Source organism: Dipteris shenzhenensis, chromosome 30, assembly GCF_047967505.1.
Source record: "Dipteris shenzhenensis isolate YYH24624 ecotype China chromosome 30, Dip_SZ_1.0, whole genome shotgun sequence".
NCBI lineage: Eukaryota > Viridiplantae > Streptophyta > Polypodiopsida > Gleicheniales > Dipteridaceae > Dipteris > Dipteris shenzhenensis.
The window spans coordinates 42,807,070-42,879,158 of record NC_141625.1 but is presented as its reverse complement, the minus strand read 5'-3'; the positions used below and the strand labels follow the sequence as shown (position 1 = coordinate 42,879,158).

Sequence of the window (72,089 nt, the reverse complement as noted above, 5' to 3'; positions counted from 1 at the left end):
CATTCATCTATCATATCTTCCCACCACTCCCTTTCCCCTAGTGATTTAAAGGTAATATCGCACTGATAGAAATAGAAAAGTTTAACAAAGCTTATCAAGATCGGAAGACCCACTTTCCAACCTGACTTAGTTGTTAACATTTATTTATTTTTAATGACGATGTCTTCCTACATACTTATCTGATCTCAAAAGAAATCCAGTCTAATTCATGAAAGGCTTGATTACAAGAGTTCCTTCATGTTTAAACATTTTCTATTTATGACTGAGTGCTTACCATAACAGTAATAGGACAAAGGAAGTTGGACCCAATTATTAGTTGGAGAAATCCATGACAATTTGAGATTTCTTATATAGCACATCAACTGGTTATAGAAAGATACAATGTAACCTGTGTGTACATCAGCCATGTAAATGAACCTTGAATATATGTTCATGCACCAGATTCTTCCGGGACAAACCAGATCTACTGGCTGGCCAAGTATTATTAGCACCTTCAGAAAACACACCGTTTGGCTTCTCAATTCCTGCAATAAAAGACCAATACTTTAGAACCAGAGCCACAAAATCTGCCCAAAAAACCATGCTGCTACATGTAGAGAAAAGCTTCATAAGCTGCTCCTTTAGCATAGCTTCATCCAATTTTGCTGAGAAATTTTGCAAAAATAGAACTTTACCATAGCTTCATCCAATTTTGCTGAGAAATTTTGCAAAAATAGAACATAACATTGATAGAACTACAGACGGATGTATTCTTCATGGATTGTCTACAAAAGAATCAAGTGCACACTTCTGTGTATTTGGCCGGAGCTGCACGTCTTCTCTGTCATGTGCAATAGGTCTCGATCAGGTTCTTGATTAGCATGATTCCACCTTTCAACAATGACTAAATATTGAGTACTCTAACAAAGCCTCAAGGAAACCTAAAACACACAGTTGTCTATTGCCTTAGTCAGGGCAGTGAAGTCCTTAGAAGTTCTACTAAAATACCGGATGACCCTGGGGATCTCGGCAGCAATGACCAAATGGACCGATCAAAAAACCAGGTTGTTATGCTGCAACCAGATACTCTGGAACCGCTTTTTCCTATTGCTTATTAATAACATATATCATGTAGTGCCTTTTCGTGCAAAAAAAAACAGTGACTAAATATTTGAAAGATTCAACACCTCAATTCCATAATGCAGAACTTGGAAGACAAGAGAAGTATGCCATTATGGAGGCTTCAATAAATACTAAGATAAGAACTCACAGAGTCAAATTGAATTCTCTTGGGATTTAGGTGGGGGAGTGACGACATCTTTGATAGATTCAACTTCAGCATCCTTTCGCTTGAAATCCGCTCTTCCCATTTCAGGCCATGCTTCGCTAGCCATCTGTGGAACGGTGCCAAATCTCTCCTTGTGGCTTCCCACACAAATATCCCCGGGGCCTGGGAGGTGGGGTAGAACAAAGCTAGAATAACTGTCGACAAATCCTTTACTGTCTGTTGATGTTGCAATGTTAAAGTCCCCGTTACTCCCCCCATTGTGGGTACCTATAGTGTATCAGGAAAGTCAACTGGAATTGTGGGGGATCTGCTCGATCCTTGCACAGTGCTGTTCTTAAGCTTCAGAAGGCTTCCATCCAGCCCCGTCAGTACACTTGGAGAGCACAAAAGTTGGCCATCTGTGAAATTGGCAAAAGTACTTTGGAGCAAGTTGTACAGAAATGCCGCATTCATCTCCACCGACTTATATGTGTCAGAGATACCATTATCTTTGGATCCGAGGATGAGCTCTTCATTTTCCTGGGTTAGAAAATATTCTACACAGGGGTACCCATACGAGGCAACAAAGGTAGGCTGCCCTAAAGCCCATCAAGGTGAAGTGTGTGGGCTTCACCAAAGCACCGAAACAACTAGATCCATCTTCCCAATCCAGCTCAAGATCGTCCTAGGCATCTTTAAAGCAATGACCGCCGGCACTATATGCAATGGCTTCGTCCTCTCGGCCATAGTAGGGCAAACATGCGACCCATGCTAAACAGAACTAGTAGTCTTGTTTCTGAGCAAAGTTCTGAACACGAAATCCACCAAGAGCTGCATCCCCTCTGTTGGATTACTGAAAATGTGTCTCGATGGGCTTTCCTGCCTAGGTTCTTTGTTAATCACCACGGTCGCTTGCCCACGCCCATTTCTTAGATTTCCATGTCACTTCGTAAACACTCAAGAACCTCTTCTCTTCCCATGTATCATCCACGCACGCTTTCTCAGACACTAACGACTTGGAGGGTAGAAGGGCGAAGTCTTTATCATAAAACCCGTTTCCTCTTTTCCTGCTTGTTTGTGGAGGTCGAATATAGCATGAGGATCTGCACGCGCGAGTTGATCCATGGAGAAGACAAGTGAGGAGGAGTAGGGAGGATGGTGATGGCGATGGCGAGGGAAGGAGTGCAGAGAAACCCTAGTACTTAATACAAAGCACAGCACAGAGCTTCCAAGGTCGTCCTGATCTCACGATGTCTTCTCCCTACTTCCAAAGCGAAAATCAAGCACAAAAGTAAAAGCAACGTGAATCAAGAAAGTGACAAAACTTGAAAAGCAAGGAGTTAGTTATGGGACACGTGGAGCAAAAGCTAACTTTTAAAAACATTTAAAAGATTGTATTACTTTTTTTTTGTGATTAAATTTTTGGAGCATCTCATCGAACTATGAAAAAGAAATCAATTGTGGGTTAATTTGCCTCTCTCTAAGGCCTTAATCTTTTGCATTGACTACCTTTGCCCCTACCCTCCTCTGCCTCTTTGCGCTCCTGGAGTTGGAGCTCTTGAGTTTGGGTAGCAGAAACAGCAACCCAGGTCTTTTATAGTTGTTGGCTCACCTTATGTTAATCGGCTCTTCTCACTCTGCATTAATTCATTAATGATGTTTTTCCCTCACAGGGGACCCCTATAGATAGGGATGGGCTCTTAGGTCTTCCCTTTGGGGACCTAGAGCCACACCACTACCACCCACTCACATACCAACAGGCAACAATTGTTGACAACAAATCTCTAAAAAAAACGTTTCTTTATAGTCTAGTAATATTAGAATAAAAGATCATTGAAATGCTCATATGTGCACTAAAAACTACAAAATTATGTCCCTAGACAGTAATAGCAACATTGATTTAGTCACCCCTCCATCATATAGAACACAGCATTGTCATGATCAAATGCCCACCATCGTGCATATGGATTCCTTAAAAGATGCTGAGGATAAAGAATAATAAACTAAAAATCAATGAAATGTTAAAATAAAAGGAAAGTTTTAGGATAATAAGAGAATAATAAATATAAAAGGTATGAAAATAAAAAGAATTATAAAAAGATGTGAATAAATTGAATAGATACTAAAAGAAGGGAAAAGTAGGGAGAGGGAGTTTAAGAGGGGTAAAACGGGTAGAGCGAGAGTCAGGGATGGGGGGGGCTGTGCGGGGTTTGATAAGCGAGTTTAGTCAAGAGATGGAGAGACTACAAAGGGAGGTAGTCACCGGGGGGGAATTCAATTAACAATGAATTAATTTTTTTGAAGTAGAAATGGAAAAGGGGAGGAAATAAAGGATAAAGAATTTTAAAAAAATAGGAAAAAATAAGAAGGCTTTTAAGAAAAATAAGGAAAATAAAGAGAAATAAGAATAAATAAAGAAGAAAATGAGGGAAAATATTTTTTGTTTATATAAAAGGATTTTCGAAAGTACTTTAAAGGGAAGAGCAATAGTTTGCAAGGACAAAAGGGAATGAGGATAGTAAGTGTGTGTGTGTGTGTGTGTGTGTGTGTGTGTGTGTGTGTGTGTGTGTGTGTAAGAGAGAGTGAGTGCATCCATGCATGCATGTACATGATCAATGCATGTGCATGTGTACAGAGATATGGGTTGCATACCCTAGGTGCAATAAAACTATGCTCATTTGTTGGGTTTCTTTGTGGACCTTGGAAGATCTTGTAGAATTGCCTTGACAATTGACTTGTCAATAGAATTTTGATATTTATTGGTATGAACCTGGGTGTAATACTTGTTGGCTACCTAGATACTTGAACATAGCGATATTTTCTTTTGTCATATATTAAGTGACACCTTGGTGTAGTACTCATTTTATCAAAACCTTTCTCTTAGGTGTTGTTCTCTTTATAAGTTGGCTGAGTATTCCTTAGTTTGCGCTTGTAATGCTGAGTAGTTTTACCTGTAGCATTCTCCAATTTGAAGTGCCATATGGAGCTACAAAGCCTCCACTTGAAAAACCTTCCAAGATTGTATGATGCTTGATAGTCAGAGGACCATCATCCTTGAACATAGTTGTGGATGAGAGAATTGATCAACTCATCAAAAATCAGCCAGTAAAAATCATGCCAAACACTTTTAGAAATAGAGAAGAACTACAAATTGAACTTTTCTCAAAAAGCAAAAGCCTAATAAAGCAAAAAATCGAGAGAATCTACACCATTAGATTTCATGAAAATGAACGTCTTACTTGTGACAATTGCTTAGGCTCCTTTGGTGCACCTGCTTGAGATACTGGTTCATCTAAAGCATCACCAATGTGTTAGAGAGAGAGCTAAGGCCACTTGATAACACTCCAAAGTGCTTCACCAATAAGCTATGCATCCATAGTGGGAAACGGTAAGAGCATGTCATTATTGATAGCCTTCTCCACTACTGCCAATACATTTACTATCCCAATCTTCACCCCACTATAGTAGCCTTCAAGGTCTATCAAATAGACTGAACCAATTGCAACCACTTCATTCCCCACCATCATCATGAACTTATCCCCACAGCTGAAAGCCATCCCCTTCCATTCCAAATATGTAAAATAAAATTACAAACAAATCACAACCAAACAATGTCATTAGACAATCTCAAACAAGTTGAACTGATAAGTCAAAAATCTTTAACTAGGTGTGGTTGTAGAGGATGGCACTAATGCCATCCTCTCCATGAGGTGTTGGGAAGTGGCACTAGTGCCATTATCCTATCTCTCTCTATGAGGTTGTGGAAAATGGCATTGTAGCCATTCTCAATATGAGGTATGAAAAAAGGTACTCATAGTGAGAACCCCCATAGGGAGTTTGCTATCCCCTCCACTTGCAAGGGTAGCATGGCACCAATGACATGCTCCCTCTTGTAGGGAAGAATGCCATTCCCCCCCATCCGAAGGACAGAATGACACAAGTACTATTCCCTCCATTTGAAGGGTAGAATGGCACTGGTGGCAAACCTACTTGCAAAGGCGAGAATGGAACAAAGTGCCAACCCTCCCTTGCAATAGCAAAATGGCATTAGTGCCATTCTCCCTCTTTGCAAGGGCAAAAATCCATCTACCCCCTTGCATGGGAATAATGGCATTAGTGTCATTCCCTCCTCAGATGGGAAGAACATTCTCCCCATCCAACGAGGAGAATAGTAGTAGTGCCAGTCCAACCTTACAATGGGGGCAATGGAGCTTGTAATATTCATGCCATCATGGCACTGCTCCCAATCTCCATGTGGTTTGTGGAGATTGGCACCAGTGCCATTCTCTACAATCCGATATGGATTGGCACCAACAATCCATGTTGCTTTGTGGAGAATGGAAATGGTGCCATTCTTCATAAACACAAATGGAGATTGGCACCAGTGCCATTCTTCACAATCTCATATGGAGAATGGCAATGGTGCCAATCTCTAGAATCCATGCAAGGAATGGCTCTAAAAAAAATTTCATGAAAGAATGAATTACTTTCCTAAATTATCTTAGTTTGAATTTTGAATTTTGAATTTTGCCAAACTCACGTGAAGATTGACACCAGTGACATTCTCCACAATCCCACATGGGATATCCTCACTTACAAGATACATTGTGTGAGAAAAAACTGCTCAATACACCCCTTAGAAGTCCTTTAGCCCCTCTCCTTCAGCCCCATTCCTTCAGCCCCTCTCTTATCCTTTTCTCTTACTTCTGGTTGGGCTGAGCTCCATGGCCTAGCCTAGGGGGTTAGTAATTATCTAGGAGCTTTTCTCAAGCTGAACCCTAGGAGCTGTCTCTGTGGTCGTCGTTCTGCCTCAACCAGTTGCTGCTCCAGACTGGTGGTTTTTCCATAGATAAAGAATCAACCATAACTTTTCAAGGTTTACTCATATCATTTTGAAGTAAAAAGCAACTTTGTTGTTCAGAAGATAAGCTACGTTTTTCTTTTCTACACTAAAGGTAAAATCTGCATTGTTTGGCTTCTATGAGTGTCGCAAGAAGGGGGGGTCCCTAGTAGACTGTCTATTTTTTTAACAATGAATGACAGAAAAGTAGAGAAGTAGCCTTCATATACTACAAATCTAGCATCACCTTTGCCTAACACTAGGCAAAATGAGGTCATACTTCTTCTCTAAGAGCAGATTCTCTTGTCAAAAAGGAGAACAATGAATTGAATAAAAAATTTCAAGATCTAGAGGAGAGAGTGAAAGTGAATGAGCTGAAGCTAAACGAGCAAACTCCCATTTCAGTTTTAGATGATGAATTACCTAAACAAATTGAAGAGATGCATAAGAATCTCAAGGGAGAGATCCAAGAGAATCTCAAGGGAGAGCACAAAGGAGAAGCACGACTGTAGAAGGAAGTAAAGGAGCAAGCTGAGAGGTTGCTCAACTCAAAGGATTGGAGGACTACCAGACAATTGGAATGTAGCAGAGGATTCTTGGGAAGAGACCCGTGAAAAACTTAGTAAAGCTTTACCAGGCATTGATCTCAACTTTGAGATAGCTCAAGAACTAGCACAAGTAATTCTCATCTTCGAGTCAAGGGCTTAAAGAATGCAAGTTCTTAGACGATCCAACAAGTTGAAAGGTCTACAGGTGTGGATTGCAGAGGAACTCACAAAGAATCAGCTAAGGAACAAAAGCTCAGAACTACAAATGTGAAGGCGGCCTGAAAAGAAGGCAAATGGGCTGTCTATAGAGATGGCAAGGCTTTGATCAAGGATTTTAAAGTTAAACCAATAGACCCTCAGTCTATAACTGATGTATGATATGCATTTGTTTTCTTCTTCTTTTGTTTACTGGTTGAACCAGGTGTAAAGGGAACTTAACATGGTTATATCTTGTCTTTTGAGACATGATACAAAAAACTTTTTTTTTGCTCCAAAAAAAAAAACAATCCCACATGGAGAATGGCACTGCTGCCAATCTCCATGTGGGATTGTGGAGAATGGCATTGGTGCCAATATCCATGTGGGTTTATGGAGAATGGTGCTGGTGGCAATCTCCATGTGGGTTTGTGGAGAATGCACTAGTGCGAATCTCCATAATCAAAATGGCACAAGTGCCATTCTCCATAATCCCACATGGAGAATGGCACTTGTACCAATCTCCATGCGGGTTTGTGGAAATAGATACATTGCCCAAGTAAACTTTGGAGAACATCAATAATTCAATAGATTACATAGAATGGCACTGGTGCCATTCTCCATGTGAGTTTGTGGAGAACGGCAATGGTGCCAATCTCCATGTGAGTCTGAAAATTGCTAAACTAACATGGAGATTGACACCAGTGCCATTCTCCATAATCCCACATGGAGAATGGCACGAGTACCAATCTCCATGTGGGTTTGTGGAGAATTGGACTAGTGTGGGTTTGTGGAGAATGGCATTGGTGCCAATTTTGATAAACCCACATGGAGATTGGCATCGATTCAATTCTCCACAATCCCACATGGAGATTGGCACTAGTGCCAATCTCACATGGAGAATGGCCCCAATGCCATTCTCCATAATCCCACATGCAGATTGGCACCAGTGCCATTCTTTGCAATCTCACATGGAAAATGGCACTAGTGCCAATCTCCATGTGGGTTTGTAGAGAATGGCACAAGTGCCAATCTCTAGAATCCATGCAAGGAATGGCTTTAAAACATTTCCCATGAAAGCTTATTTTCCTAAATTATCTTAGTTTGAATTTTGAATTTTGAAATTTCCTAGACTCACGTGGAGATTGGCAAGAATCCAATTCTCCACAATCCCACATAGAGAATGGCACTAGTGCCAATCTCCATGTGGGTTTGTGGAGAATGGCACTGGTGCGCATCTCCAGAATGCATTCGAGGAATGGGTCTAAACAAAATCTCCATGAAAGCATAAATTATATTTCCTAAATTTTTTGTTGTTTTGGTAAAATTTTCCCTAAATTCTAGATTAGCACCAGTGAAATCTTCATGTCAGTCTCAAAATTCCAGACTCACATGGAGATTGGCGCCAGTGCCATTCTCCATAATCCCACATGGAGATCGACACTACAACCATTCTCCATAGGAAAATTTGAAATTTGCTAGACTCACATGGAGACTGGCACCAGTGCCATTCTCCACCCATCACTATAGCTAGCACTTAAGGCACTAGCTACAGGCCAATGCAAATAACGGAAATAACAAAAGGGAAAAAGAGGAAGCACTTTCTTACCTAAAAAAGTTCCACTCGGTGTTTCATGGACTAGCCCTACAAAAAAGAGGAAACATACCAAACATACCATTTTTTCATTTAACTAGTTAGAGGAAGGAGGAGTTTGGTGAAGCATTGGTATTTCTCTTCCTCCTCTTTCTCCTTGTTTGTAGGCTTATGCTTGTTTCCTCAATCCAATCCTGTGGAGGTGGACCTTTGGGATCCTTACTCGCGCAGCACCAGAGTTAGGTTTGATCACTTGGGGCGCGTTCTCCCACATGGAGAATGGCATTGGGCTAATCTCAATAACCAACTGGTTAAGCAACTAATTAGTTGACTAATAATCAATTATCTAACTAATTAGTTAACTAACTAGTTAATTAGACTAATTAAGTAATTAGTTTGAATACTTAGACTAATTACGTAATTAAACTAATAAACTAATTAGACTACTTAACTAGACTGGTTAGTCTAATTAAGTAATTAGACTAATTAAATAACTATTAACTAAGTAATTGCCTGAATAATTAATTATCTATCTACTTAGTTAACTAACTAATTAATTAAATGACTAATCAATTAAGTAATTAAACTAATTAATTAACTAATCGATTGAATAATATCAATTTCAATTAGTAAATTAACACGCCACTCTGTTTCCCTGTTTCCAACACTTAGTTTTCCCATTTCTGACATGAAACCAAATTTTTTACTAAATCAATTAATTAAATAATCATTAAACTGGCTAATCAGTCAATTCCTTGCTTTCTTATGTATGTAATTAAGTCATAAATCCCTAATTATGTAATCAAGAGAAGAAACCTGTGAACATAGGAAAAACCTACGTGGCATCTTTTTGCAAGGTTTGGAGAGGAAAAGCCTTGAAGCGAGCTAAAGTCGACTCCCATGCCCACAAATTACTTGCACAATCTCAAGCAACCTGATTCGACTTGAAGCGAGCTAATTTTGACCTTCCACACTTCTTCTTCTTCTTCTTCTTGCGTTGGAATTCTTTGTTAAATTCCCACGAGTTGAAGCTAATTTCCACCAGCTAATTCTTACACCCACTCCCTCACAAAATTTGGATTTCGAGACCTTTTTACTTCCTTGGAACTCCCCTTCTCTTCCTCCTGCCTGTGAAATCAAGCGCTTCTTCTTCTTCTTCTTCTTCTTCTTGCATTGGAATCATCAAATTCTTTGTTAAATTGATCTTGGTTGAAGCTCCCCAACATGAAATTTTGTATCCCAGGTTGTTTTAAAGATAGTTAAAGCAGTTATGAGCAAGAGAATCTCGAATTTGGAGGTGCCTTGTCCCCCCCCTCCCCTCTCTCTCTCTCTCTCTCTCTCTCTCTCTCTCTCTCTCTCTCTCTCTCTCTCTCTCTCTCTCTCTCTCTCTCTCTCTCTCTCTCTCTCTCTGTGTGCGCCAATCTATTGCTTTCTTTCTCTCCAACACACAGTCATCAGTTGTCCCCCCCCCCCCCCCTCTCTCTCTCTCTCACACACACACACACACACAAAAAACAAAATTGAAATGAACTTTTGATGTTTATTGTTTGTAAGTACAATTTGAATTTCAAATTAGCATAATTCAAATTTCAAATTTGAAATGTAAAATTTATTTTCAAATTTCAATCTTAAATTTTAATTTGAAAAGTCAAAAATTCAAATTTAAATGGCACTAGTGCCATTCTCCACAATCCATATGAGGAATAGTACCGATACCATTCTCCTCCACAACTTCATATGATTATGTGGAGAATGGCACCAATGCCATTCTCTTGACACCATGTGAAAGAACTCTCATGTTTAAACCAAAAAGTGAAAAATAGAATGGCACCAGTGCCATTCTCAACATGCTTACATGCAGAATGGCACTGGTGTGAATCTCCATGTGAGATTGTGGAGAATGGCACTGGTGCCATTATCCACAATCCAAATGAGGAATGGCATAGGTGCCATTCTCCACATAATCATATGCAGTTGTGGAGGAGAATGGCACCAGTGCTATTCTCTTAACATCATGTGAAAAAACTCTCATGTGAAAAACTCTAATGGAGAATGGCACTAGTGCCATTCTCCATAGACTTACATGGAGAATAGCACTGATGCCAATCTCCATGTGAGTTTGTGGAGACTGGCACCATTCTCCACAATCCATGTGAGGAATGGCACTGGTGCCATTCTCCTAAGATCTGGAAAGTGCCATTCTCCATAGACTTACATGGAGAATAGCACTGATGCCAATCTCCATGTGAGTTTGTGGAGACTGGCACCATTCTCCACAATCCATGTGAGGAATGGCACTGGTGCCATTCTCCTAAGATCTGGAAAATCTCTCATGGAGAATGGCAGCAATGCAATTCTCCTCCATAGACTTACATGGAGAATGGCACTGATGCCAATCTCCATATGAGTTTGTGGAGAATGGGGCACTGGCGCCAGTGCCATTCTCCACACTGTCACATGATATTGTGGAGATTGGCACCAATGCCATTCTCCATAGACTTACATGGAGAATGGCACTAGTGCTGATCTCCACGTGAGTTTGTGGAGAATGGCACTAGCGCCATTATCCACAATCCATGTGAGGAATCGTATTGGTGCCATTCTCCACAATTCCTTATGATATTGTCGAGAATGGCACCACTACACTTCTTCTAACACCATGTGTAAGATTTTTCCAAATTTTTATGAAAAAACTCTCATGTGAAAAATTTTTCTTGAGATGTACCTTTAAAATTTGTCAAAAATTTTATTGAGATGTATGTTTGAAATGTGCCAAAAACCTTGATAATAAATTTCAAAAGGAGATCGGCACAAGTGCCTTTCTCCAGAGACTTACGTGGAGAATGGCACTGATGCCAATCTCCTTGTGAGTTTGTGGAGAATGGCATTGGTGCCATTCCTCCACAATCCATATGAGGAATGGCACCGATGCCATTCTCCTAACATCATGTGAAAAACCTCTCATCTAGAAAACTCTCATGAGACATGCTTGGTGCCAAGAAATCTTGGCCACTGTCATTGTCCTCCTTGCTCCTTCTAACTCTCTCACCTCCTCCTTACACTTCTTCCTTTTTGTCTACATTTCTTACATGCACTCACTCCTTACGTTTTTTGCCTTCATTCTTCATTGTTTCTCGAATTCTCTTTGTGGTTAAACACATTTTTGAAGCGCAATACATAGGAGGATCCAAATGTATTGGGCACAGGAGCTGCACCTCCGAGAAAATGGGAGGAACATGGTTTTTCTAGTTACAGTTTCGTGTTTTCTTTTAAAACCTACTCAAATATAAGGGGTTGTCATAAAGGATGACATGGTTGGAATTATAGGTTGAAGCAATGTAAGTTTGGAAGAATGAGGCTCTCATGTATGGCCAAGTAAAAGCAAAACTGCTGCATAATCAATGCACAATGTCACATAGATTTGACAAACAACCTTGGTGGATGCCAGGAACTTTTTGTTACAAGTCAAGAAGCTCCATAGGCCATGCGTGGACCCAAGCACTAGAAGGAGACAATTTGAGGTCAAAGATCCACATCCTTTACATGTGGCTAATTTGAGTTCAAGGATGAAGAGTAATCCTTTTGCGAATGTGGTTCCTTTTCTTGCTATGGTGGATTGTACCACGTAATTGGTGCTTGCCATAGTGCAAAGGCTAGGAGGCAATTATGCAAAGAGTATCCTAACTCAGTGCATTTCAAAATAGCAAAATCCAAGATAGTATGTAGCCTTACTAAGGAGGAATCCACTCTCCTTGGCTTGGGATCATATGATAACACCTACTATCAAGATATGTCATTTATTCAAAGGATCTATTTCTTCATGATGAGTACCTTGACTTCATGAGAAACAATGACAAGATTACTCGATACGTTAGGATCCAATGCTTTAGAGAAACGAGATTAGTATTTGATGAATCCAAGTGCTTAGATTCCATGAGATGTTATGATTATTTCTTCCAGTTAGCTTCTAGATATGGTCCTATGTGGGATTTGTAGGAAAGATATATTTGCAATCTGGGAATGTGGGGAGGTTAAGGGACAAAAGAAGTTAAAGGCAAAGGGTGATCCTAATAGTTTGAAAGGAAAGAGTAAAAGAGGTGATGTTTCTCTAAAGACATTATCAAAAGAGATGAAAGTCACAGTTGAGAGAGCAATCCATGATATTAGAGATGAGAAAGTCATTCTCTCTATAGTGACTTGATTCAAAGCACGAGATCTGAGCCTTTACAAAATGTGCCAGTTTTTTAAGAGTAGGTTTTTGTAGATTTTTCTATAAAAAATTTGCTATCATGTATATTTTCATCATTCTATAAGACGTATTTGAATAATACAATGTTTCTCTTTTGTATATAGTCATAAAACATATGAGAATGCAAGAATAGATGATGGTCCATTTGAATGTATAATCATGGGGCTAAGTAGTAGATGACTATCCTATCTCTAACTCATTTGGGTCATCGAGGTGATTCTTCATTGCTTTAAAAAAAACTTTAACTATATCATCAAATGTCTTTTGAAAATATTTTTTAATCAAGTCTAAGCATTATCTAATCTTTCTTTTATTTGTATTACAAAAAACAAGAGCAAAATCCAACAGCTTGGACTTCCCTTTTCAAAGTAACCTTTTGGCTCAGCCTCATTCTTGTCCACCACCACTGAGATCAAGATGCCCATCACGACACTATTACGACGTAATCCTAATCTATGGAGAGACCTTTGTGATTGAATGAATAGGCCAATAGTGACACCCAGTCCACTAATCTTGAGAATGTTGAATCTCCCAATTAGGCTCAAGAACTTCCAAGGGTGCCAGCCAACAAACTAGGCCAATACGTTGATCTTGAAGATTCTTGGTGTGCTCCTATACCTAAGTTAGAAGACTCACTAAATTGGATGCATACATTAGCCACAATAGATCTGCCAAGTACAAAAGGAACTCAATGTATGCACCTTGGCAATGATAAACCTACCACCGTTACACCTTTTTACACCATAAGGGCGGTAATACCTAATCAAGTTCAACCTGTAATTGATAATGGCATTGATACTAATGAGATAGATGCAACTCCATCTCAACTTTGGGTAGAAATGACATCAGCAGGTGCAACATGCCGAATACAAGCCATGGAAGATTGGCAAGGAACCCCTGGATCCTATTGGTGGGTCAACTCCTAAGTGCTTAGGCCCCTTGCTGTGCTAATGTATTTGTTTGAATATCAAAGGTCTCATGCTCCGAAAATGGGGACGGTCATCCTCTAGCTACTTTCCCTGAGACTAGGGAGGTGCCTCCTACTTTGCCCTCATATGCTCTTGGAGTTTGGCATGTCATCTGTGATCCTTCATGGCATTAATACTGGGCATTATGTGAAAGGGGGATCCACTCCACAATTGATTAGGTGGTATCAAGGGAGCTTAAGTGGAGAAAGAAGACCCCTCTTGTAGATAGTAACCTCCTAAATATGGTCACCATCCAAAGCTAAGCTCGTGTGGATACAATCATGCACCTAGCTCCTCTTTGGCATGTGGCCAACTATTTTGCCTGCCCACCGCCTTGTCCTAAAGTGACTAAATTGATTTCTTCACCCAATGGTTGTCTTTTGGAGAGAGAAGAACCATAAGGCTTGGGAAGTTGAGGGTGTTGTCATGTGAGCTCCTCTGTCTAGATCAACAGTTCCCACCAAGATTTGTTCTTTAGAAGAAAGACATAATTGCTGCATGGTAAGAAGGAAAGGAAAAGGGGGGCTATGAGAGGATTGATGCCCTCTCAAACAACCCCCAAAGGCTGGATGAAAAGGAAGTAGCAGACAAGGTGATCCTAAAAGGGGTGCAAAGCCTCGGGCCTTCTAAAACCTTTGTCAAAAACTCCAAAAAAACAAAAACCACAACTAGTTGAGAGAGGAGGATAGCTATGAACAACTCCCATTGGTGAATGTAGCACCAATGAGGACATCACTAGAAAAAGGTTCCTTGAAGCTCCATGAAAACCTTCGAAGGATTACAAAAGAGCTGGAAAAACCTTATATAGTAGCTTAAATAAATGCTTGCTTTGGTAGTTTTAAAATTATACACTACTTCTTTAAATAGGATAATTCAAATAAATGTATAGGATAGAGCTTGTAAAATTCAAGAACCTCAAGGGGCATTTTCATGCTCCCCTATGTTGCAAGGCTTACTCAACAAGTGCCTATCTTCTATCTCTTGTCCTGCAAGACTTACCACTTTACTAGGTCTTCATTAATGAACCACAACCTCTAACTAAACAAAAAATTTGACTCAATCCACAATGCAGTATGGACATGTTTGTAGTTATATATGTCAAGCTTATAGCATTCCTCACACATGTTTATAGTTATATATGTCAAGCTCATAGCATTCCTTACACATGTTTGTAGCTATAAGCTTGACATATATATGTCAACGTAGTATGGCCATCTTTGTGGTTATAAATGTCAAGCTTATAGCATTCCTCACACATGTTGATAACTTTTTCATTTTCAATCCAAAAGGAGCACCAATTGTAGGACTAGTTCTTACATAATCTAAAATATCATAAGATATTTTATTGGCAAATGTAATTGCTTGATATCAAATAGTTCACTCCTAATTTATTAGGCCATCGCAGCATGTTGAATGTAAAAGGATTTACAAAATGAAGCTCCATATGAAGGATATTCATACACTCTTTGACATCATGTCTGGGTTGAAATCAAATAGGAGAAGTATGAAAAGTTTATATCTATTCATAAGTTTGCACTATACACTAATTGGTCATCAAAACACAAGAGATGTCTAAGTTTGCCAATAAGGTACAGAAGAGTACCCAACTTACTCTAGGAATAACATTTCTACGTTCCCAATATTTGTTAAGCCTGATATCTATGGAAAGTAGAGGGAGGGAGGGAGAGATGGAAGGTAGAGAGGAGACAGACGCAGGGGGCAGTGAGGGAGGAGGCAAAGGGCAAGGAGGGACGAGGTGAGGATGAGTAGGTTAATATTGGGCTATAGCTTAATTAATAGAATTCAGGTCAATCACTTAATCAATTAATTAGTTGCGTTTTTAAATCAGGTTAACTCATGATAGGAGCGGAGACTACTTAATAGAGTTTTTTCTATTTATTATAGAATTTTTGGCATAGCATTTTTGTGCCTAAAGATTTAAAAGCTGTGTTGGTCTTGGTTTGGTGTTGAGCAGGGCTGCGGATAGAGAGTTATGGATTCTACATTAAAGTAGACCCATTATAATCTAGCCATAGTGGTTTTGCCGCCTTATTCATTGTGTTAGGAGTCGATCAAATTTGATGTAAAGAAGATAGTTTTAAGGCTTTGCCACTTAAGGTTCATGCCACATTTTGTGGCTTCTCTTTAGGCACTAGTTCTTCCACATCTTCTTCTTCTTTGATGTTTATTCTTATTACATATTGTTTTCTTCTTATGAAGGTTGAGAGGCTCTCACCTCTCTCTCTCTCATTCAAATAAGCACCTCTGTAGGAGTTAAGTGCACATTGGGATTTTGTTCATTCCACCATTTTAGCACTCGCAAAAAGGGCACTTTGAGAGCCTCTTGCTAATGATTTAGCAGGAAAAAATCATCGTGCTAACATTGCAAAATAACACAAGTGCAAATCACTATCTTTTGCAAAAGAGGAATTATCTCTCACATTTGGGATTTGGGACGCCTTCGAGAGCTGACGTGGCGGGAGGTTTCCCGCCAGAAAATTTCCCGCGTCTGTTGTGGTCGTCCCCGGGGGCCTTATTTCTCACTCAGATCCAGCTTCTACCTGGCTTTCCATTGCCCTCCTCGCTCTTTGTCGGCGGGATCGCGTGCTACCTCTCAATTATGGTGCCTTTCCTGTCTCCGCCCTTTCTGCTTGTGCTGCTTCTTCTCGTTTTCTTTTCTTAACGCCTTTGCGTCCAAGTTTTTTGGCAACGCTCCCTCACAGTCTTATCCCTGCATTCTAGGATGCTGCTGACAACCCCTCATCTCATCCTTCTACCCCTGGATCCCCATCTTCGGTTGGGAACTTCAGCACTGACCGCCTCCCCCATACCACAAGTAGCCCCCGCCGAAGGAGCTCTACGCATTCCGTCTCCGATGAAGCCGAAGTTGACCCCGACGTCTTTGGAACAGATCCTGGAGATGAAGAAGAAGACGAGGGGGAGGATCTTTTCCATGACAACTTCATGGAGCAGTATGCTTTCATCGTTTTTCTTCTTTTGCTCGCTTTTGTTTACTCCATGACCGAGCAATTTTCCTGAACTTGTACCGTTTCCAAATTCAGGGATTATCGACCACTGGGAAGCCAGGACCGATATGAATCCCAAGATATTGATGATGAAGTAGAGGATGACCGGGATTTGGACCAAATTATGGCTGACCGCCGAGCCGCGGAGGCCGAGTTGGATGCGCGAGATGTTACCCGTGGTGTGATGTTCAATCGAAAACTTCCTCGCATTTTGCACGACCGTGGTATGTGACCTTCTACAAGTCTCCTTCCTGCGTTGAAAAACTAAAGTTGAAGATGTCTGAGCTCTCATTTTGCCATTTGGTATTTGTTTTGTCGTGATTTGTCGCACAGACGGTCGTGAGTCTTACTTTTTGACACTATGGAAAAGAATTTCACGCGCGGCTTGAACGACTGAGTATTTTTTTCGCTTCGATTCCTACATTTCTGTCAAAGCTTCTTCAACCTCCTGTGAAAAACTTTTTATGCTGCCTGCCATGCATTCGTATCGTGGGAAATGCGGGTCTCATGCATTTGCCTGTGACACCGAATTCCATCTTTGAACTTGAGGACCGGGTTCACGTGAATATATGGCTATTTGAGATCCAAAACTAGCATCCGAAGTGGTTTTCGTGAGTCATGTCTGAAAATACCCCGTATACGTCAATTTGACAGACGAACTGCCTGTTTTAGATGATGATTCTGAGGTGGAGTACAGGCCGCGGCGCAGAGCACGTGTCGAACCTCCCGTGACTGATCAAACAGATGATGAGGCTTTTGAGGTTTGTTAGCAGGGTTTCTTGTCTGTGAAAATTGAAAGCATCTGTTTCGTTTCGACTTTGAGATAGTCAAATATAAAAGTTGTACTTGAATCTCCGCACAAAGAAGCTACAAGTAAGAATTTCACAATTGGCATTGTACAAGTAAGGATTTCACAATTGGCATTGTGAATTCTTACTTGTAGCTTCTTAGTGCGGAGTTTGGCCAATTGTGAATTCTTACTTGTAGCTTCTTTGTGCGGAGATTGTTTGTCCAGCCTTCTGGTGCGTCCTTGTTAGTTAACAGGTCTAGGAACTATTCCGTTCCTGCTGGTCTTGATAGGAGGTTCCGATCTGTTCTTTTGTAGGAAGAGGAGGAAGATGAAGCTGAATATGAAATGTATAATGTGCAAGGTAGTTTGAGAGAATGGGTTGCCAGAGATGAAGTCCGGCGCTTCATTGCCCGCAAATTCAGGCAGTTTCTATTGACATATGTGAACCCCAAGAATGAATCTGGAGAACCAGAATACGTGCGGCTAATTGATGAAATGGTAGCAGGTGTGGCTAAAGCCTCGAGAGAGCTATACCGCAAGAAACACTTGATTCTGCTAGCACAAGCACACTGAGTTTTGTGTGTGTGTGTGTGTGTGTGTGAGAGAGAGAGAGAGAGAGAGAGAGAGAGGAATCGCAAGTAGTTGCTGATTTGGGCTTCCTATTCATCCAGCAAATAAGTGCAGCTTGGAGATGGACTACAAACAATTTATACACACGCATCCTAACATAGCCATTTGGCTTGCCGATGCGCCTCACTCAGTCCTTGAAGTCATGGAGGAAGTTGCTGTGAACATTGTATTGAAGTTTCATCCTAATTATGAGAAGATCCATGACAAAATATATGTTCGAGTGACAAATCTTCCCGTTTTTGACCAGATTCGCAACATCAGGTGTGCAATCCTGCCCGTAGCCTATGTTCGTACAGCAGGCCAATGGACACAGTATCAGCATGCTTCGAAGTTATTCATATCCGAAAATCAAGTCTTCTAGTTAGACTTCAGGGAATTTGTGCTGCTGACATCATTGCATTTTTGAATGAGTTTTGACATACCCGCAGAGGGCTAAGCGTGCATATTCATGATTTGCAGGCAGGTACATCTGAATACTATGATTCGAATTGGAGGTGTCGTAACTAGGCGATCAGGTGTTTTTCCTCAACTACAGCAGGTTAAATATGATTGCCACAAATGTGGGACAATTCTGGGGCCTTTTTTCCAGAACAGTTACTCAGAAATCAAAGTCGGGTCGTGCCCCGAATGCCAGTCTAAAGGGCCTTTCAGTGTAAATATTGAGCAGGTATAATCAATGAAACATTATAATGTACCGCGTGTTAGATTTTATCCTGCTGGAACTCGGCTTATTTTGGTTAGGTGTGGAATTTTCAGACAATTTACCGGAATTACCAGAAGCTTACATTGCAAGAGAGTCCTGGCATTGTTCCTGCTGGGAGACTTCCACGGTATAAGGAAGTGATTTTACTGAATGACCTCATTGATGTTGCCCGACCCGGAGAAGAAATCGTAAGCCAACAGTGCAGTGTTGTAAGACTAATTTGGAATGTTACTATTGTTCTAATACTTGCATCCTGGTTAGGCATAAACTCATCGTCAGTGTCCCCTTGTTCTTTTGCGTTGTGTCAGGAGGTTACAGGTATATATACAAATAATTTTGACATGGCCTTGAATACAAAGAATGGGTTCCCAGTCTTTGCTACAGTTGTAGAGGCAAATCATATTAGCAAGAAACAAGATCTCTTCTCAGCGTATAAGCTAACTGAGGAGGATAAATCAGAGATTGAATTGCTATCAAAGGATCCTCGAATCGGTGCACGGGTAAAGATCTATTTCTCTAAGCACTAGGATTATCTAGCAAGTTATATGCGTGTCCCTTTACCCAAGTGAAAACAGAGCGGCAACCTTTCTCATGTAACGCTTAACCTGCAGATAATCAAGTCCATCGCCCCATCTATATATGGACATGAAGACATCAAAACAGCCATAGCGCTGGCTATGTTTGGAGGGCAGGAGAAGAATGTTCAAGGAAAGCATCGGCTGAGAGGAGATATAAACATCCTCCTTCTTGGTGACCCTGGCACAGCGAAGTCTCAATTTCTGAAGTAGGTATCATTGTCAGCATTGTTGTTGCCTGTTTGGCTCATGTACCCTTTTTCTTTTATATTTGTGCTTGCACTTCTCTTTTGGTAACAGGATTGGAGGATTTTGCCAGATATGTTGAAAAGACTGCACAGCGAGCAGTATACACCACTGGCAAGGGCGCCTCAGCAGTTGGACTGACAGCAGCTGTGCACAAGGATCCCGTGACACGTGAATGGACCTTGGAAGGTGGTGCCTTGGTCCTTGCTGACCGAGGGATCTGCTTGATTGATGAGTTCGACAAGATGAATGATCAGGACAGGTAAGTACATCCTTCTGATGGAAAAGCAACTCTTAATTGGCTAGCTGACTTTACTTTTAGACTTGCTGTCTTTGTCCTGATTTAATATTCGATTGAGGCTCTGTGCTGTAATCTCCTTGGTAAAGGATAACAGGCTTGCAAGGGAAGTCATGTAAAGAGAATACTTTTTACTGATCTCTGTGCTGCGTTATTTCCTCCTTGAAATTTTTGCCTAGATCTTCTTCCTTTGCTAAATTTCTCCTATAGCTCATCCTGACCGTGATTCGCTTTCTGGCTAGACATTGCATTGATTCTGCAGAAAGCAGTATATTCTGCAATTGTCCTCTCTCTCGCGCGCGCGTGCGCACTCTTTTGACTGTTTTCTCTATTTAAGCTGATGTGGAACTGCAACATTAACTCAGGTTGTTTGGCTTATGCACATTTATTGTAGGGTGAGTATTCATGAAGCCATGGAGCAGCAGAGCATTAGCATATCCAAGGCTGGAATCATAACCTCACTACAAGCTCGCTGTTCTGTTATTGCTGCTGCAAATCCTGAGGGTGGGAGGTCAGGTCTCCATAGTGTGAGATTCATATTGATGCAATTCTCGCTTGAAAAATAGAGTTATCCTCATGCTGTTTCCTCTTGTCGCAGATATGACTCGGGGAAGACATTGTCTGAGAATGTGGAACTCACTGATCCTATCTTATCACGATTTGATGTCCTTTGTGTAGTGAAGGTGCGTGATGTATTACAAATGCAATTGCTAGGTGCTGAGATATGTGAATCAAGTCGAGAACATTCCCTACTTGATGAATGTATTGTCATTTCCTGGAAAATGTGTCGTTGATTTTCATCAATTATCCATGTCTTCTTGCAAGTCACAATGGACCATCTTTTTGCAAAGGTGTCATCAGTAGTCTCCCATGAACGCTCCCTTGCAGCATCTGGAGAAAGTCTTGGGAGGTTGCCATGTGTCCCTCGCAGTATCTGGAGATGTTTTTGCTTGCAGAAGTTGAAGTATCTCAGATTTTTTAGGCATTTTGTCTTGGTTACTCTTTAGCTGAAGCGGTCAAAGAAAATGTTTGTGGCTGAATGAGAACTGTGAGTGGCTTCGATTGACTTTGATAATAGTCCTAGTTTGTCATAGGCAAGGGTGATCTTTACCAGTTCCAAAGTGTTCCGAAGGAGAGAAAATTGGCTTTTCAATATTGTTTGAAAACAATAGAACGATGGTTTAGAAACTACCTGCATGATACTTATAGCACACATTTACATGCTAGCAAGCATAATTTCCGTATTAGTAATGAATTTGCATGCGTACTGCATAATAATATTGTGTTTGTCTTTGTTGTGTTCTGTTTATTTAATGAATTTGCATGCATCAGTACTGCTTAGTAATATTGTTTTTGTCGTTGTTTTGTTCGAGTGGTTTTTGCAATAGGACGCTTTTAATGTGGCTTTTCAAGTCTCATGCAAAAGTCTTAGAGCCTGTTCACATGGGAGCTCAGGTTTGCAACCAAGCTGTCCCTGTCGGCAACTGGGTTTTTTGCTGGCCCCTACTCAAGGGCAGGGCTCAAGTAGCAACCAGGTTTTCCCTCCAAACTGCCACGCGTGAACCCATATTGAAATTCCTGGTTTGCAAACCACCTCTCACGAGTGAACATGCTCTTACAGCCGCTGCAGCTATTAGCAAATAAGAGGGTTATGCTCATGCTTATTGTATCTGTGCTGCAATTGTGTGGCTTAATCTAGATATTCTTCTTGGTGCTTGAGTAACCACTTCACTCAAGCTCTTGGATGATAAGTCATTATCGAAGCCTAGGGCATGCATCAGAACAAGCTGCATATGTATTTGTGGAATCAATATGTGTTTTCTCTATCAAATTTGTTTTTGTTTTGTTCAATTGGTTACGTTTACCGGATGCTTGTGGCTCTCCTAAGAGTCTCGCGTTAGCTTCAGACGTACCATGCTTATTGCAGAGGAAGAGATTTGATATATGTCATTTTTCTAGCTTGTTTGAAGGTGTATCCTCAAGGATGGCTAAGGGGAACTGGAACTCATGAATGCCTAGTGGTAGATGTAGAATTGAAAAGGGGGAAAGTATAAAAATGAGTGAAGGGTTTGGGAGGTACACCTGTGGGATAAGTAGGTAAGTTTGGGTCCAAACCTTAGGAGTAGGTAGATTTGCTCTGAGGATATCCGGTCTTGAAAATTTGAAGAGAGTGGAGAGAACAGAGCTCAGCTGTGCTTTTGAATGTGGCATCTGTAAATGTTAGAAGTAGCTTTTAAAGCCTTTTCCTCATTTTATGAAACTGAGCTGCAGTTTGACTCGAGTTTGATCCTAAAACCAGTCCTCAGCTTGTTTGAAAGTGGGAACGCTGAAAGTACCCGAGTACCTTGGGCTTCTGAGGTGTTTTGTGTCCTTCCATTGGGTGCATCATGCCTTGAAACGTCATCGTTGTATCTTGACTGCACATTGCAATGTAGCTTTACTCGCTCAAAGTCAAAGCAAGAATTGAGTTCCACCCTGTGCTTATGGCATCCCTTTTACCTCTCCAGGATATAGTAGACCCTGTGCGGGATGAAATGCTGGCAAGGTTCGTTGTAGATAGCCATTTCAAATCTCAAAAACGCTCAGAAGAGACTAACGCTGACGCTAATGTGGAAGAGCCAACACCGTCCTCTGGCGTATCTGATCCAGAGGTACTGTTTCTGCGAGCGCTTTGGAATTTCGCCTCGAAAAGTGGCATCGTGGTGTGATTCTAAAAACATCTCTTTTTTTGGCTCATGCAATGTACTCGATTGCGGAATCGCAGGTTGCAAGCCTAACAATGACAAACCTCCCTATGCAGGTACTTTCTCAAGAAATGCTTAGAAAGTATGTGACGTACGCGAAGCTGAATGTTTTCCCAAAATTGCACGATGCGGATCTTAACAAGCTGGCGCTAGTCTATGCAGACCTACGCCGTGAATCTATGGTAGGTTTCTGAGCGAGTTAGGTGAAGCCGTGAATGGATTATATTTCTCGTACGGGCTTTCTTGTTTCCTGCCAGTTGAAGTAACCGAGCATAGTAACGATTCTAACGAAGCTGTTTCTGGGAACATTTTGCACTCTGGAAGAATTTACGCATATCTTGCATGGCTGCAGCATGGCCAAGGAGTACCGATTGCAGTAAGGCATATCGAGTCAATGATCCGTATGGCAGAGGCACATGCTCGGATGCACTTGCGTAACTATGTTATTGAAGATGACGTCGATATGGCAATCCGGGTTCTACTGGATTCGTTCATTTCTAGCCAAAAATACGGTGTGCAGAAGGCTTTGCAGAAGGTGAGTCGGAAACAGCCTGCTAACCGTCGGCTTAGAGATGATATTCGTTCCTTTGTACTAATAAGAAACATTGACGGGTCTTGCTCTGACAGAGTTTCAAGAAATATATGACGTACAAAAAAGATTTCAATGAGCTTCTACTTCATCTTCTTCGAGGTCTCGTGAAGGATGCAATACGGTTTGAGGAACTCATGGGTCGTCCGGATGTTCCTGTAAGTCAAGTGCGAATTAAGGTGGAAGACCTGGAAGCTAAGGTATTCATTCCCCCGTTCAGTACTGGCCGAATGTTCCCGGTCGATTTATGGATCTACACACTTATATGCGTTTAGAAAACTAGTCCTGGTCGAGCTTCTAATATTTCGAAGGTTTGTGCAGGCTCGGGAGTTTGGGTTTACAGACTTGAAACCTTTTTATAACAGCAGACAGTTTGTAAACGCTAACTTTACACTGGACACGGCTCAAGGTGTTATCAGGCATCCCCTCGCTTAATTTTTACGCTCAGTGACCCTTGTAATACATATCAAAATGTTGCAGATCTTTTCACCAGGGAATACAAAAATATTCAAAAGAGTCACCAGGTCTCCGATGTTGGTGTTTATATGATTGGTGAAAATAAACGGGAGTGGATTGTCGTCAGGCGAAGAAGGTACTCGCTCGAGGTTAACTTACAAAGCTTATTAGCATTGCCATAGCAAATCAAATAACGACGTGTTTATTATAATGTGGGGTAATCACGGAGCTGCCAGAGTCAGACAAATTTCGGAGAGCTTTCTGGAATGTGGTGTCTGTTGCTAGAAGGTGAAGACGGAGTCAGACATGCCATCAATTCATAGATCGAGAAACAGATTAGTATAATGGGTGAGGTGCCTACTATGGGGGAGCTTCGTGAATTTTTGAATTGAGTGAAATTACTTTTGAAGCTTGTTTCATGGGGAAGGTGACCTTGTTGCGGTGTGTATTAGTAGCTAAATGATGCTGGGCAAGTATGCGAGAATTTTGGTGCTTGCAATATCTTGGAGTCGCTTGTTTAGTATTGATGAATTCTTATTTGGGGATTGTTTGATATAGGTGTAGTCGTCAAAGGGTTAGGGAAGTAATTGTAGAAAAGAAGGGCATCTGCAAAGTAATTGTAGAAAAGAAGGGCCTTGCAAATGCAAAAATTAACAAGTATAACTTCATCTGGCAAGTTAAGAACCTCCTTTGATGTAAGTGACTGGAGTTGTGATGGCACTTGTAGAAATGAGTGGGTATGACAATGCCTCCTATCAGGGAATGATGCGTTTCATTAACCAGCAGCTTCGAAATGTCAAACAAACGCGAATATGATAAGTTGCTTTTGAAGAAAAAACGTTACCAAGTGGCAAGTGACAATTGAACCAAAGTCATGGTTGGAAAACTAGTTTCACTAAAAAAATCTCACTTCTCGAAATGAGAGAAGCGTCATACCATACAAATGCAAGTTTGCCACCTTTCATAAAACAAATCCTCGAGCAATCTTTGAACATGAGGTCTTCCAAGAAGGAAAAAGGTTATATACCAAGTGGTTGTGATATCATGTAGAAAGAACTAAGAAAGGCTAGTAGAAAGAACTAAGAAAGGCTACTCAAATGTGGGAGATGAAGAGTGGATTATCCAACTACAAAGTTAACTTTATTCTCTATAACACTCCAAATGTATACATGTTTATACAAATGCTTGGGGTCATTATCCGCAATTGGGTTCCTCATCTCTTCATTCACTCCCCACACTCTATTGGTTCACATGCATAGCCAATCTTACACATACAAATGTCTTGCTCCACATCACAGGAAAGTCAATCCCTAATGAGAGACAATGTCGCAAATGTAGTGAACTCGGATATAGTGATTGAGTGTCACACTAATTATTGTATTGTATGCATTAAAAACATAAAAAAATGATGAGAAAAGAGGGTATTAAAACAAGAGTATTTAAAATAAAGTCTTTTGAGACTAAATGGGAAATGGCAACATCTGTTTGAACCATCTTAGACTTCTTTCCGAATCTCACATTCTACTTTAACCCTATATTCTATGAACTTGTCTAAAGCTTGAGACTTCGTTGATAGAGTATGTAAGAAGTTGATGGTGATTTTATATATTTGATGATTTGAACATAAAGGGGAATCATGATGAGAATATTGAAAGAATGAAGACTATGTTGAAGATGGAGTTAAAAATTATTGCCTCGAACCTCTTCATTACTTTCTTGGCATTGAGATTTGGCATGAGGAGAACAACACATTTGTCTCACCTGAGAAATATTGCTTGGAGATATTGCATTGATTTTGAATGGAGGGTCGAAAGGTACAATAAAAGTCAAGGTGAAATTGAGCATCAAAGAAGTTACCCAACTAGTAGAGACTTGACCCTTTATTCAACAATTGGTTAGGGAGTATACTACATTTTGCTAGCACTCAGCCTAACATTGCTTTCTTGGCCAATTTGCATCTATGCCAAGGGAGACACACTAATAGGCATGCCTACATATTCCCCAATACTTGTATAGCACCACAAGATATGGAATCACCTATCAAAGTGGAACCATCTACCTTGGGTATTGTGATTCAAATTAGCCTGAAGACGTGAACAAACGACGATCCACATCCAAATACTACTTCATGATAGGAGGTGGGCAATCCCTTGGTTGTGCAAGTTTCAAACCATCATGCTTTGTTTTTTACAAAAGCAAAATACCAATTAGCGTTCATGTTGTCACATGAATCTTTACGGCTCAATTGGATTTTGAAAGACATGAAGGCCTTCCAAAGTGATGAAGTATGGATATTTATTGCAAAAATGAAAGTTGCATAGCGATCGGGAAGAACTTGGTGTTCCACACCAAGAAATACACATCGAGGCTCATTACCACTTTTAAGTTAATAGAGGATGGGTTGATTGAGTTGATCTACTATACGATGGTGGAAAATGCTGGACATTTTCACCAATGATTAGCTTCGAGAATAGATGGAGCATCTCATTCAACACTTGGGCAAACGACTATGTCATTTTGATGAAACGGGGTGCTAGAAATCACAATGCTATGTGAGTCTCGATTGTTGAGCATTGATTGCCAAGTCATCAAAGGGAACTTGGGCGAAGGACTATCCACATCATTAAATCTAGTACAAGTGTCAGACAGTTCAAACAAGGTCCAATCAAACAAAAAATGACACATTTGAGCTGGATTAATCAACAATAGGTGCCACATCATGATTCAATGTGTTCATATGATTGCTTTTGAATGAATGCCAAATCCATTGAGCCTCCATCAAATATAGGTTGAGGGGATACATAGGCTCCTTAGAATCTCTTCAAAAGGGAGGAGTCTTGAGTTGCACACATTAATGTGGCAATGAGTGAGAAGCCATTGAAGGTTGAATACTTTGATTGGTTGCTAGGTGTGAATCGACCTAACCTCCACAAGTATCTATGACACTAGTCACGTATTTGTAAAAGCATTGCATCGCTTCAAGGTTAGAGAGGAAGGGAGCTCACCCTATGTATAGAGGTGGATGCTTGTTTGTCAACAATTGCCTAGAGACTTGCACTCATTTAAGCACTCATGTTAACCCTTTGGCAACAAGGATGACATAAATGCACAACAGTCACCCTGGCATATCGCGAGTGGAGCCTCGATATCTCAACACCAAATGTATTGGACCAATATAAGATCATTGTGTGTGTGGAGTAGTGGCATAGTTCCGCTTGTAACAACTTGAGCTTAAAAGTAGATTTGGTGGATCTAATAAGATAGGGATCGCCAAAACACTCTCAAGAAAAGATCTTTAAGTACTTGCAAAATCATGATCTACAAAGAGCAATACTAAAATCCTTGACATACACTTGGTGTTGGAGAGAGAGACTAAAATCCCTAACATATACTTTGTGCTAGAGAGAGAGATTCTAGATTCCTAACATACACTTTGTGCTAGAGAGAGAAAGACTCAAATCCTTGACGTACAGTTTATGCTAGAGAGTGAAAGTTTACATTTGTTGACATACACTTTGTGCCTGAGAGAGAAAGCTTACGTTCCTTATTGACATACAATTTGTGTTGGAGACAAAAGGACTAAGATCCTTGATGTACACTTAGTGTAGGATGGAAGCTCAAGAACATGTATAAATCTCTTAATACAAAGAAGCTTCTAATCCCAAAGTTTAGTTCACTTTGTGTTCATATGATTGATCTCCTCATTCACATTCTCACTCAATGCTATCAACATGTGGTAGCATGATCGAACCTTGCAATCTCCCATCCACGTCCCTTCTCCTCCGCTTCCCTCCCCTTCCGCTTCCTCCTTCCCCCTCCCTTCTTCTGGAGACATATTGTACTCCAAAAAGAAGAAGCTAGGAGAGGCTTCCCTTGCAAAAGTAGGATGAGCTGAATGACGAGTGGTAAAGTATCTCACAAGCTATAGAGGACATCATAGATATTGTAGAGTATGATGCTACTTAATGCTAGTTGACTAAAACTATGTGATTTTCATAAAGAAGCTACTTGCAATGTCACAACAAGTAGACCTTCACTCAAGCTCTTCCATTCAATCAATGCATGGGTTCATAGTTGCAAGTATACCAATAGCTTTGTAATCCTTACAAACAGTACAATCCCCAACACATGAGGTGCGCACATTTATCAATGTTCAAATGAAGGTTATCATTCCAAAGGGGGTACCTCCGACCAAACAATGATTCATGTAAAGCATGACGTTCTCAAAGGTAATGAACACTACAAATCCTTCAATAGTACCCTCAAGCACTTACAAATAGGGAATTGCATGGACAAATACATTACAAAGAAAATCTTATCAGAATAATCCAAGCGGGCCCTAAACTATTGGTTCATGGAGTGAACAATGAGACAAAGATGAATCACAATGAACACTTCTTTATTCATGAGTGGTTACATATATAGGCAACTTCCTCCATGTTGGTAGATCCCAGATCCACAATCATCTCCATGATTATCTCAATCAGTCACCTCTTATGATCACTCCAAATCCACACATCACACCAACCTGACATACCTATTGTCAAGTCACTAGAACTTTCTAGCACACCTATACTCACACACTCCTTGCATAGGACTCCTAGCCCATAGGCACACACACACACATACATCAATCTGTCCTTCATTTCCCTCCACAAATTGATGACCTCATCCCTTAGCAGAAGTACATGGGATGCTCCATGGCTTGCCCACCATCATGTGGCAACACACATGGCCCCAACCTGTGACTCACTCCTAGGACTCTTGGTTTACAACTGGGAGATAGACAATGACTATGTATGGAAATCCCCATGAGTCTAACAAGGAAAAAATCTCAAACAAAAGACTAACAATCATTTAAGGATGGACTATCCATGGCAGAGAACCATTTTTGACCTCACACACAAATAACTTAGAAAACATATGGGTCCTCACCCTTGTCAGAATTGACTTGGGTGTTGTAAGTAGTGAGAGCTTTAACAGCCTCTGGTTATTCTTCTTCTTCTATCTCTGCTTCTTCCACAAGGTTTGTTGAACATCTGTTCTTTGCATAGCATTCTTTTTTAAAATGTCCAGGTTTTCCATAAAAGTTGCACTTCATTTTGCTCTTGCCCTTGACGTTGCTTTTGGCCAAATTTTTATAAATTTTGATCTAGCAATTTGCATCTATATGGTGAAGGTGATTTCTTTGTTCAGAAAGATTGATCTTTTGTAAAGGGATTAGACACTGCCATTAAATTGGTAAGACCTTGCCAAATGGCCTCCAAGATCAAAATGGATAAGTTTAAGGGAGAGGGTTTTCACACTTGGTAGACCAAACTAAAATTTATTCTCATGAAAAAGGGGATTTGGAAGGTGGCTAATGGAAAAGAATCTAAACCTACAACTAGGGAAGGAGAAGCTTCATGGCTTCCTAAGGATGAAAAAGCACTAGCCATAATTGCTCTTGGATTAAGTGATTCTTTTATCCATCACATTGATGGTTGTGAGATTGCTCATGCTGCATGGACTCATCTTGAGCATGTTTTTAGAGCACAGGGGAGATGTTCTAAGTTTAGCTTGCTCATCAAGTTCTTTGATTTAAAATTGGATAGAGGAGAATCCATCTCTTCACATTTAAATTCCATGAAGAGCATACTGACTCAGTTATCTGGCATCAAGTTTAATCTTGATGAAGACATTGTAATTGCTTACTTAGAAGCCTAACTGAGGAATATGGCACTATTGTTACCACACTCACCAATATACCTGAAATTAGTTTGATGAAAATTGAGGCATCCCTCTTGGAGGAAGAAAGGAAAATCAAACAAAGAATTGACTACAAAGAACATAGTTGTTTGGCATATGCATAACTAGTTGGCTTCTCCCACAACCTCTTAACTGGGATCTTCTTTACCTTGTACTTTGTCCCTGTAGTCTTCTTAGCATTGGAAGAACTTTGAGAACTTGGCATGTTGTCGAGAAATCAATATCAACTGAACTTCAAAGAACATTCTCTGAACTGAAAAGCAATCTCTGAATCTCTGAACTGTGCTTTAACTCCTCAAGCATCACCTTAGCATTTAATGTAGCATCAAACTTCAAAAAAATGTCTAGAAATGCTTGCAAAAAACAGAGGAACCTTGGAGGCTTGATACCTCACTCCACATAGCATCCAACTTGGGACTTTTGCTGCACAATTAGAGGTACATAGGAAGCAAAGATTCAATACAAATCTAAGGTGAAATGGCCCGTCACACTACCCGAGGCAACAACATCTTCTTCAACTGAGAAAGCCATGTCTTCTCTAAAACCGACCATTTGCTATTGACCATTTGCACTCAAATTTCCCCAGTAGGTAGCTCATAGGGTCGCCTAAGTTATCCTCAAAGCATTTGAGGAATGGTGGCTCCAACAAGCTCAATTCTCAGAAATGGCGTGGGATGAAGAAAGAGATGACACGAGCTGTAGAAGCTTTAGTTCCATAATTCCTCCCAGGTGGAAGTGCGCCCTAACGAAGGGAAGCTACAGCAGAGAGGACATGAGCAATGGTGGCTTGTAGGTGGAGAATAGGGTTAAGGCATTTCAAGAAGGAAGGTAGAAGAGAAACTCCATTTGGGGAAGAAGACAAAATCTTCTTAGAATCTCGTAGATTCTCTTCCTAGGCAGTAGCATTCTCAACCTGGCTCTGATACCACATGTGGGTTCATGGAGTGAACAATGAGACAAAGATGAATCACAATGAACACTTCTTTATTCATGAGTGCTTACATACATAGGCAACTGCCTCCATGTTAGTAGATCCCAAATCCACAATCATCTCCATGATTATCTCAATCAGTCACCTCCTATGATCACTCCAAATCCACACATCACACCAACCTGACATACCTAACTGCCAAGTCACTAGAACCTTCTAGCACACCTACACTCACACACTCCTTGCATAGGACTCCTAGCCCGTAGGCACACACAGAGACATACATCAATTTGTCCTTCATAAACTACTCTTAACATAATATGTAAAGGACGGCATCTACACCTTAATGGTTTTGTAGCCGAGTAAAAATGAATGCACAATAAGCTTTCCAAGAAATTCATATTATATCAAAGTGCCCATCATAAGCAATTACAAAAATGGTGTAGTCAACAGCTTCCTCTCATGCAAGACATTACACGATCCACCCTAACTAGCTTTTAAGCTCTTCTTTACGTTAAAACTTCCTTTTGTAGGTTCTTTTGCACTTGGGTAAGAGGAGGTCTAAAGCTTGGCTTTTTTTAATCTCAAAGAATCATTGAAGATGGCAAACTAATTGCTCCCACTAATAAGGGCAAGGCATCACAAGAACCCACATTACAACATTGCTAAGAGAGTAGGAACAACATAATATCTCCACTAGGAAAGTAGGGACCTCATAATACCCTTTTCTCTAAGAAAGTAGGGCACTCTCAACCTTTAAAAATATAATTTATTCATTACAAAACACATGGGACATTTTGGATTGCAAAATTGAAATCATTGGAGCATCTTCAAAATTACAAACAATAAAATAATAGACTCCCTTTCTATGATCACTTGCTGACTCCAGAGGATGTTGCATCCTCAAGGCTAAGCGGTAGCATATAACACCGAGTTAGAAACTCTTTGGGGCAGTTAGAGCAAACTCTGCCCACAACTATAACTAACCAATGGATCTTCTAAGAAATTGGTCAACAACACTCCTTCAAAGCCCAAATGTCATAGGGAAACCTTCATATTGCAACACCAATAACTCTTATGGCTGTCGACATGCGCATGACTTGGCAATCAGCATGGTTTTCAAGTGATCTCTTTCCTAGACACCTTGGTGTGCTAATTTAAGCTTCTTGTCTCCATAAGCTCATATTAAGTGAAATGTTCCTTGAAGCAATTACAGACAATACACTGCATACAAAGCAAGATGACAATTGTACATCATTACATCCTCAGGACACTTTTTGGTTGTCTCAACCCACTGACGGACATTCCAAACACCCTTCTATATGTGCACTCATTTTTGGTTGTCTCAATCCACTGATGGACAAACGCCCTTCTATATGTGCACTCATTTTGTTCCAACCTTTTCTTTTAGTGCTCTCTAAGTGAACTCTATTCTTTATTATCAATGCAGTATCCATTCTTTGGAGATCCTCTATGGCTTATACCTAGATGAATCCAAGAACATTCCCAAACTCATCCTCTAAAGACACAACATAGTGCAGTTTCAATCTCACGATAGTGACTCATAAGATTGAAAACCATAAACTCCATCACACATAGCAGGGACTAGCTACTATGACATCCCCACTGACGCCATCAGTGCCCAACAATGGGTGTAGACCATAGTATAAAAATATGCTCTCACATATACAAATCCACACCCACACATACTTGAGCATCCATTTATACAGTGTCTTCGTATTGAGTTCTGACGGCACTTTCGAGGTGAAGGGCAGACTCAGCCATGACAAAGGCTAGCACGAAGGCTAGTTTCTTTCAGCACTCCAGAGGTGAAGGGCAGATCCTCTATGGCCTCATGAGATATGTTATGGAAGGACGAGGGTCTTCATTGAATCCTCAATCAGCAGCTGGTGGATCCCTCAGGAGCCTCTCTACCTGTCTAAGTCCTCATTGAGTTGCTGTACAAAATGTTCGTTCCTCTGGCAAGGAACATCCAATTTAAGGCTTCCCATTACCTTGACCAAATAGAATATTCATAAACGACAGTCATAACTTCCACCTATTCAAAAGTAAAAAGATGATGTGTGTGCCCGGTCCAAGACTTTGATCTTGCCCATTAATTTATTCCCCCGAGCACTAGTCACTTATCAAACTTACTCTTTATCAGGTCTACAAATCATGGCAGAATGCATCAGTAAAAACTTGTAAGCACTTGTTTTTTTCTAAGCAAATGCACATCCCAATGACTCGTCCTTCAGAACATTCTGTTTACCGTGACAAACCAGCTTGTCCAGTAGGCAAATTTGAAAAGCAAATTTACAAGCCCCTTGGAAATCAGTATAAGACAGGTTAGATACATTAATAAAACACAACATGCACTCAAAACATGAGTTCTCAAAAACAGCAGTCACCTTCTGCCCCGTTGGCAGTGGCAGTCTGTGCTTCCTCTTTGAGGTGAACATACAGACTATGCATGCTACGCTGGGTTTTGAGCAGCAGCTTTCCACAGACCAGCTGCACAGCTGTTCTGCACCATGGAAAGGGTATGGCTTCTTTCCCCTACTACCCCAAAAGGCCAATCTCACAAACAGGTGCAATGGCCTAAAGTGAGGGCCTACTGGTGGGCATCATATCTAGAGACCCTGATCTTGCTTCAAGCAAGATTTGTTGAGTCCTGACCATGTCTTCCCGCAGGCGCTGCAGCAAGGAAAAGTTGCCACCTGCAGCAATTTAAAAAAACAGGGGGGAACGATGAGTAAGGAGCCAGTTTAAGAGGTCATAAACAGAAGGCCCATACTAGCATCAAGTTCCAGCTACTCACCAGCCAATTGGAGATTTTGCTGCTGCAAACGTTGGATATCATCCTCCAATCCATCCACTGGTGGTGGATGAGCATCATCCTTTAAAAATGGATTGGATAAATGTGGTTCGTGATATGCCTCTTGCTCCAAAATGGTGGTTTCTGTGTGAAGACTTTCATTCGTAGGGAAGCTTTCATCACACAAACCCATGCAAGGAGAAACCATAGAAGAAACGGGAACACCTTCCATTAACATCACCTTGATCTGATGTTTACATTGATTCCCTCGAACTGCCCAGTCACAAGTACAGCAGGCCCACCCAGATTGAGCATTGAAGACCTCATGCCATACTTCTCTCTTTGACTGGCTTCGAACACGTGCAACATGTCCCAAGCTAGGAAAGTGAGCATTTCTTGGATAACGCACATCTGAGTCCGGAATCTTCAGTGCTCGAGCCACAGAACTGTCCACGATGGTTGACATCGTTGGGCTTTTCCCAAAGCCACCCTCTTTGAGATGCTGTTGGTACCAGAAGTAGGGCACCACCTCAGTTGTTAACATGTGAAATAACCAATCTATTCGCCGACCGTGTATTTTGCGCTTACCATTAAGAAACTGCTGCTTCAATGTAGCATGAAATGTCTCCATAGACCCACTTGTCTCTTGGTTTGCATGACTCAAGGTTCTTGCTGCCCATACCCACACATCTAGGAACAGAGAAAATATTTGTAGATTGTCATATAGTGCCAGTAAATATATAAAATAAACTTGATATTTATAGTGTTTGAGAGAGTTACCCATTCTTCTTTGCCAATGTTCCTTAAAGTAGGCCATGAACTCCTCCTGATCACTGAACTTCTCCATGAATTCACTTACTACAGCATTGGCTGATCTTAACCTTTGTATATTCCCTTGGCCTGGCCGACATGGCATGTTCACGATACGTCCAAGTGCACTGAACATCACAGCTCTAACCCCCCATCCCTTCACTTTTCGAATAAGGTGCTTTAACCAGCACCTTCTCACATGCCACAAGGACAATAAAACCGGTAGGCCAAAGACAGACCTGCAAGAAAAAACATCACTGGGGTCATGCTGCTTCTATGAGAGAAAAAATGCAAGAAATGGGAAAAGCTCGGCATGCAAACCTTATTGCTTCTAGTTCAATGGCTGCATCATCAACGACAAATGCATTCGGCTTCCATCCAGGACTTTTTAACACAGCTCGATTATGGAGCTCTTGAAGCCACTGTTTCGTGGTACCAGCGCAAGAGCTAGAAGTGATGGCCCATGCCACTGGAACACCACTTTGATGTTGGTCAAAGACCAAGATAGTGTAAAGGTGGAACTGAACGTAGCACATCAAAGGCATATTAGCAGGCTTTACTGTGGGAGCAGCCAAGAAAGCAATATCTAAACTCGTATGAAGTAATATCAAGTGGTTGCATCACCTTGTATTGATTTGTTCCAAGGGTGGAGTTCATTGCAAGTAGCCTATCATGTCCAAATTTGAGCATTGTATCCAACTGCCAGTCCGTCTGAAGCCCAAGGATGAAGTGGACATTGTCTGCTGGATTCTGCTCTTGATAGATAAATACATCCCCTTTATTAAGCAAACACCACAATCGTGTGCTAAGGGCATCATCGTCGTCTACCTCATGCCTGATACAAGCAAGCTGCTTTGCAATATTGGCAACATCTTTGGGTGTCAAGAAATCATCTCTACTAATCTGGTAGGCAACATTCCTCTGTCGTCTTTCGTGCAGTGCGCGAACATGCCTATCAAACACTTGGTGAACTGTGAACCCAGCACAAAGCGAGGCAAAAACCCACCTCTTCATTTCATAAGACAACCATGGTGCAACAATGCCGAGTCCCATTTTCAAGTGATCAAGGTCAACTGCATGACAGACTAAGTCATCCTCATTTGTGTGATGAGGGTGAACATAGGATATACGAGCAACCTCAGGAAGCAATACCAATCGATGGATGATAAAGTGACATCCACATCCTTTTTGAAATCGACTTGGGTTTACCCGTGGGCGTGTTCTTTTTGGTTCACTTGAATTTGCTGCCTTCTTATGTTTCCTAGGTTTTGTGTCCGGTCCATATACACACCAATACCTGAAGACAACAATACAAAATATGTAACTAAAGACCAAAGGTTGCTATAAGATGGCAGCCTATTTCCTGCATAGTCAACAATTAGGATATCACTATTTTTACAAAATATGATTCTTACCCCAGTATTGAAATGCTGCATGAACGAAAAGTAACCCAGCTTTATTGAAGTTATGTTTGCTAATTTAAATACAGTACAAGAGAATCTTGAGACCACTCAGTCAAGCTAAGCTCATCATTAATGCAGATGTGGATACATACATACAAGAGACAAACATACTCTGAACGTGCATCTCTGCAAGTATACATATTTGTGCCTGAGAGCAGAGTATAGCGTTCCCTTAAACCACTACGCTAATCCAACATCCTGAGCATAGCATTAGCGCACAATTTCGTTAAGGCAACAGGCTCGAATTCGCTGTCCTCTGCCTCGCCTTCCAGTCCTGTCGATTGAAAGCAACTTCTAGTCCGGTTCAGCCACTGCAGTTCCAAGGGCTGAAGACCCCACGTGCCCTCACGAACGAAATCTGTTGCCGATGCTGCCCTTCCCCACTGCCTTGCCCTGACAGTAAGTTTTGTTGTCTACTTCATTTCCTTGCCTACATTCGAGCTACACTCTACCGGACAGCCACCATGCCACCCAAGCGTGCCCCTCGGGATACATTGCATAATCGTGATGAGGCTGCTCAGCATGAGCAACTGCCTTCCACAGTGGGAGCATCCACTGCTGGTACAAATATCCCCACAACTCAGCCTCTATCTCCTACATCGCGAGAAGCACACGCAACGCAGACAGTTTTTGGATACCCTTGCTTCTATGCTCCAAGGTGCTTTCCATCAGATGGGACAGGAGTTCAGCCAGCAGCTTACCACCATGGCTCTTGCCTAGATGGGACAGCAGCTCGAGCAGCAAATTGGCCATGCTATGCAAGACAAGGGCAAGCAGCCCGCACCCCAGCAAGGCGACCACTCAAACAGTCGTGATATTTTTTCTGTTCCCCGCAGGAATTTTATGGCAGATGCCCGCCGTGCCTATGAGCATCAGTCTTCGGGACCGCTGCAAATACCCCAGCATGGGGATTATTTGGACTTAGATGATGCATTTTCTGTGCCGTAGAGCACCTTCTTGCAGGATGTCAGGCCATCTTTTGGCTCACAGTTTTTTGCATCCATGCAAGCTGAGCCGTCTCTTTTGGGCTAACCCGTTGGTATGCATTCCGTTAGTGCTCCTTTCACCGCATAGTATGCCTCGAGCTGGTTTTGGTTTATGGCAGCCCACAACCCTGAAGAGAGGTCAATCCTCTTCTCAGCCCTTTGGCATGGCATCATTCCGGAGAGACCCAGCCAGGTTCATGCAACTATCGCTCCGCGAGTGAGTACATACAACCAAACGCAGACAGTGCACCAGATGGTAGCAGCCACTACGCACCAGGGGGTTAGTGGTGGGCAGCACGCCACTTTTGATGAGATGCTGGCAAATTCCTTGCGTTCATATAAGGCCCTACCTGAGGCCATCAAACTTGAGATGTCCTTTCCGATTATGGGAACCTCAGGCGTGATGATTCCCGCACTTCAAGAGGTTACACACACAGGAATTATGCAACCAAGGATATCAAGCTTTTTTTTTTTTTCGAAAAAACAGTGCTGATTATATTACTTCGAAAACAAGATACATGAGGTCAGCTTTGCAACTGACGAGGCTGCGTTCACAAATCGGACGCAGCCCAAAAAGGAAACAAAAAAGTAAAGCTCTCTCTCACGGAGGCATCAGGCGAGTGTGAATGAACAGCCAGAGAGGTGGTGAGTAGCGCCACTGAAGGCCCTGCGAAGTATGCTCGAAGAAGAGGCCCTGTGTGTCCCAATCACGGAGGAAACGTCTCCGCTTCTCCGGGGCGCGAGTGCAGCTCCACAGGCAGTGTTTTGGTGACTCCTCGTCCTCATGACAGATCTGACAACGTCCATCCTGACCAACCTGCCGCAACCAGCTCCCCACTGGAAGACCTTTGTGGGCGAGAAGCCAAAGGAAGTAGGAGATCTTCCGCGGCCGCCAGCTCTCCCACAAGGCCTTCCAGAAGGCCTGCAAAAATAGCCTGGAGATACCCTGAGCATACCAACTGGGCCGCTGGGTGGGAGGGCGGCTCTGCATCCTCTCGAGAACTCTCCTGCCCAATGTCGTGCTGTAGGCGAAGAAAGAGGTCGGCCCCTGACCTGTCACAATCTCTGGCCATCTCCACTCTCCTGGGTCCCAATCAAGCTCTGACAAGGCTCGCACCTCCCAGAGCCAGAGTCGCCATAACTGTAGCTGATCCTGCTCTATACTGGGATCGGTTCGCCAAACCTTTCCCACGAGGCCTACGACCCGAACCCTCTGCCATGGGAGTAGGGGGTCAATGAGCACATCCTCTCTCTTGAGTCGGCCGTCCCCCATAACCGCGAAAAAGGAAACAGAGGTGTCGTCCATCCGACCTGCAACCACCAGTAGGATGCCACAGGGGGTGAACTGTCCCAGCCAACGGTCATCACCAGGCATGAGGATCTGAATCTCGGGTGGAACCAACCAACCAACTGGAATCGCTCCGTCTATCTCCGTGCGTCTCACCTGAGCTCCACGAGCACCTCCAGCTGCGACTGCTAGAGCAGCGGTCTCCAAGTGTCTGTACGTGTCCCTCCAAACTCGAAGGGACCGGGCTGGCCCCCGCATCCAGCCGTCCCACCTGATGTGTGATCTCTCCCCCAGCTGAAGGCCCTCCACATCTCTGACCTGACCGTTCCAGATGAGCGGCTGGCGATCGATCTCCTCCTGACAGCTAGGAGGGGACTGTATGAGTTTAAGGCGGAGCCGCCTCCAAACCATGAGAAGGCTATGAACGAGTGGGAAGCAGGGCTGAGTGAGCGGGGCACAATTGAAGATCCACCTGAGGAACGGTAGCCACTCTCCACCTCGGCGCGGGACACAAGAACCGACCCCCTGCTGAAGTAACATCTTCCACGTTTGCCCCCCCGGGGTCAAACCGCAGATAACTAACTTGCCCAGCCGGGCCTGACTTTGAAGCTCTGGATCGATGACCCCCAAGCCACCCTCAGCCTGCGGAAGAATGACTGTCTACCAGGCAACCCTGGCTCTGGTATCTCTGAGACCGTCCCTCCCAGACCACAGGAAATTCCGGACCAACCTCCTAAGCTGTGCCACGCTGGATCTCGAGAAACACCAACAAGAAGCCACATACCATGCCGTGGCTAGGAGAACCTGGTTGACTACAAGAGCACGACCTGCAAGAGAGAGCTTAGCAGTGCTCCAGAAAGCCAGCTTCCGTCGAATGGAATCTAGCACCGGGAGAAACTGCTGAGCTGGCGTGATATCCAGGCCGACCTGAAAGCCGAGATATCTAGCTGTCTGTCCCCGCGGGATCCACCTGAAACCCAAAAACCTCCCCCACTGTGAGCACGCCCCGGGGTTTGTGAGAAAACCAACTGATTTGTTCCAGTTGATTTTCGCACCGGCTGCCGAACAGAAGACCTCTAGGGCCATCCTCACCCTCTCCAGCATCATCTCATCATCCTGGACATACAGTGCTATGTCATCTGCATACTCTGAATCCAGGAGCTCCGTGTCCTCCCTGATGGGAAGGCGAACACCCCGGATCCCGGTCGACCTCGCCCGAAGCTAGTATATCATGGCCTCGGCGAAGAAGAGAAACAGGTAAGGAGCAAGGGGGCAACCCTGACGCACTGATCTCTCCAAATGAAATCGCTCTCCCATCCTGCCACCGATGATGACCCTGCTGGAAGCTGTCCTGTATAACGCTGAAATACCCTGAATCCATCTTGCTGGGAACCCTAGTCGCTCCAGAGTACCCTCCAGGAAGGACCAGTCCACTCGATCGTAGGCCTTCTCAAAGTCGAGTAGGATGGCTAAATGTGACCCATTGTGTTGAGCCCACTCCCCCGCCTCTGAGAAGGTGAAGACATTATCCAGGATACTGCGATCCTGGACAAAGCCTGTCTGAGTGTCATGAATGAGGTCAGAAAGTAGAGGCCGAACTCTGGCGATGATCATCTTGGCAAGGATTTTGTAGGCAGTGGTGAGGAGAGTGATCGGGCGCCACTGACGGATCTCCTGTCAATCTCCTCCCTTCGGGATGAGGCAAATCAGTCCCGAGGAGAGGCTCTCTGGCATATATCCGCTGCTGAAAATCCTCTGGAGGGCTGCTAGGAGGGGCTGATGGATCTGATCCCAGAAGGAGGTGAAGAAAGCGCGAGATAGCCCATCCTCGCCAGGGCATTTCTGCCCATCGATGGCCATCAAGGCCTCCAACATCTCGTCAGTAGTGAACGGTGCCAACAACGTTGCCTGCATGCTGGGCTGAACCAGGGCTGGAATATGCCTCCACACCTCCTCGCGGGAACGTCGAGTGCGAGGGGCAAGCTGCTCCTGCTGGAAAAGAGTCCTGTAGAAGTCGGTAGCCAACCCCAAGACCTCACCCGGATCAGTAACGATGTGCCCCTCCGCTGTCCTAAAACTCCGTACATGATCACCTGCTGCTCTCTGGCCATGCGTCCTGAAGAACTCCCTGCACATCCGGTCGCCCTTCCGAGCCCAGAATGAGAGGGAGGCGTGATAGGAAAACTCTGAACGGCGCTGGAGAGTCTCCTCAAGAAGGGCTCTGGCTCGAAGGGCCTAGATCCGAAGCTCCTCCGAGCCCGGGGCTGCCTGCTGGAGTCACTGAATGGAAGCGAGGTCCCTACGAAGAGCTCTCTCTCTGCCCCACCACTCCTGTCGAACCTGAAGAGCTGCGAGCTGGCAAATCTGGCTGGACTCCTGCAAAGCTTGCGCCACCGAATCAACCAGATCCACGCCATCCTCTCCACACTTACCATCCTCTCCATCCCTCCTATTTTCCCCTTCTACCAGCTTGGTTTTCTCTCTTGAAAATATGTAGGTCTCTAGAGAACTGATAATTAACAAGGCCTTGCCGCCCAGGGCTAGCTAGCAGAGTGGACAGGTATCAAAAATTTCTATGCGGTAAATCTTGCACACTACTACAAAACTAGGTAGAAATGGCAATAGTAAATGGCAGAAAATTTTCATTTTTGCCATTTTTTAGGTAAGAAATGGCAACAGGTTCTCAAAGTGCCATATTTTTTGTAAAATGACAGTTAGAAATGGCAACTAGCTCTTGAACTGCCATTTTTAAGGAAGAAATAGCAACAAAAAAGGCAACATTTTATTGTCTACCATTTCGGGCTGCACTTGGGACTGGGGCTGAGAAGGAAGAGGAGGAGATTGAAGAGGAAGAGGCGGGGGCTGATGCTGCGGGTCGAGAAGAGGGGGGTGCGACTCGGGAAGGGGCTGGGACTGAGTGAAAGGGGGCTGGGGAGCGGAAGAGAGGGGGACCTGAGGATGTGGAGGGCCGGCTACCGTCGAAGAAGAAGCTCTCCCAGGACCCTGGGGCGGCTGCCTGTCAGGTCTCTGAGGCGCTGCTGCAGGTTGGGTAACCTCTGCCTCCTTGCCTTTTTCGGAAATCTTCTTATTCTTTCCTCTTTTCCTTCTGACCTCAGTCCAACCGCCAGCTATCTCTGGACCGGACTCCAGCTGCCTTTGCTCCTCCTGACGTGGCTGCCCGGAGGGGGGGGGAGGGGGCGGAGGGGGGGGCGGGGGGGGCCGAGAGGAACTGGAGAATCGTGGACAAATAGCAGCCACGTGCCCAAAGCCGTGACACCTCAGGCACTGGCCTAAGGATATCAAGCATAAACTCACAATGCATAAGTTCAAAGGGAACACTCGCACACCTAATGAGCTGAAGGAGTGGCTTACGAAGCTGGAAGATTATTTTCGCTTCTACCCAAATCCGGATGAGGACCGCACATGCAAGACTAAGCACATATTTGGTGACGTTATGAGGGACTTGCCTCAGAAGCCAGCCACATGGAAGGAGTTCAAGGAGTTGATGGTCACCACGTTTGTATCCCCGCTCATACTGGAGCAATATCTGGCTGAATTCTATGCATTGTCGCACTGCATTGTCGCACACTGGTACCGTCCAAGAGTACTTGCAGCACTTTTGGAGACTTTCCTTGTCTATACAGGATGTATTTGAGAGAGGGAACTTGTTGTGTTTCATCCAGGGATTGAGTCCTTCTCTCGCTGCAGATGTGAAGGCACATAACCCTCAAACAATTGAGCGTGCAGCCCAATTGGCGGAGGTGTTTGAGCCCAAATATGCCAGCGAGTATAAGATGACAGCCGGCAGCGTATATGGGAATGCAAATGAGGCTGAGAAGAAGCCTAAGACTGATTGGCATGATAGGAAATCAGCAGCAGCACATTTCCGAGGTTTCCCACTGTTACAGGCAGCAAGATGCCATATGCTAAGCGATAGAAGTCATTTGACGTTGAGTCTCGAGCTAAGCCAAGTGTTGGAACTGAAAAATCAGAATTTAAACAACACACCAGGGCTATTATGGACAGCATAAAGCGGGCAAACTTATGCTTTAAGTGTGGTGAGAAGTGGACTCTTGAGCATCGGGAAGTTTGCAAAACGTGTAACAGTGGTACTGCAAAACTCAGCATGATTATTAGGATTTCTGAGACTTTGGATGCCACTCATGATGATTCAAAGGGTGCACATGACGTGGAAGAAGCCTCAAAAACTGGAGACACGAAGGGTGCTGATTTCCCCTTTGATCCCGGTGGTGCTATTGAACATAATATGCATGGTATATAATCCAATGACACTCAGCCCACATGTGGCATGCGAGGCCGTTGAACTACAGTCTTTCATGTGGAGCATCAGGTTGCTATGTCTTTTCATGCACGAGAGGATGCAAATGGAAATGCTCCTGTGGATGAGGAGGAGATCTATTGGGATGCACAGCAAACAAATTATGCTATCTCTTTTCATGCCTTGATGGGTGCCAAAAGTGCTGAAACTATCGTATTAAAAGGGAAAATTGATGGCATGACTGTTCACATGCTTGTGGACAGCGGTAGCACTCATAGTTTCAACAATTCTAAGACCTTATAGAAGGTGGTAGTGATTGCTACTAACATTGATCATAAGGTGAGAGTAGAGGTAGCAAATGGATAGCATTTGATCAGTAAATTTTGTTGCCAAAATGCAAGGATCAAGCTCTCTTAGGATTATGAATTTGCTGGGAATCTCTTGGCACTGGACATGGGCCCGATAGATGTTGTCCTAGGCTGCGACTGGCTAAAATCTTTGGGCAAAATCAGCATGGATTTAAATGCCCTATCACCGTGGTTGTCAAAAACGTCAAGTACAAAACGTTAGGTATGTTTTAGGGTCGAGTACCTAAAGTACCTAAACTTAAGAAACGTATAATTAAATAAAATTTTAATATATATATCTTATTAGTTATTAGAAATTTATAATAGATACTAAGATGCATCATGCTGCATGTGCCATGGCCCATGCACATTGCACTTATTACTAGAACATACATGATACATCATACAATATACAAAATCCAAGGCAAGTACTCAAAACTTTGCTGAGGGTAGGCTGAAAGCACACAGGGCTCCAAGATTGACACACGGGATTGCAGGTTTCATGCGTCAAGCAGCTCGAGGTGTTGGAAATGGTGCCGTACGAGGTACGGCCGTCGACCTTAACCCAAGGTACAATTTTTGGGCAAAAGCCCTAAATTTTAAGGCAGATTTCTAACGTTTCTAACCTTTAGAAACGCGTATCTATCCAACCATGCCTATCGCTCAACTTTGTCCACAAGGGTAGAACTGTAGCATTGCATGGCATTGCCACTCCTAAATTGCAGGTCATTTTAGCAAGGCAGTTGGCCAGAGAGCTCAGGAAGGAGCATGCCCTCTATGCATTGAATGTGTCAGTATCTCATGGGGGTAGCAATCCCCGTGTTGAGGATTGTGATATGCAATAGTTGCTCATAGAGTTTGCTGATGTATTTGCTGATATGCCATCCCAATCGCCTCCCAAGAGGGATGTGGATCATGCCATTGTCCTAGAGCCTGGCAGTAAGCCCATGAACAAAGCCCCATATAGTCTCTTTAAGGTTGAGCGGGAGAAAGTGGCAGTGCAGGTGTGGGAATTGCTTGAGGAGAACTTCATCTCTCATAGCACTTCTCCTTTTGCCTTCCCGTTGCTTTTGGTGAAGAAGAAAGATGGATCGTACCGCATGTGCATTGATTACAAGGATCTAAATAAGGCCACTATCAAGAACAGGTTCCCAATCCCCAAGATAGATGACCTGTGGATGAGCTCAAGGGTGCTCAGCTTTTCACGAAGATAGATTCGAGGTTTGGTTACCATCAAATCAAGGTGAAAGAAAATGTGCATAAGACGGCCTTCCGCACAAAACGGGGCTTGTATGAATTCAAAGTGATGCCTTTTGGATTGACTTATGCACTAGCCACCTTCCAAACGTTGATGAAGAAGATATTGCAGCCACTTCTTTTCAGATGCGTGCTGGCTTTCTTTGATGATACCCTCATTTACAGCAAAGATAGACAGGAGCACATTAAACATATGAAGCAAGTGCTGGAAATTTCGAGGATGCATCAGCTTTATGCAAAAGCCAACAACTGCACTTTTATGGCAAAGAAGATAAAGATTGGCAACAGCCACAAAATCCCACCCAGTTGAGAGGATTTTTAGGTCTTGCTTCCTTCTACATGCGCTTTATTCCCAAATTTGCCAAGAGGGCAGCTCCTCTTATTAACCTCTTGAAGAAGGATGCTTTTCGGTGGTCAAAGGAAGCACAACGCAGCTTTGAAGACCTGAAATTTGCTCTCACTCATGCACCTGTCTTGATATGCCCTGATTTTTCGTGTCCCGTCATTGTGGAGGCAGATGCTAGTGGCGAAGGATTGGGGGCTGTTCTGAGGCAGGAACACGGGGTAATAGCCTTTGAAAGCAAGAAGTTTGATGCCAAAGAACTCAATTACCATGTTTATGATCAAGAGATGTTGGCTTTCTTGCATGCTTTCAAGATATGGCACCACTATCTCTATGAGAGTAAAATTAAGGTAAAAACAGATCATAGGACACTCAGATTTTTTCTCACCCAACCAAATTTGTCCTATAAGCAGAAGAGGTGGTTGGCTGTAGTCCAATCCTATGATTTTGACTTTGAGTACAGAAAAGGGAAGGAAAATGTGGTTGCAGATGCCTTGTCCAAGATGTGGGCTTGCAATTTGTCTACTATCTCTACCATATATCAGGAGTGGATTCATGGCATTCAAGAAGAGTATATTCTAAGACAGCTCCCATATTTTCACGTTTGCATAAGCCTTCTATTCCAGGTCATCCGGAATTCAAATTGCATAATCGGCTGTTGTGGTGCCAAGACACAATTTATTTAGTGCCAGACTCAAAATATAGACAGCTGGTTTCACAAGAAATGCACTCCTCTCCCATGGCTGGACATACGGGTGTCCCTAAAACATACAAAAGAATCAAGCAGGGCTTTACCTAGGAAGGCATGTGGAGGGATGTGCTTAAATACGTGGCTCAATGCTTGCCTTGCCAACAGAATAAAGTGGACAGCAAGTTACCCGTAGGTCTCTTGCAGCCATTACCCATCTCAAAGGGCAAATGGACACACATAGCAATGGATTTCATCACACGATTGCCTACTACAGAGAGGGGATGGGACATCATCTTTGTTGTGGTGGATAGGATGATAAAACAAGCCCATTTCATACCCACTAAGACCCGGTATTCAACATCACACGTTGCTTAGATCCTCTTTAATGTTGGTCCTTGGAACAAAAAGAGAAAGCGAGGAGAGAAGGCTTATGCTTTGCATGCCTTCAGTCTCATCAGTGAAAACTGTCACAGGGGCGTGAAATTCTAAGTACTTTAATGTACTACAAGACCGTGACAACTTAGGTTTTAAATCGAGTGGTCCCACGCGCTGGTTGATTGATTTTTCTCAGTTTTGGAGGACTTTCCGACGATAAAACTTCTCCAAAATCTCCTCAATGCATTCCTCTCTCAAGCACGCTCCTTTTGAGCCCAAGAACTCCCACTTCTTCGCGACAGAAGTGCTTATTTTTGCATTTTTCAGTGGAATTCTTGCTGGTCGGCTCTTGTAAATGCTCTTTCTTCATGCCTCTGCACTCCTCTTTGGCTGAGAATGCAATTGGGCATTGGCTACTATGTCTTCTTGGCAATTGAGGACTTGGTTCGAGTTTTTAGGGCTTGGTGAGTTGTGATTTTGCTGCTGCAATTTCTTTTTGCCATAAGCTATTGGTTGGCCTCGTGTGCCACCTCTTTCTTGGTTCACAGGTGCCCAGGAATTCTTACTGGTCGGCTCTTGTAAATGCTCTTTCTTCATGCCTCTGCACTCCTCTTTGGCTGAGAATGCAATTGGGCATTGGCTACTATGTCTTCTTGGCAATTGAGGACTTGGTTCGAGTTTTTAGGGCTTGGTGAGTTGTGATTTTGCTGCTGCAATTTCTTTTTGCCATAAGCTATTGGTTGGCCTCGTCTGCCGCCTCTTTCTTGGTTCATAGGTGCCCAGGCAGTGCTACATGAGTCATTCTTTGGTTGGGTACTTTACTGATTTTATTATGGAGCTTTGAAAAGCTTTGTGTATGCCATCTGGAAACCACTCAAAGAGAGTGCAGCTGGGGTGCAGTGTGATTGCATCTGGACAGCCAATGGAATTGCACTCGAAAAAGAGAATACCTTTGGATTGAGCCTATGGGTTAAGTGCACTTATGTGATGGTGTTCTATGCTTGAAAGCCTTGCGAAGGATCAGTGAATTGGGGCTCCGTGCTCAGTTGCAGGGAAGGTCTCCCAAATGCAACTTGTAATCATTTCACTGTGAAATATAAAGAAATACCAAAAGGGGCGCCACAGTGTTTGGGGCCAATCAGGTGCACTTGTCTATGTTTGTTGAGCAGCGGCATTCTAGCCTCCATCCCTTTTTCAGTGGTTTTGTTTGTGAACAAATGTATAAATGCCAAATGGTAATCATGCAATGGTTAATGGTTGTAATAAATGCTTTGTGAGCTGTAAATAAGTGCTGAAGTGATTAAAGGTTTAGTTCCTGCCCTCTGAGTGATTAGAGGCTGGTTTCAGAAACACTGTCCACGAAACAAGGATCGTCGGATGGCTGAGATGGTGGTCTCAGAATGCGACGTGGAAATGGAGCAGCAACATAGATCTTAAGAGTGGCTACCATCAAATCCGATTAGAGCAGAGGATGTGCTTAAAACTGCTTTCAGAAGCAGGTTTGGACATTACGAGTTTCTGGTAATGCCATCTTGACTTACCAATGCTCTGGCTAATTTTGTCATGCTTATGAATGACTTACTATGCCCATATACTGGAAAGTTTGTAGTATATTTTATTGACAATATCCTTATTTACAGCAAAAGTGTCGCTGAGCATCGTGGACACTTAAGAAAAGTGTTCGATACTTTGAGCAAAGCCAGCCTTAATGTGAGTAGAAAGAAGACCGTACTATGCATGGTAAAACATGAGTATTAGGATTCATTATTACACCTAATGGGGTGGAAATGGGATCCGAAGAAAGTGGCTGCAATATTAGTATGGCCCATTCCATAGAGCTGGACCGTGTTGCGATCATTCTTAGGATTTGCCTAGTATTATCGAAGGCATGTCAAAGGATACTCCAAAATAGTATCGCCTTTGACTGAGCTAGCCTCAGATAACGCGCCTTTTGTGTGGGGACACAATCAACAGGAGAGTTTTAATGCCATAAAGAAGGCCGTGGTCTCTACTCCGGTTTTAAAATTTGTTTTTCCCCGAAAACCGTTTTTCCTAGAAACCGATGCAAGTGGCATTGCGATAGGGGCGGTTCTTCTCCAAGAGGGAAGGCTAGTAGCGAAACCGGCCATCAATAAAATCAAAGGGCAGTAAACTACAAATAACCAGCAAGTATTAATTCACAGCAAGTACTCAGCAAAAACACAATTAACAAATTGGGAGCTAGAGTGCCCCTGCACCAAGACAAAGACACAGATCGGCCCCAAACCTTGGTGCCCCTTTCGGTATTTCTTTACTTAAGTGAGAGACCCAGAATTCCAGGCTACAAAAAGGATACATTCCTTCTACAACTGGGGCATTCCACATGCCCTGCATAGTATGTACTGTTATGAAAATCACACACGAGGACAACCGAGCCAAGCCAATACCTCGATCGAGGTGATGGGCTTTTTTCACCGGACCGAGCCTATACTCGATCGAGGTTTGCTGGCATGCCACCTATACATGCCACACATGCCTCATTCGAGGTATCGTGGCAATCCAGCTACACCTCGATCGAGGTAGCGTGGCATGTCCAGCTATACCTCGATCGAGGTACGTGCCATCCGACAAGGAAGAAAAACCTGTAGCCGCACACTGATGGCTTTCGCCAGAATCTTGTAAAAAGTGCCCAATAGAGTGATGGGTCTCCATTGAGACACAAGATTCCTATTACCCCCCTTTGGAATAAGATGAATGAGACCATCTATAAGTGAGTCTGGCATTTCCAGGAAGCTTGCACACAGCCCGGAACTGTCACTAGCAGCCCACTCAGCCACTCAATTCCCCACAGCTGTCACTAGTGCCCAATTAGTCATCCATCTGCTGAAAGTAGAGAAAGAAAACATACATTAGCTTTCTCCAGTGTTCAGGACTGCCATGACCAATAGTCTCTCACCCTATGGGTCGCACATATCCCGATACATCAACTTGTTTCCCATAAGAGAACTAGCATCACAACACAGCAAACACTAAGGCAGTCATACCTATACCACCCTCTCGGGGTTCCACGGATACTTCCCATTCCAAGCATGGATTCCCGACCCCTGCCTACTCAGCAAAACGAGGCTATACTCAAATGCCTACATGTGACATATCTCCTAGAGAAACCAAAAACATATTCCCACACGGAACATGTTACCTGCCAAAGCCAACAATTAGGATTCGCAATGAATTCGATCCCACTTGCATTCAGTGCTCTTCCCACTCTCAGTAGGCATCAAAGTTCAAACACTAGCCCTGCTGGGCCCTGCTCTCACACCCAAATGACCATAGGCATTCACAACGAGACTTGTGTGTCCTCTTCACCAGCCCGGAGCTCAGCCAAGTTCATTCATGAGCTAATGTAAACCATTCATGAACTCAATGGGCGCCCTGCCAAGCTGAAAGTCTTCTTACTCAGCCACTTTGGCAGTAGCCCATACAAAAGCAAAGGAAAAGAGTCGTACAGCCCCGTACGCTCTGCAACACCTCACAGCCCAAGCTCATCAAACAACCCATACTGCAGCCATCAGTCCCTCCCGTACAGCTTGAACTCAACATCCACGTACGGACTGTCTGTACATAACATGTACTATTGCAGGCCCGTACACGCAGCCCTAGAGCAGCAAAATAGCGGCAACTGTCACGCGGACGTGAAATTTTGGGACTTTTGATTTGCGACTCCCGTAATTTGCGCGTGATTGCCTTGATCCTCTGGGACGCGAGGGTCCGGCCATGGGGCGGGACTTGGGGAATTAAAATTCCTAGTGGGCCCTTGTAAATAGTGAATGTGCGCCAAGTTACTAGGCAATTAATTCCTATTCGAAGTGTGCAACAGGGGGGCCAAAAGAGTGGTGCAATTAAAAAACTGCTTTTACGGGCCAAAAGAGTGGTGCAATTAAAAAACACTGCTTTTTGGAGCCTAGGGCTTTAAAAGAGGGAGGAAGCCCTTCTTTTGGATGCACTTGGCCAAATCAGTTCCAAAGGAGCTAGATCATCAGTTTCAGGTGTTCCGGAGCCTACCAGGGAAATTTGTTTTTACCCAGGGGCCAGTTTCAAGTGTTCCAGAGCCTACCAGGGAAATTCGTTTTTACCCAGGGGCCAGTTTCAGGTGATCCAGGGCCTGCCAGGGAAATTCGTTTTTACCCAAGGGTCAGTTTCAGGTGTTCCAGAGCCTGCCAGGGAAATTCGTTTTTACCCAGGGGCCAGTTCCAGCTGATCCAGGGCCTGCATAGCAAATCGCAATTGATCCAAGAGTCTGTTGCAGGTGGCAATTTCTGCCAGGGTGTCTGTTCCAATTTGCGATTTGCTTTTGGGCTCTTCCAAGTTGTTCCAGGTGCCTGCGATTGGTTCTAGGGCTGTTCCAAGAGTTATAAACCTAACCAAGCTGCTCCGAGTGAACTACAACTTGCTTTTTTCAGGCTTTCAGGCTCTGCAGGAGATTTAGACCTGATTTTCTGGAGCTTTCTGGGTGTTGTGGCTGGTTTTGGTATCTTTCCAAGCGTGGGTGTTCTATTCTAGGTTGCTTCTGGTCTGTGCCAGGGCAGAATCAACTTATCTCCGCACGATCTAGGGTTTTCCAGCCACGGTGACCTTTCTTCTGTGGATTCCGGGTAGAAGAAGGCTTGCCTTTGCCTGTTTTTGCTGTTTCCTGATTGGTTGCTGGCTAGTTATTGCGTTTGGGTTTCTTTCCTCGCAAAAAAGGGTTGATTTATGCTGTTGAGCAATGGCTAGGGAGGCTGTAGATTGAAGAAACTCTCTGGGAAGTGTTTGGTTGTTTGATTGCACTAGAGTTCAACTATTGAGGGCTTTGTCTTGCAGTTGTTCAGCTGTGTTTGGCTGGTTAGGCACTTGGATGTGCGATTGCAGGAGTGGTTCAGACAGTGGATGCTATTGGGGTCTCTGTTGCATACTTTGGTTGGCTGAGAATATAGGATTGTCTAGTGATTGGATGATGTTCACCGTTTGAAGTTGAGCAGGGAATTACAGGGTGGGCTGGACGGGGGGTTTGCGGGCGTTGGTTTGCCTCTGGTGCAGTTTCCCAGAGACCTTTGTAATCAGCCGCTTGGCTTCAAATGAATGTTAAATAAATACTGCAAGAAGCGCCAACATTTGGGGCCAATCAGTGTCTTGTTTCTGAGTAGGAGCGCTCTAGCTCCTCTGTGATTTGTTTTGCGGTGCATATTTACTTGTCTATTTACTGTGTATGTTGTATTTAAGTAGATCCTACCACCCTTTCCGTTGTTGAGGCTGGTTTCAGCAGCACTGTCCTGTATGATCCGTACAAATAGCACCGTACTGTCTGTAGGTACAGTTCGTACCAACAGCCGTACCAACAGGAACCCAGGGCTCCATACAACCGTAAAACTTAAGGGAGAGACCTCCTTACCATTGTACGGCGGTCTCTGGCCTCAATCCATTTGTAGGCTTCCTCCTTTTCATTGAGATCCCATCCCCGCCTTTATGTGATGTTTTCTTCCTGAAGACTTCAAAGGCCTTCCTTGCTAAATGCATTTTGCATGGGCATGCCACGTGGCAGCCCACGTTTTAAAAAGTGCCCCCAAGCCCTAGTTGATCAAACCAATGACCAACTTTAAAGTTCAATTTCCCCTTGCCCCTTCTAGTGGGACCAAACCATGGGCAACTTTGGATTCTAAGGTTCTTTGACCCCTTCTTGGTCCAAACCACAAAATTCATCCCCAAGGCACAATGGCTAGGGGTTCTAGCACATCAAGCAACCGGTCCTCGCTCCTTGTTTTCCTAGGGTCCTGCCCCACATGCACGCCAACGTGCATGAGCCAAAAATCATGCCCTCGTTACAGCAACCTTTGAAAGCAAGAAGCTTTCTCCCTCTCGGCGAAACTAGCCAACTCATGAATTAGGTTGTCCGCTGTTTATCATGCTTTAAAAACATGGAGGCATTATTTGTAGGGTTCAAAGTTTTACATGGAAACGGACCATGATACTCTGAAGCATTTTTGTAAACAACCTGACCTGAGAGGTCGCCAAGCTAGGTGGGCACAGCTCATGCAGGAGTTTAATATGACGCTTCGATATCGAAGAGGGAAGGAGAACAAGGTGGCTGATCAGTTGTTGCGCATTATGCATACTATGAGTTTCACGGTATTAGAGAGTTCTCTAATGAGCAAGATTAGAGAAACTTAAAAATTGGACGAGTTTTCCAAAGCCTTTGGCCTAAGGCTCATGTGATTAAACCTGGGCAAAAATATGAAACGTATGCAAGATATGCTAAAACGTAATGGCAAGATAGTTGTACCTAATCAGAATGATCTTAGATAGAGGGTCATTTAGCAATGCCATGATAGCCCATGTGCGGGATATCCATGTGTCCAGAAGACATACGATCTTGTGAAGCGAGATTTCTTTTGGCCAAAGATGAAAAAGCATATGTGACGCGATGTTTCTCGTGTCAAGTAAGTAACGTAAAGCGAGTGAGGCCATCTAGCCTTTTATAACCCCTGGAGATACCATCAGGTAGATGCGAGAGCATTTCCATGGACTTTATTGTTGGCCTGCCTACGACACGAGGTGGATATAATTCTATCGTTGTGGTAGTTCACTGTCTTATAAGATGGCTCACTTCATTCCGACCCAGGAGTCTATTAGTGCCCCACAGGTTTTTTATCAAGCATATATTCCATCTACATGGACTACCTAGATCCATAGTATCAGACACAGATGTTAAATTTAGTCATTTTTGGAATGTATTGTTTGAGGCACTAAGGAATGAGTTGGAAATGAGCAATGATCATCCTCAAATGGATGGTAAAGATAGTCAACCAACTTTAGAGGATATGCTCAGAGCATAAGTATCCTTGAGGCAACATGCATGGGACAAGTGGTTACCATTATTAGAGTTTGCCTACAATGATAGAAAGCATTCCTCAATAGGAATGAGTCTGTTTGAGTTGAACTATGATTACATACCAGCAAATCTAACCACAGTTATTATACCTCAGAAAGTGCCTAGTGCCGCGAACTATGTAGTTCAGATGTGGCCATGGTGAGTACCCATGAGCAAGAGGGCTCCATAACTCCTCAAAGGAGAAGGCAGAAAAGCCTGCGAGCGAGTCGACAAATTGGGAATCGGAACCAAAGACACTTCAGAGGTATGGCTATCCAAGGGAGCAAGTACAAGATAGCACGAAGATGAGCAAGATAGATTCAAGAAGGAGGTGACCTGAAGCATGCACCAAAAGCTTAAAAAACAAAGCAAAAGTTAATGAAAGATAAAGAAACACACCATGCACATCTTGACATGTGGATTGATTGTGCTTAGGTGAGATTTAGTTATAAATCTAACCTTTAGTTAGGGCTTGAATTGTATTAACTAGACCTTTTTACAAGTTTGCCGCATGACTCTTATACCCTTATAGAATATTAGATTGCTTTTAAAGTAGGGTTGACCTAGCCTTTCTAAGGGTCGACCGCTAGGATGGAGGTCTCATAATTTAACCAAGCTTTTATATATACCTTCATAGGACTAGAATGTATCCAATCTTATAAATTAAAATTTTTATTAGAACAAGCAAAAGAACAAAGGAAAGAAAGAGTTTTAGACAAAATTAAGAGTAAATGAGAAAAATAAAAAATAATATCTTAAAAAGCAAGTTATGCTTATGTTCTCATCAGTACCCAAGCATAAGCTGCCATTTGGGTTTCGAAAGATTTTGAGATCCCCAATTGTTACCTAAAATGTGCCAATTCTCTAGACCATAACTGTAGGCCTAGAGTGCCTTGTGGGCAGCAGATCTGGCGCCATATGAGCAGATTTGGCCCAACCATCTGCAGATCCAAAACAAAAACATAGAGGTCTGGAACTGCAGCCACAACAACATACAGATTTGCAGAGGCAGCATGCAAATTTGGAGAGCAACCACACAGTCAGCATGTTAGAAATCGACAAACAGAGGGTACGCATAGCGGAAGACTGATAGAATAGCCCAGGAGCTCACTCAGTGTGTGGGGAGTGGAATCACAAACTTCTTTAACTTATGTGCATCAAATAGATGTGCAGACTCATCAATAGACAATAATCCAGCCAGATATAGAGGCTACCAAAACAATATAAAACCGTCCAAAACTATGGACACAACAAAAGAGAGAGAGATCCAAAAAGTCCCACCAGAGCGTGGTCCTTTGATCTTACCACAAGGTACTTCTACTATCTGCCGGATATCTCTAGACTAGAGCCCGTGTGCTCCACCTCGAGCATATGTAGACTCTTCGTCCCCATCCCTTCCACCTTGCTGTCCACAAGCCAGCCTAGGTGGGCAGCACCTTTCTGAACTAGGTCTGCAGCTCTACAGCCCACTTGTCTTCTCCTGGATAGAGGCCCACAGGTGGCTGGTCTGCTGCTCCTGCTGCGCCCTGAAGTGCTATTCCAAGTGAATGATTTGTGAGGGCTGAATGGCCCCCTTATATAGGCACCAAGGGCAGCCAAGCTACCGACCCAGCAGGCCCAAAATGGCAGACCTGCTGCTCGGCCATCCTGCCCCCCTTTGCACCATTAAATGGGCCCATTTTGGGGCTCAAAACAAGGGCCCCTTTGGTCCACAAAACTAGGGCAGATGCCCTCTATATATTGCGGGGTCCAGCCCCCTTAGTCCATCCTTGTAGCCAACCAGGTAGGCTGGCTATGACCAGCTCTACCTGCCCTCCACCTGGCCGACTTTGCTGCAGGGCTTTCCTGCCATCTGTTGCGCCACCTTGCAGGTCTTGTTGCAGGCCATGAACCTGCCCATACTCTCTGCCAAGAGTGTCGCCATCAAGGCGCCTATGCTCCTGGATTACCACGCCATGCTGCTGCTCCAGATCTGCCTTCTTCCAAGCCAGATCTAAGGTTTGTTGTCCCCGCCATCTGATCCTTCTACAAGTGCTTTCTGTTGCAGCCATGCTGATCCCTCTAGGTACCTTTCTCTCCTCTCTTTGATTCCTGCCCACATGGCAGCCAATACCCTGCCCATGTGTCACTCTCTCAAGACCCAGGTCCACCACCGCCCCATGCTCTCCTCATATGGGGGCTTATAGATGGGGAGGTGACCTTTCCAACACCCCCTCTCACCTACACATCTTGGCCCAATGCCAACACATCGATGACGTTGCGCGAGCAGTTTCCATGACGAAACCCTCTGGCACAATCCGGTGTCGATTCCACTTCCTGGCTTTTCAACCAGTGGCTCCTGCTCCTCCGGGTCCGGTCCTGCACAAGCAAACCATCCTGGTACACAGGTCCATCCACGGTAGCACCTATTGGCACCACCACCTTCAATCGCGTTCCCACCTCCTAGACACCACGATCTTCCAGTTGTCCCCCTCATAATGAGTGAACAACCTAGAGTCTTCTAGGGAGCATGCTCTGAGGGTCTGTTTCAACCCGCCCTTCCTTTGGCAAGGTCCACAACAAAAGAATATTTCCAGATAGGACCACAAACTCTCAATGAGCTCTCAAGCAAGTACTCTTCTGGCTTCAGCACACCTTGTCGATCACCTTCCAACAATCTATGTCCGAGATTTGAAGAAGCACCCACACTCCCCCTTCTGCCTTTGAAGAAGGCCCATTCCTTCCAATCGCACATTACCTGAGACATATGAAGAGCAGATTCTCTCCACAGCATGCTATAAAGGCTCAAATTAGGAGCATCAAGAACATACCAAATCGTCATACTACCTATGTGCTTGCTCTAAAAGCAAACCATGCACCTCATCAAGGCACATACAAATAACCTGTGCAACCCTCTACTGCTCCCTTCTGAATTACAGCATCCATCTAAACATGAAACCCTACGGCACTCCATGGCTCCTCGTCGACCCACATCTCAATGTCAGACATCTTCACTATGGTTGCTAGGGCGACATATCATACCTCAATAACACATGGAGATGTCACCAAGAACAATTCTTCGATTACCACATTAGCTTTGGCTTTTGTGACACCCTCTGAATCTGAGTCGGACTCCTTCTTGTTTTTCTAATCCGCCTTCTTCTTTCTACAATCCTTCACAAAATGGCTTTGCCTGTCACAATAGAAGCACTTCTTCTTCTTCTGCTTCTTGAAAGTGTCATCCTCATCAACGTCATCCTTCTTGGACTTGCCACAGTTAGGCTTGCCCTTTCCTTTGCAAGCTTAATCCTTTGCCAACAACACCTTGGCATCTTTGTCGTTATTGTAGAGCTTCTCCCTAGCTTCTTCCTGGAGCACTAATGGACCCAACTCCTCAAAAGTCAGAGGTTTGGTCCTCTGTCCTGCTTTCACACTCGTAAAGAAGCTTTTGAAACTCCGAGGTAGCCTCCTCAGTACCATCAGAGCCAACTGGCACGAGTCCACCTTTTGACCAACCGATGCTAGTTGATCTCTTACCACCTTGACCTTTGTCATGTGGTCATGTACAGAATCCCCTTCATCCATATCCAAGTTGTAGAGCTGATGTTGAAGAAGCAAGATTCGGGATGTGTTCTCTTTCTCGTACAAATCCTTCAGAATGGCCCACGCCTCTATTGATGTGTCGGTCATCTGGATGTGAGGAAGCACAGAGTCCGCCATAGTCCCTATGATCAATGCCAAGGCGTGGGCATCTCTATCTTCCCAAGCTTCAAGCTCCTCTCCATCTACTGGTATGAGTATCTCCTCCTTATTGTCCACCATATCCTCTGGCTTCACCTTGGCTCCCGTTGTCAGTTTCCACAGCTTTCGAGCCACTAAATGACTCAAGATCTTCACCTTCCAAATAGGGTAATTTGTCCCATCCAGTATCCCAAACTCTCCAAAGTTAGGGATGGTGAATCTGGGGGAGGAGGAAGGGAGAGAAGGGACTAAAGAGGCTTTTGAAATCGACATCTTTGCTGCTAAACGACACAACAAAGTCGAACAAACTCAACCTTTCGTAGACCAGAACTCGATATGCACCTGACTAAACCTGAGCCACCCTCCTTCTCGCAAGGGCATTGTCTTGCAATCGTAGAAGTCGATTCCCAAGAGCTTCTGAATCAGGATTATCCTTCAGCAAGGTCCCTGCCTTCAAGCTCCCACACTTGTGAGCCTCCTACTTGGGCTCTGATACCATGTTAGAAATCGACCAACAAAGGGTACACACAGCGGAAGACTGACAGAATAGCCCAAAAGCTCACACAGTGTGTGTGGAGAGTCGAATCACAAACTTCTTTAACTTATGTGCATCAAATAGATGTGCCAACTCATCCATAGACAATAATCCAGCAGCCAGATATAGAAGCTACCAAAACAATATAAAACCGTCCAAAACTATGGACACAACAAAAGAGAGAGAGATCCAAAGTCCCACCAAAGAGTGGTCCTTTGATCTTACCACAAGGTGCTTCTACTATCTGCCGGATATCTCTAGACTAGAGCCCGCATGCTCCACCTCGAGCATATGTAGACTCTTCATCCCGATCCCTTCCACCTTGCTGTCCACAAGCCAGCCTAGGTGGGCAGCACCTTGCTGAGCTAGGTCTGCATCTCTACAGCCCAATTGTCTTCTCCTGGATAGAGGCCCACAGGTGGCTGGTCTGCTGCTCCTCCTGCTCCCTGAAGTGCTGCTCCAAGAGAATGATTTATGAGGGCTGAATGGCCCCCTTATATAGGCACCGAGGGCAGGCAAAGCTACCGACCCAGCAGGCCCAAAATGGCCGACCTGCTGCTCGGCCATCCGGCCCCCCTTTGCACCATTAAATGGGCCCCTTTTGGGGCTCAAAACAAGGGCCCCTTTGGTCCACAAAACTAGGGCAGATGCCCTCTATATATTGCAGGGTCCAGCCCCCTTAGTCCAACCTTGCAGCCAACCTGGTAGGCTGGCTATGACCAGCCTACCTGCCCTCCACCTGGCCGACTTAGCTGCAGGGCTTTCCCGCCATCTGTTGTGCCACCTTGCAGGTCCTGTTGCAGGCCATGAACCTGCTCATACTCTCTGCCAAGTGTGTCGCCATCAAGGCGCCTATGCTCCTGGATTGGTACCACGCCATGCTGCTGCTCCAGATCTGCCTCATGCCTAGCCAGATCTAGGGTTTGCTGTCCCCGCCATCTGATCCTTCTACAGGCGCTTTTTGGAGCCATGCCGATTCCTCTAGGTACCTTTCTCTCCTCTCTTTGATTCCTGCCCACATGGCAGTCAATACCCTGCCCATGTGTCAGTCTCTCAAGACCTAGGTCCATCCCCCCATGCTCTCCTCATATGGGGGCTTACATTTGGGGAGGTGACCTTTCCAACACATTGAAGAAGCACAAGACAGGTCCAGAAAATGCAAATATTATATATATCAAGACGAATCCAGGAACATGCCCAAACTCATCCTCTAAAAATACATCCATAGTGCATTCCACTCTCATGATAGTCATTCATGATGCAGAGTTGACTTATTGGTCAACATCGTTTTTGGTTGTCCCGGTTAACGCTGATGGTCGAGCAGGCCGACCAGACGACGTAGTTTGTGTTTCTGCCTATAAAAAGGCCCCTCATCCTTACATTCTCATCATCAAAATCTCAGCAACAGCCTCCACAGCAACACTACAGCAATTAACCATATGGGACTCAGTACACCCTACAGTTTCAGTCGGCCATTGCTAGCCTCTTCGTTAAGATATACCTTCATAAGACTAGAATATATACATCTTACAAATTAAAAAAATTTATAGAACAAGTGAAAGAAGAATGGAAAGGGAGCTTGTAAGCAGCTTTAGATGATTAAATGAGAAAATTAAATAATAATAATAAGAACTAAGTAAGTAAAGCTATGCTTATGTTCTCCGGGTTTCAAAAGATTCTGGAATCTTTTGGGTAAACCGAGTGCCTGCTAAGCTTTGAAATCCCAACGAAACAGCAAAACTTTGATTACGAGATATGTCGTATGCAACCGATTTCAGTCAGGGACAATTACGAGTGTATTCTTCAAGCTCTTGGTGATTGCCAAGGCCACAAGTATTGTATAGGTAGTTAGCATAAATGGATTGCAAGTTCAAAGCGTTTATCTCCAGTTAGTGCTCACGCTTTGCATTTTGTAGACAGCATGGGCAAGCTTGATAGAAAAAGAGTAGTAAGTACATGTTTTTAAAATGAGTTATACAAAATTTAGTAATCCATGGCGTGTGTGTTGCGGGCTTGCCATGAGATAGCCTAACCCTACATAGTGCAAGAACTTTCACCGGTGTAAACAAAGGAAATTACACAAAGATCCATTTCACGTAACATGTGTGCACGAGATAAAACTCAAGAACGCACTGGTCTGCAGTCATGCAGAGCAGTAAAGAACAGCCAGAATACTCATATATGCTGCACCCAAAATAGGTAAAATCTGTAGCAGATTGAACAGTCTGTGAGGTGGCCAATCAATACATGGCAGACCAAACTGGCCAGACTGACTCCACAAACTGGACCTGCAGACTGCCAACCAGTCTGTGAACTGGCCAACCAGTTCACGCCTACAAATGGCCTGTCCAGCGCACTTTCCAGGCCCCTCTGCTGGACCTTTGCTGCCCCAGTCATGGCCTAACATTGGGTTCAGCCCCGCAATCGCATTTTCTCTAATCAATGGAAAGCGCTCTACTCTTACAGAGCTTGCATGGCATTTGTTGAATCCCTGATTCTTGGCTAATACTACCATCGGGCCTTTACAAAAAAAAAAAGGGAAGTTCGAAAGAATAACTGACAAGGAGAACAGCGACACACTACCATTGAATGGTCTCATGTGGAGAATGACGCGGGCAGGAGGAGGTGCAACACTAAAAGATACAATTGGGAGAGCGGCTAAACATTTCGCTACAAATTGTAAAAAAGAGGGTAGCAAATGAGGTAACGATGAAAACAACTGTCGCAGAAGAAAGGAGAGCCTTCTTACGTTAGCTCCTCGGAATACGTTCTGAAGGTCGTGGCACTAGTCTTGAATTGTCTGCGTCGTCTTCTGCTAGAGTAAATTCGGAAAGTGGTAGGGTGATCTGGGTTTTCTGCTTCCCCCCGGACAAAATCAGGCACCCTTTCGTAAGGAATGTGACAAACTTGCTGCACAGGGTATGGAGAATTCGACAACCGCAGATACTGCCACCGTATGTTGGCTGATGAAAACTTTCCTGGAGGCAAGGCCTGCACAATGGGCTTGGAGTCTTTGTCGAAGAGCTCCATCTAGGAAGCCCTCCGCTCGAAGCTTGCTGTCAAAGCTGCCTTCTTGCACAATGCCACCTGACCCTGGCCTAGCTCCTGCGACGGGTCAGCCCTACAACTCTCCGCAGATCGAGCTGCACGATGCAGTCTACCAAATTGCGCATCAAAATCGTGTCGTTCCGGTGCCCCATTCCACGAAATCTCTGGCATTTCTCCGCCCGAACGTCCCTACGAGGCAACCCGTCCGGGGGCGGGCTGGGTATGGATCAAAGTGTCTCCGGCGCATGGATTTCCACGGCTATCAGCGCGCGAATTAATGCATTTGCGGATCAAACGACTCCAATTCGGAAACAAATTCGTCTCACAAATCCGCCGTGATTTACGTTGGTTAGACTAAGGAAGGCATTCAGGTTAAGACTGGGGGTGTTAACACCTCTCATAATGTCAAGGGGCAGATTCACAACACTAGTAGGGAATCACCCCAATGGTGTGGCATTATTCTGGTTCTCCTTAAGGTAGAGTTTTGGAATTGGACGAAGAATTCCTAGCAATTCTTCCACATGAACAATGGTTCTCCAAAATCAAAATTGATTTAAGACACATCACGGGACCTGGAATAGCTTGAAAAATACCTTCCATCTTCTTCACTAAAATCTAAACGTTCAGCACTTTTGTCATATGAAACACTCAGTCCAATTCAAGGATAACCATGTAGTGGCATTGAAGATGAGAATGCATCAATTTTTGGCATGGATGCCTTTGTTCGCACTCGCTTATGATACCTTTCATTGTAAAAGGGTCTCATCGTTGTCATTTTATTTCAATGGTGAAGAATTAGGTCCAATCGGCTCACTCTCTACGTTGGTACATGTTCTTCCAATCAATGAAGAATCCAATCGTATTGGCTCACTTTCTCTCTAGTGCCTTTTTTATACATTCCCAACGTTGGTCTTTTATGACAGGGTTTGTTTCTCACTTAAGCCCTTCCTCTATAGTTCATTGATTAGCTTCTGCATACTTGCTATCTCCATTTAAATGATTCTTGGTTGATTTGTTCGTGGAATCACTGCAACGACACTTTATTAGAAGCTCAACGCAATGTGCTAAGTTTAATGCTATGGGCTAAGTCATTGGAAACATCGAAAGTAAAAGATTGTTGGACAATTTGAAGACACTACATGCACCGGGTCACAATTGAAAGAAAAGTCAGGCAAATAGGGCATGCGAAATGGGACTTGCAAGCTTTGTTAGAAGGGTAGTGCATTTAGGGATGAATAGCATTGACTATCCTAGACACCTTGATTATCGGGGTATGTGCCTCTACAACATTGACAATGAATCTCCTACTAAAAGCTAGGTGACAATTATTATACTCACTGCACGCAAGCTCACATAGCCAAGCCAATCATCTTCATCAGGAAGGCTTCACTTCCACGTAGCCTTTTTAGCCTTTTTTGGTCTCTACATGCTCTTGACCATGTCACCTATCTTGTTGCCTCTAATAAATTTTGCTTCTACTACTTTTCCTTGCATATCTATCTCGATCCGATATTTGTGTTACAGTCTTGAGATCTAAAGACCTTCAATCCATCAATCGTCATGCTCATCGTCATGCCATGCTCATTGTCTTGATGCCTTGAGATTTTGGCTCAATCGTCATACTGTTTGAGGTTACCCTTCCTACCGTTGTGGGAGATTGTCATCTTTTAAAGGAGTAGTTACCGGTATTTCACACCAATTGATTCCACTCAATGAAGATTACTCATGCCATGTCACCGATGAATTCCGCTCCACAAAGATTGTAGATTACTAGAATGAGCAAGTACTTACCCTCATGTACCTTATTGAGTTTGTGAAGCTGCGCACCTAACAGGATTACTTCAGGTTTGGAAAAAAATACGGACCTACATTCTTCCTTAATAAATTGAATACTTTGATTGCCAATAAATTGAGGTAACCTACTTGTACCTACCTCTTATCATAACTCGTCAATTTTGTGTGATGCAAATGTTGGCATCCTTTCATTCTTCACTGCTTAAGAAACTCCAATCATTATCTTACCATTGCAATAGCATGAAAAAAATAGCTAAGGTAGGAGCTATGAGGAGAAACAACCCCCCTCCCCCTAGCTAAATTAACATTCATTGGTTCTGAGTCTCTCTCTCTCTCTCTCTCTCTCTCTCTCTCTCTCTCACGCACACAAGTGAATGCATGTGTGGAAAGAAGAATCCTGGGAGGTTTGAAAGCTTTATATAGCTTCCAAAACAAGTGCAGAAAGGCACACTTATGGAACTGGGAAATGAGAAAGTTTTTGTATACCATGCTCGTACAAACACCGATCCTTTACGGGTGCCCAGCCTAGGCACCTAGGCTCTCTAGGGCCTACTGGAACCGAATACAGACTTTGCATGAATGATTTCTCATAGGGCAGTTACGAGTGAAGGCACAAACATCATACCCCATCTTGTTGGATGAGACAGGTATGATACCTCTCGAAGGAGAGGCATTGTGCCAATTCATGGCATACCTTAGCAAAGTTGGAAAGATGGACGTCAATAGGATACCACACAAAGCAATGGAAGCTATGCGAAGCACTGGATGGCACAAAGAGGGGCTGAAATGGATGGAATTATGGGGTATAACTGTTGCTAATATCCTCGAAGATGCATGGGAAATCAGGGAGCTAGTGACGCAGAGAATGCTACATAAGCTATGGCAAGAACCGGGGGCAAAAATGCAATTTTACAAGTAGGAAATCAATTCGACAGACAGCTATGGAATGCAGAAATACCTCGGGGTCAATATTCAAAAGACATTTAATCAGCAAAATCAGAACCAGCTCACATGATCTCGAGGTGGAGAGGGGAAGATGGGCAAGACCCAGGGTACCAAGAGAGGAAAGAGTATGTAAAATCTACCCTACATGAGAAGTAGAAAATGAGCAACATGTACTCCTAACATGTCGAGCATATGCGCAAATCAGAGAATGCTATAAGGGCAATAGAAGCAACCTGAAATCCCTATTGGAGTGGCCAGCCAAAGAGCTAGGCAACTACATATCACTACTTGTTGATAGTGATCACTGTCCCATAGATCCTGAAGGATCTCACGAGGACGTTAATACAATCATATCATCTCTCCCTCTCTCTCTCTCTCTCTCTCTCTGCCCCCATTTGTGATCCATCTGAGTGCCCAATAAACCAAGAGGCAAGGTAGAGGCCCCAGTAAGCAACCAAGTGGTAGTTATACTTGCTCCTCCACTTGTGTATCTTATCTCTGGAGTATGAATAATGTGGTACTCTTTCAAGAGGGGTTCTCATAAGATTTTTTGACAATGGGCTTCAGACTCATCCTTATCTATTCTACCCATTACCCACAAACAAGGAAACAAAACAGGGGGGACATGTGGCAACTTGGAGGAGAGGAACTTGCCATGTGTTGAAACTTTCAACATTCCATCATTAGATGTTTCAATTCAAGAATTGAAATTCAAAATTCATATGTTTGCAAAGACGTTTCCAATTCAAAAGCATTTGATCTCAAATGTTCACAATACAGATGTTTTGATGTCATTGAAAACGTTTGGCATTGGAAACATTTTAACATTTGGCATTGGAATTAATGTTTAGGCAAAGATAGGAGACAGGGTGGCATTCTTGGAATTTGAGGGAGATCAATCAGATTGGGGACCAATCTTGCACTTGTTATCATCTTGAGCAAGCTGAATTTTATTGTGAACATCACCATTGTGCCATGGTATGTCTCAGTTGCACACCGAGAGAGAGAGAGAGAGAGAGAGATTATGTTTGTTTTTTACCCTACTAAGGGTTGTGGGGAGAGGTTTGTGGTCAAAGAGGATCTCTAAATTCATTTTCTCTCCTAGAGAGAGAGAGCGACAGTGAGAGAGAGAGAGAGAGAGAGAGAGAGAGAGAGAGAGAGAGAGAGAGAGGGAGGGAGGGGGAGAGAGAGAGAGAGAGAGAGAGAGAGAGAGAGAGAGAGAGAGAGAGAGAGAGAGAGAGATTTTTTCATTATGTTTGTTTTTTACCCTACTAAGGGTCGTAGGGAGAGGTTTGTGGTTAGAGAGGATCTCTAAATTCATTTTCTCTCCCTTTCCTCCTCTTAGTATTCTCTATATAGCGATAATTTTTTGTTTTCATTCTTCTTGTTTGAGCTTGTCTACTTCTATTTGGCACTACATTCTAGTAGTATCCCCCAACAAAGCACTCTTGTTACTGAGAATCAAACTTTTTTATTCTCTCCCTCTTGGTTTAATTTGTTCGTAACTTATTGTTGAAGATAACTGTTAAGTGTATAAGTGTGGGTTTCTATATTAGATGTAGTTTAGGTGGTCAAGGCTCCTCCCAGACCTAGTGATGTCTGCTATTCTATTGTAGTTCCATTAATGTACATCGCCTAGCATAGATTAATTTGTAAAATCATGGATCTGTGACAAGGTGGTGAAGGCTCAAGTAGGAAGATCCAAGTACTCAGAGTATATGTCTATAGCATTCGTGAACTTTTGCAAAGATCATGGAATAAGAAGACGATTTACATATGTAGATACACCTCAACAAAATGCAATTGCAAAAAGAAAGAACAAAATATTGGTTAAAAGTGCTAGAGCCATGTTAAATGAAAAAAACTTATCAAATTAGTATTGGGAAGAAGTAATAAGCACTGCCAACTACATGCTAAACATGGCATTAATTGAACCAATTCAAGGTATCACATCTTATGAATCTTTTATGTGACATAAGCCAAAGATTGGTCATCTTAGTCAATTGGAAGAGGCAAAACACGTCGAAATCTTGTATGGTCATGTTATTACTATCTAAATCTTGTATGGTCATGTTATTACTATGGAAGACATAGTGTCATTTGTAACCCTTTTATCTCCATGTGGCAATCTAATGCATCTTTATCCAACAAAACTTTTGATTTTTCCTTACTAGAGATCTTGTCATACATGAAGTTTACCTTCAATCAAGCATAAAGTAAGTGAACCTATTGTAACATTAGGATCAATCTTCCAAAATTGTAATGCAATGTTCCCATATATTAATTGACCATGCCCATGATTCAACTCCGTGACAATGACATAGGGTATTGCAAAATAAAGTTCAAAGATTTTGGCAACGGTTGCAACGTTGGAATGCATGTCTTCATTAGGTCCATCTTGTCATATATGATACACAAATTTTGGGCTAGGTCTAGCTTTGAAGATAAGTGTATTGCATGATATGAACTTCTACTAGACATTTGTTGCAAACCATGTGCCCTTGGTTTTACTAGCAATAAATCCCTCAATTTTAACCTTTGTAAATTCAAATTATAGCAATAAATGGATATCGCCACCAATTCCCACTTCATGTATCAAAGTTGGAGAAAGTGATAGTTTTTTATAGACTGACCTGTTCGAAGACAACATTCTATAATCCACTAAATGTGGATTTTGAAAAGATCTTGTATTTTATTGCTTATAATGTAGCATTTACGTCATGCAATACGTCCAATTGCTTATACACATAAGGGATGACCGTTTGAGTGTCCCTCTCTCTATGCACTGATGCATGACTCTTGTGAGGTATCTTATTTGCATTCTTTTACACAAACATTTGAATTGTTTTTTGCATCTTTGCATGCCTCCATAGAGCTTATGAATGTATCCCTATTCCCATGTGTGACCATTGGGGTCGGGGCCTCGAATGTAGTTTGTAACAATTTTCCAAATACACCTACTCAAGGTGATGATATCCTAATTGCACGCAATTAATTAGCTCATAAGTAGCATGTGACTCTCTCCAACCTTTGCTTCCATGTTTTTAAACCGCATCAAACTTTTTGTTCAACTCATTCTTCTCTATATTATATGCTCATATTCTCCAACCTCTTGGTGTAAAGATCCTTCCCATTAATGCTACATAGCAAAATGTAGAATTTAAGTTAGCTCCAAATATATTGCAATCTAGCTCAAGCATCCACCTCTCTCTCTCTCTCTCTCTTTCTCTCTCTCTCTCTCTCTTACATCTACCCAAACTTTTGATTTGATTTGAAGCTTCATCCCATAAAGGTTTTGATGGTGTCTTGATTAGATTGATTCTTCCATTAATGGCCCCATTGAATTTACGTGCTAATGATCTCTTTAATAAAAGAGATTCCCCAACTAGGTATAAAAGTTTGATGTGAGGCATACAACATATGTGAATTCACACTGACACTACACCATTTCCCAATGGTTGGAATTGACAAGACCCATTGGATACACACTAATTATTGTTCCTTCTGTTGCCCTCATATCCTCATTATATAGTAGCACCTTGCTAAATGGTTCATACTCTACCATTCTTGCACTGAAAAAACCTAGAAAAGAAAAGTAATATGCCCTTGCATTAAAATATATATTTTATGCATGGAACATAGCACTTGGTAGTATCAAAACACATCGTGAATTCTAAGAATTATAAGAGCAAAAAGGAAACTTAAATAAAAACGTTTTAAATTAACTCTAAAACTCTTAGGCCATCTCTTCTAATGCTATAGCTCTAGAGAGGACCTATCCAACTCTAATTTGTATATTACATTTTTATCATACCCTTCATATCATAATTAAAAAGTCCACACAAAGCAATGGAAGCTATGCGAAGCACTGGATGGCACAAAGAGGGGCTGAAATGGATGGAATTATGGGGTATAACTGTTGCTAATATCCTCGAAGATGCATGGGAAATCAGGGAGCTAGTGACGCAGAGAATGCTACATAAGCTATGGCAAGAACCGGGGGCAAAAATGCAATTTTACAAGTAGGAAATCAATTCGACAGACAGCTATGGAATGCAGAAATACCTCGGGGTCAATATTCAAAAGACATTTAATCAGCAAAATCAGAACCAGCTCACATGATCTCGAGGTGGAGAGGGGAAGATGGGCAAGACCCAGGGTACCAAGAGAGGAAAGAGTATGTAAAATCTACCCTACATGAGAAGTAGAAAATGAGCAACATGTACTCCTAACATGTCGAGCATATGCGCAAATCAGAGAATGCTATAAGGGCAATAGAAGCAACCTGAAATCCCTATTGGAGTGGCCAGCCAAAGAGCTAGGCAACTACATATCACTACTTGTTGATAGTGATCACTGTCCCATAGATCCTGAAGGATCTCACGAGGACGTTAATACAATCATATCATCTCTCCCCCTCTCTCTCTCTCTCTCTCTCTGCCCCCATTTGTGATCCATCTGAGTGCCCAATAAACCAAGAGGCAAGGTAGAAACAAAACTTTTGATTTTTCCTTACTAGAGATCTTGTCATACATGAAGTTTACCTTCAATCAAGCATAAAGTAAGTGAACCTATTGTAACATTAGGATCAATCTTCCAAAATTGTAATGCAATGTTCCCATATATTAATTGACCATGCCCATGATTCAACTCCATGACAATGACATAGGGTATTGCAAAATAAAGTTCAAAGATTTTGGCAACGGTTGCAACGTTGGAATGCATGTCTTCATTAGGTCCATCTTGTCATATATGATACACAAATTTTGGGCTAGGTCTAGCTTTGAAGATAAGTGTATTGCATGATATGAACTTCTACTAGACATTTGTTGCAAACCATGTGCCCTTGGTTTTACTAGCAATAAATCCCTCAATTTTAACCTTTGTAAATTCAAATTATAGCAATAAATGGATATCGCCACCAATTCCCACTTCATGTATCAAAGTTGGAGAAAGTGATAGTTTTTTATAGACTGACCTGTTCGAAGACAACATTCTATAATCCACTAAATGTGGATTTTGAAAAGATCTTGTATTTTATTGCTTATAATGTAGCATTTACATCATGCAATACGTCCAATTGCTTATACACATAAGGGATGACCGTTTGAGTGTCCCTCTCTCTATGCACTGATGCATGACTCTTGTGAGGTATCTTATTTGCATTGTTTTACACAAACATTTGAATTGTTTTTTGCATCTTTGCATGCCTCCATAGGGCTTATGAATGTATCCCTATTCCCATGTGTGACCATTGGGGTCGGGGCCTCGAATGTAGTTTGTAACAATTTTCCAAATACACCTACTCAAAGTGATGATATCCTAATTGCACGCAATTAATTAGCTCATAAGTAGCATGTGACTCTCTCCAACATTTGCTTCCATGTTTTTAAACCGCATCAAACTTTTTGTTCAACTCATTCTTCTCTATATTATATGCTCATATTCTCCAACCTCTTGGTGTAAAGATCCTTCCCATTAATGCTACATAGCAAAATGTAGAATTTAAGTTAGCTCCAAATATATTGCAATCTAGCTCAAGCATCCACCTCTCTCTCTCTCTCTCTCTCTCTCTCTCTCTCTCTCTCTCTCTTACATCTACCCAAACTTTTGATTTGATTTGAAGCTTCATCCCATAAAGGTTTTGATGGTGTCTTGATTAGATTGATTCTTCCATTAATGGCCCCATTGAATTTACGTGCTAATGATCTCTTTAATAAAAGAGATTCCCCAACTAGGTATAAAAGTTTGATGTGAGGCATACAACATATGTGAATTCACACTGACACTACACCATTTCCCAATGGTTGGAATTGACAAGACCCATTGGATACACACTAATTATTGTTCCTTCTGTTGCCCTCATATCCTCATTATATAGTAGCACCTTGCTAAATGGTTCATACTCTACCATTCTTGCACTGAAAAAACCTAGAAAAGAAAAGTAATATGCCCTTGCATTAAAATATATATTTTATGCATGGAACATAGCACTTGGTAGTATCAAAACACATCGTGAATTCTAAGAATTATAAGAGCAAAAAGGAAACTTAAATAAAAACGTTTTAAATTAACTCTAAAACTCTTAGGCCATCTCTTCCAATGCTATAGCTCTAGAGAGGACCTATCCAACTCTAATTTGTATATTACATTTTTATCATACCCTTCATATCATAATTAAAAAGTCATAGCATATGAATTTTATTGCAGACCCTTGGGAGAAACTAAGATAGTACTTACCAAGAAAAAGAGGAGTGCCTATATGCTAGGAAGGTGACAATTCTCGAAAGTGTTTACAATCCACCTTTTTTAGTATCCAATGGGGTCACGACTGGTTGTCATTAAGATCCCATACTATCAAGCTCCAATGTGAGCTACATCACCTATTAATAAATAAAAAAAGATTTATTGACACAATATCAAGCATTAATTGACACAATATTACAAATAAAAGAGTAAAAGAAAGGTTGAGATGATACTTCTCACAATATGGCATAAAGACGATTAGCATGCCATCCAAGTCTAAAGGTAGTAGCATTGAACAAACATCATCTACCGTCTTTTTGGTATCACTAAATACAACTGAAAGGAGAGAATCGAGCATACACACATGATTTTGTACTAATCTTAGAAAGTGAGATATAACCATACTGCAGCAATAAATAAAGAAATGTTAGTAGTAGATTGAATCAAAATATTAAAGTATCAAGCCAAGAGAAGTTCCTATCAAACCTAAGGATGGCCATCATGACTTTTTTATTAGCCTCTTTCAAAGGGTCGGAGAGGATTGTAACTTCCTCGCTACCAAATGCCAAAACATGAGGTCATTGGCTAATGATAACCCTGACCTCAAAAGAGCTCCCCATTTCGTCCAATACAACGCTTACATTAGGATAACTTATGGGTGTAGCAACCAATGTTTCCTTTGGACGCTCCACCACGTTATCAATAAATGCCTTAATGGTAGATGACATAAGTGCGTGCAGATGCAAGTCTATATATGTTGACAATGAGGTTTCATCATCACTCAAATTAAAATTTGAGCAAGGAGCAAAAAGTAGTTATATCCAACTCTCCACCCACAACTGTGGCCATCATTCTGCTTCACTGCCGAGCATGTTACGTACTCTATTTGATCTTCTAAGTCACCTTCCAATTGCATAAGTGCATCTATAGTACCTACCAACTTCCGAGCTGATCTACACATCAAAATAGATAACATAAATGAATGTATGCATTACATAGGATGCATCTCATTGAAGTAATTGTGACACTAGTAGGTTATACTTACTTTGACATACTGCCATGGATACATGCTATTGAATTTACAAAGAAACATTGCTTGGCTAAGATGTCCACAGTTACCAAGCTCCAATGTGAGCTGCATTATCAATTAAGAATAATTATTATTTGACATAATCCTCCACAATGTAAGAGATAAGCTAAGTAAGGATTGATACTCACTCCTTGTGATATGCAATAAAGATAACTCGTGCCTCAGTCAAATCAACAGGTTGCAACCACTTGAAAACATCATCTATGGTCTTTTGCTTGTTGCTAAGTACATTAGAAACAAGAGGATTGATTATATATGCACATCTTCGTATATATAGGGGAAGCTATTCTAAAACCATACTGCAATAAAAAGAAAAAAATATTAGTTCATTTGATCCAATGGAAATACAAAAGCATAAAGTCAAGAAAAAGTTTGTGTCAAACCTGAGGATGGCTATTATGACATTGTCATTAACCTCTTTCTTGGAGTTTAAGAGGATTGAAATGTCCTCTTCATCGAATAGAAAAGTAAGAGGTGGTTGTCGAACTTGAAACCTAACTTGAAATCACTTACCCATCTACTGCAAGGTATGATTATATCGTAGACTCATCTGATGGATAGCCACAATAGCTTTGCTTTCTTAAGATGAGCTTCCTATATTCTCTACTCCAGCTATGTCCTCCTCATCCTCCTCCTTTTCCTATATTCTCTACTCCAGCTATGTCCTCCTCATCCTCCTTTTCCTTCCCCTATAAAAGGATAAAATAATTATGAGATTTAAAACTTTAAATTAATTATAATTTAAAAAATAATTTTTTGAGTGTGTGTGTGTTTGTGCGCATGCATGCATGTGCGTGTGGGTGTTGTCCAAACTTCTCTAATCAAGGATGGTTTGGAAACCCTTTGAAAGTTTTGACGTTGTGGCCAGATCTTTGTGAGTTGTCCAAACCTATTCTTGATTGTTACTCTCATAAACAAGAGCTTGTCCACACAATCAAAAAGCCTATAGAAGTTTTGACCAGGTGGTCAAATCTTTTTGGTTGTGTGTGTGTGTGTGTTCCAAACTTTTCCACATCTTGTCCATGAGGCCTTCCCTCGAGGATCATTTGGAAACCCTCACAAAGTTTTGACCTTGTGGCCAAATCTTTGTGAGTTGTCCAAACCTATTGTTGAGTGTTACACTTATAAAAAGAGCTTGTCCACACAATCAAAAAGCCTATAGAAGTTTTGACCTGGTGGTCAAATCTTGTTGAGTGCATGTGTGCGTGAACACATATGTGCACACGTGTGTATGTGTGTTGTCCAAACTTTTCCACATCTTGTCCATAAGGTCATTGCTCAAGGATAGTTTGGAAACCCTCAGAAAGTTTTAAGCTTGTGGCCAAATCTTTGTGAGTTGTCCAAACTTATTCTTCAGTAAGATAAGGTCATAAACAAGAGCTTGTCCACACAATCAAGAAGCCTATAAGAGTTTTGACTAGGTGGTCAAAAGGTTTTGAGTGTTTGTGTGTGTGTGTGTTGGTCCCTCTATCGTGTGATGTTTGAGACCCATATGCTTTGATCTTGGTTCTCTCTCTCTCTCTCTCTCTCTCTCTCTCTCTCTCTCTCTGTGTACCTGCTCGTCCTATCTCCATTCCTACTCTCTGTACCTCCATTCTTGCTCTTCATACTTGCTCATCCTACTTGCTCATTATACCCTTGCCAGATCTATTAGCCCATTCAGCCCATTCTCTCCTCGCTGTACAGCTTGTACTTCCATGCCGTACCTGTTAGCATATCTATCGTACTTGCTTTGTAGGCTGAGCCAATGTAGGCTTACCTCTAGCCCACAGGCTAGCTCCTTGTTGTTCAGTCTAGGGGTGGCAGGAGAAAATGGCAAGCAAGGATTGGCCCAACCTCCCTTCCTCTTCCTCCAAGAACCCCTTGACTCCAACAGCTCCGCACACCAGGGCTAGATATGCCACTGTTGTAGCTCGAACACCCACTTTGTATGCATGTGTGTATGAATGAGGTGGTCTTTTCGACCGACCCATTATTGGGTATCATGAATAGATTTTATTATTGCAGGCTGAGGTGCGAGATTTGAGACTACAACTAGCGGATGCAATAACCAGGATTCAGATTCTTGAAGGTCCTAGTAAGCAAGTAGTAATAGATGAGGCTGTCAAGTCTTGCAATGCTTCCCCCCCTACTTCTTAATTAATTTTTACTATCAAAGATTTGGTTCAAAATAAAGTACATATAGCCAAGCGAGAGGTCACTATAGAGGTTGAAACAAAGGTGAATAAAACTGATATTCAAGAAGAGATCAAAGAACATGAAGCTAGATGGGACGATGCACTAAAAATCAAAATTGGGGCAATTCCAGATAAACGATACAAGGTGGAGGATTCCTTTGATGATACTTTAGCACAAGTTCAAACAGCTTTGCCTAACATTGATTGGACAATAGATGAAGATGATAAGCTAGACAATCCTAACGAGGAAGGTGAAGCTAGAGTAGTCAATATTGGTTCTCGGAGAGGGCGTGTTGTAATTTCATTTAGATTACGAGATATATGGCTTAAAGTCCTCAAATGGTCTTACAAGTTGAAAGGAACTAAACTATGGATAGCCGAAGAACTCACAAGAGCCCAACTAAAAGATAAAGCAACAGAATTAGCAAAGCTTCTAGGAAAGATGGAAATTGGGCAATTTACCATGGTGAAATAGCACTTATCAAGGAGTTTAAATCCAAACCAAAAGACCCTCAGTCTTAAAATAATGTATGGCCGATGATATATATGGTCTTAGAACATAGTCTAAGTACTCTAAATAAATGGAGTTGCTTCTGCACGCCTTGGGAGCTACCATGT

The 72,089-nt window shown here is 42.8% G+C and overlaps 1 protein-coding gene and 1 pseudogene across 2 annotated transcripts; one reads left to right on the top strand and one right to left on the bottom strand.

Annotated features, from left to right (window-relative positions):
• The first annotated feature begins 16,195 nt into the window (after positions 1 to 16,195).
• On the top strand, positions 16,196 to 24,436 carry MCM2 (minichromosome maintenance (MCM2/3/5) family protein). The gene is made up of 18 exons (XM_087401642.1): positions 16,196 to 16,263; positions 16,383 to 16,612; positions 16,703 to 16,890; positions 17,339 to 17,427; positions 17,772 to 17,961; positions 18,128 to 18,347; positions 18,546 to 18,753; positions 18,843 to 18,977; positions 19,098 to 19,289; positions 19,401 to 19,573; positions 19,684 to 19,872; positions 20,303 to 20,419; positions 20,507 to 20,591; positions 22,416 to 22,559; positions 22,709 to 22,834; positions 23,005 to 23,187; positions 23,280 to 23,441; positions 23,563 to 24,436. The coding sequence occupies exons 1-18, from the start codon at positions 16,261 to 16,263 to the stop codon at positions 23,674 to 23,676; spliced, it is 2,748 nt and encodes a 915-aa protein (XP_087257768.1). The 5' UTR covers positions 16,196 to 16,260; the 3' UTR covers positions 23,677 to 24,436.
• An 8,133-nt stretch (positions 24,437 to 32,569) lies between these two features.
• Positions 32,570 to 59,616, bottom strand: LOC147882161 (uncharacterized; annotated as a pseudogene). Its single transcript, XR_015543961.1, has 6 exons — positions 58,921 to 59,616; positions 34,629 to 35,301; positions 34,326 to 34,525; positions 33,975 to 34,243; positions 33,198 to 33,884; positions 32,570 to 33,096 (listed from the first exon to the last, which is right to left on the bottom strand). The product of XR_015543961.1 is annotated as an uncharacterized LOC147882161 (transcript).
• Between the last annotated feature and the right edge of the window lie 12,473 nt (positions 59,617 to 72,089).

Excerpts from the sequence above, each read along its gene's own strand:
- MCM2 (XM_087401642.1), top strand. Across the intron at positions 22,560-22,708 it reads CTGGCGTATCTGATCCAGAG|GTACTTTCTCAAGAAATGCT; the intron begins GTACTGTTTCTG and ends CTCCCTATGCAG. Across the intron at positions 22,835-23,004 it reads ACCTACGCCGTGAATCTATG|CATGGCCAAGGAGTACCGAT; the intron begins GTAGGTTTCTGA and ends GCATGGCTGCAG.